Source organism: Nycticebus coucang, chromosome 2 (genome assembly GCF_027406575.1).
Source record: "Nycticebus coucang isolate mNycCou1 chromosome 2, mNycCou1.pri, whole genome shotgun sequence".
Lineage (NCBI taxonomy): Eukaryota > Metazoa > Chordata > Mammalia > Primates > Lorisidae > Nycticebus > Nycticebus coucang.
The window spans coordinates 33,661,167-33,733,255 of NC_069781.1; the positions used below are offsets into that span (position 1 = coordinate 33,661,167).

Below are 72,089 nucleotides of genomic sequence, written 5' to 3' on the forward strand. Positions count from 1 at the left end.
TCATGGGGGCAAAACTATTTGTATAAAAAGCCATGTAAATAAAAAAAACAAGAATTGAAGCTAGTTTTTCCCACCAGTGTCAGAGAGGAGAGAAATGCCATCAAGAAAAGGTATACAGAGGTTTTCAAAGGTACTGGATACTAGGCATTTACTTATTATTTAAATCTTATATGTACTATATATCTTTTGTATTTCTTAATACTTAGTTAAAATTTTAATTGAAATAAGATAGACATATATAACAAAAGTGTGTATATACGTAGAAAAATTCTGGACAGATATACAATCAATGTTAATATAGATGTAAGTAGTAGAACTTGGCATAAGAATGGGGAAAAAGGTACAAGGACTTTCCAACTTATACTCACAGTATAAGTTTTAAACCATAAACATGTGTTTTTTCTAATTAAAAAACTAGACAAGAATAAAATTATATATCGTAAAATGAGGTAAATTGTGCAAGTTTTAAAACTATATATCTCTTGAAATCGTTGTCTGCAATTTTAGAGCATTTTGGAATAGCACACTTGATGGAATATTTTGCTCAAATGTTTAATGATGAATATTTTTCATTTAGTCTGATTTTCATTATCTTTGACATTTTTCAATAATGGAATCTCCTTCTAGTTTCTCAAACTCATAAAATCCTAGAGTTGGAAAAAATTTCAAAGATTATGGTGTCTAGTGGTTTTCAAGAATTTAGAAGGGAGAATAACTCCTCTAATAAAAACAAAACTCTATCTCAACCTCCCACCCTCTTCAGCTGCCCACTCCACCTCCCCAGGGCTCTCAAATGTAGCTCCACTGAATTACGAGGGTCACCAAGAAGTTCAGGTTTATAGAACTCTTGTAATCTACTCTGTGTCTTACTAGTGCAAAAATCCCTCCTGGAACCCTACAGCAGATTGTCTCTGGGTTTCTGCTCTAACCCTTCCTCATAGAGTTATGTATTCTATACATGGTTCATTTCATTTCACTTCTGACTCCAATTTCCTCTAAGAATAAAGAACATTTTTCTTGCTTTTAGATAAAATGTTTCTTTCTGTAACTTCACCATAGTAGCCCTAACTGTTCCCTTGTTCTGATTTCCCATTTCTCTCGATAGCCACACTAATTTCTTGACCCAGCTCTGGGACCCTCTCACATATGAAGGCAATTCTCTATGCCTTCATACAATATCCTCCTCTGACTATAGCAACTAGGCTCCCTATCCTAACATCCTCAATTTAGAATTCCTTAAGGACCTCTTCCATCTGTGTCCCAGAGGGGAAGAGTCTATGGAACCAAGAATTCAAGCTATCTATAATTCTTCTCCCTATAGACAATGCTCCTGCTTTCTAGGACTCCTAAATTTTCTGCCCAAACAGTCCCCCTAGGGCCAGCACTAGCCTTCATCCAGGTTCATCCTCAAGTGAAGACCACATGGCCAGTGTATACAGATCCAAATTCAAGAGGTGGACATGAGGTGAGCAGCTGAAATATATGCATGGAGACTGCAGGCAAGAAGCTACTTATGGTGCCACATGGAAGAGAAAAGGGACAGGATGCAAGTGAGAAGGTTCTCCATTTGTCTCTTTACCTTACCCCACCCACCAATATTTAGAGCACATCTACCCCCAAAACTTTTATTTTGCTAGTCTTTACATTTCTACTTTCTTCAAGCATATTTTTTATGACACCTTATCCAGTTCTTGCTAATACTAGGTCACCAAATTAAAAATAGTCTGTGTCTGGCTTGGCGCCCGTAGCACAGTGGTTACATGCCAGCCACCTGCACCAAGGCTGGTGGGTTTGAGCCCAGCCTGGGCCAGCTAAACAACAATAATAACTGCAACAAAAAATAGCTGGGCGTTGAGGCGGGCGCCTGTAGTCCCAGCTACTTGGGAGGCTGAGGCAAAAGAATCTCTTATCCAAGAGTTTGAGGTTGCTGTGAGCTGTGATGCCACAGCACTCTTCTGAGGGTGACATAGTGAGACTCTGTCTCAAAAAAAAAGTCTGTGTCACTCCAAGTTACATAGTTTTAAAGAGTTAGTTATTAATTTTTAAACAAATATGTCTAAGCTTGTTGCTTAACTTCAATTTTTTCTGTTGATGTTTCAAGCCATCCTTTCCAGTAGTAACACTTTCATCAAGTCTTCATTCATTTTAAAAAAACATGATATAAATTATATTATTTGACAAATTTACCTCCCAGAAGATTTGGAGGTATCCATACTCATTTGAACCTCAGCCTCTGGATTAATTTTGTTGCAGTGGAGCACCTCTATTTTGTTGGCCTTAGAGACAGAATTTAGAACATGGAGCAAGTTCTGCTGTGGACTGGACCAGGCAGACAGAGACAGCTCCAGTTTTCTATGAAGTTTGCATCTTACATTTCCCAGCAGAGTCCCAAATGACTTGAATGTAATTTCTAAAGAAGAGGGGATTCAGATCCATGTTTTACAGGTGGCCAGTACTCTTTAATTTTCTAATATATCAGTCAGAGCTAACATTCTGGCAGGTAGTCTGACTCCAAAGAGAGTAGGAGTGCTTGGTGGAATATAGGTTTCTCTAATGAATGAATTCCCCAAAGCAGCAGTCACTGCCTAATAAAAGATTTGTGTTTAATTAGTTAATCAGAAGATGGTTACTTTCTCTTTAAATGAAAGATGACTAAATCTGTTACCATGTATGCAACATGGGTTAATCTTGTTTGTTTATGTACCAACTTTTTAGACCCCAAATGGCAAAATTTTGTGATTTCTGGAGCCTTTTAGACATCCATAGCTAAACTCTAGTTAATACAACAGAATCGGCAGGTCACTCAAAAGAGAATGCTTTTCTTTTCAGTTGCTTTTCTAACGGTTGAGCTCCTTTTGAGTTTAGTCATGTTCACCCAGGCTGTTCATCCTCTTTCAGATCCAGGCTGAAATCAGTTTTGCTAACGGGATATTCGAGGGGATTAGATGAGTTATTCTGTATTAGTGTTTGGCACCTAATAACAGCTCCAAAGAACAAGTGTTTTAGTATTATTTTGAGTATACTTTATTAAGAATGCCCAAGGCAGTGCATCACCGTTTTTAAAAGTGTATTTTTTGTGATCACCCAAAATTGACACCAATTCTGATACCTCTGTGACTATTGGATAATATAGAGCCACATGTCCCCATAACCTTATTACATATGTGAGCAACGTAAGGAGGAAAGCACACTACAGACACGAGTTCTTGTTCACACGCGTTCCCTGAGCCTCAGTAAACCCTTCTGTGAAATGTGCTGTAGAAACGTTCGAATAAGACAGTAGATGGGGTAAGTGCTTTATGAAGTATGATGTTTATTAATTATAAAATGTGTTCAGGTAATTGTTACCTCTACACAGTGCCTAACACAGTAAAAATACCCAGGAAATATCTGCCAAAAGGGAGGAAAGAAGGGAGAAGGCATCGAGCTAGAGGAACAATGGGAGGGAGAAAGAGAAGAAGAAGAAATGTAGGGGAAGGCCGTTCACGTTTCTCTCTCTCTTTTTATTCATACATAATCTTTGTACATACTTACGGAGTACATGTGGCTTTTTATTTAGGAAATCCATCACCACAAACACCATTTCTTTGTGTTAGGAACAATTAACATCTTCTCTTTCAGTTGTTTTTAAATATACAGTAGATTGTTGTTAACTATAGTCATCCTATTGTGCTATCAAACCCTAAAGTTTTTCCCTTTTATCTAATTGTATACTTGTACCTGTTAAACAGTCTCTGTTTATTCCCCATGGCCCACACAGTTCCCAGCCACTGGTAACCTCCATTCTACTCTGTACCTCCATGAGGCTCACCGTCTTTAGCTTTCGCATATGAGTAAGAACATGCCATATTTATCTTTCTGTGCCTGTCTTAATTCACTTAACAAAATGACCTGCAGTTCCATCCCTTTTGCTTGAAATGACATGTTTTCTTCTTTATATAGCTGAGTAATATTCTATTGTGTGTGTGTATATATGCACTTATTTTCCTTCTCTGTTCATTTGTAGATGGACACTTAGTTTGATTCCTTATTATGGCTAATAAACATGGGGTTGCAGGCATATCTTTGAAACTTATTTTCTTTCCTTTGAATAAATATCCAATAGTAGGATTGCTGAATAATAGGGTAATTTATTTTTAGTTTTTGGACGAAGTCTCATATCGTTTTATAAGTACAAATTTTGCATTCCCACCAACAGTGGATGAGTGTACTTTTCTTTGCATCCTTGCTGGCATTTTTTATTTTTTGTCTTTTTGAGACTAGCTATTCTAATTGGCGTAAGATGATATCTTGTTTTGGGTTTAATTTTCATTCTGCTGATGATTTGTGAGGTACAGTATTTTCTAATGTATCTTTTGGCCAATTCTCTCTTTCAACAGCTTATATTTCAATTTGTCTCTTCATTTTTCCCCTCTAATAATTTCTTTCTTTTTCTTATTTTTATTGCCTCAATTCCTAAATTTTCAAAATCCTATAGCAGCTTAAAAGGGAACAGGCTGCTGCAAGAGGGATGCATTGGCATCCAAACAGAATACTTTGGGCTTAAAAAGATCTTTTTTTAATTTTTAAAATGTTTTTCAAAATTTTATAATATTATTGGAGTATACATGTTTTGGTTACATACTTTGCTTTTGGATAGTTTAGTCAGTTATAAGTGTGCCCTTCACCCAGAAGGTGCATTGTACCAGTTAGGTGTAAATAAACCCAATCCCTCCTCTCTGCTCCCAACCTACTTAATTCCCATTGAATTTTACTTGTATATATGCACATAAGTGTTATCGACTAGTTCCAAATTAGTATGTATGTGGTGTTTATTTTTCCATTCTTGCAATACTTCACTTTAAGAATGATCTCTAGTACCACTCAGGTTGTTACAAAAGATACTAGATCATTTTGTGTGTGTGTGTGTGGCTGACTAGTACTTCATAGTATACGTATACCATGTTTTATTAATGTATTGGTAGGCACTTGGGTTTTGTCCACTTCTTTGCAATTGTGAATTACGCTGCTATAAACATTCAAGTGCAAGTGTATTTTTGACAAAGTGTCCTTTTTTCCTTAGAGTATATACCTATTAGTGGGATTGCTGGGTCAAATGGTAGGTCTACTTTCATTTCTTTGAGGTACTTTCAGTAGAGGTTGTACTAGCTTGCAGTCCCACCAATAGTGTATAAGTGTGCCTTTCTCTCCATATCCATGCCAGCATTTGTTGTTTTGAGACTCTTTAATAAGAGCCATTCTCATTGGAATTAGATAATATCTCGTTGTGGTGTTAATTTGCATTTCCCTGATGACTAGAGATGTTAAGCATTTTTTCTTTTCTCTTTTTTTAAAAATTAAATCATAACCGTGTACATTAATGCAATTATGGAATACAGTGCGCTGGTTTTATATACAATTTGAAATATTTTCATCGAACTGGTTAGCATAGCCTTCACTGCATTTTCTTAGTTATTGAGTCAAGACATTTATTTTCTACACTTAGTAGATTTAACATGTACCCCTGTAAAATGCACCATAGATGTGGTCTCACCAATCACCTTCCCTCTACTCATCCTACCCCCTTCTCCTCTCCCCCTCCTCTTTCCCCTTTATCTTGGGCTGTAGTTGGGTTATAGCTTTCATATGGAAGTATGGGTGCTTATAAATTGATTGCATAGTAGGGCTGAGTACATTGGATACTTTTTCTTCCATTCTTGAGATACTTTGCTAAGAAGAATATGCTCCAGCTCTATCCATGTAAACATAAAAGAGGTAAAGTCTCCATCTTTTTTAAGGATGCATAATATTCCATGGTGTACATATACCACAATTTATTAATCCATTCATGGGTTGATGGGCACTTGGGCTTCTTCCATGACTTAGCAATTATGAATTGGGCTGCAATAAGCATTCTGGTGCAAGTATCTTTGTTATAAAGTGATTTTTGGTCTTCTGGATGTATACCTAGTAGAGGAATTGTAGGATTGAATGGCAGGTCTAGTTTTAGATCCCTAAGTGATTTCCAAACATCTTCCCAAAAGGAACATATTAGTTTACATTCCCACCAGCAGTGTAGAAGTGTTCCCTTTTCTCCACATCCATGCCAATATCTCTGGTTTTGGGATTTTGTTTTGGGCTAATCTTACTGGAGTTAGATGATATCTCAAAGTGGTTTTGATTTGCATTTCTCTGATGATTAAGGATGATGAGCATTTCTTCATGTGTCTGTAGGCCTTGGGCCTGTCTTCTTTAGAGAAGTTTCTCTTTAAGTGCCTTGCCCACCCTGAGATGGGATCACTTATTCTTTTCTTGCTAATAATTTGAGTTCTCTCTGGATTCTGGTTATTAAACCTTTGTCAGAGACATAACCTGCAATATCTTCTCCCATTCTGAGGGCTGTCTGATTTTTTACTTATGGTGTTCTTGGCTATGCAGAAGCTTTTTAGTTTGATCAGATCCCACTAATGTATTTTTGGTGTTGCTTCAATTGCCCGGGTGGTCCTCCTCATAAAATATTCTCCCAGACCGATTTCTTCAAGTGTTTTCCATGCACTTTCCTCTAGTATTTTTATAGTTTCATGTCTTAAGTTTAAATCTTTTATCCAGTGATAGTCTATCTTTGTTAATGGTGAAAGGTGTGGGTCCAGTTTCAGTCTTCTACAGGTTGCCAGCCAGTTCACCCAGCACCATTTGTTAAATAGGGAGTCTTTTCCCCACTGAGTGTTTTTAATTGGCTTATTGAAGATAAAATGATGGTAAGTATTACTTAACCTTTTCCAAAATATAGAAAAAGAAGGAATATTATCCAACACATTCTATGAAGCAAACATCACCTTGATCCCCAAACCAGGAAAAGACACAATAAGAAAATAAAATTATAGACCAATATCACTAATGAATATTGATGCAAAAATATTGAACAAGATCCTAGCAAACAGAATCCAGCAGCACATCAAAAAAATTATACACCATGACCAAGTAGGTTTTATCCCAGGGTCTCAAGTCTGGTTCAATATACTTAAACCTATAAATATAATTCATTACATAAACAAAATAAGAAACAAAGACCATATGATTCTCTCAATTGATGCAGAAAAAGCTTTTGATAATATCCAACAGCCTTTCATGATCAGAACTCTTAAGAAAACGGGTATAAAAGGGACATTTCTTAAACTGATAGAGGCCATCTATAGCAAACCCATAGCCAATATCATATTGAATGGAGTTAAATTGAAATCATTTCCACTCAGATCAGGAAACAGGCAATGTTGCCCACTACCTCCACTGCTTTTTAACATTGTAATGGAAGTCTTAGCCATTGCAATTAGGCAAGAAAAGCGATCATGTGTATCCATATAGGGTCAGAGGAGATCAAACTTTCACACTTCACAGATGATATGATTGTATATCTGGAAAACACCAGGGATTCAACTATAATACTCTTAAACTTGATCAAGGAACACAGCAATGTCTTAGGTTACAAAATCAATACTCACAAATCTGTAGCCTTTCTATATACTAGCAATAGTCAAGCTGAAAAAATAGTTAAGGATTCTGTTCCTTTCACAGTAGTGCCAAAGAAGAAATATTTGGGAGTTTACCTAACAAAGGATGTGAAAGATCTCTATAAAGAGAACTATGAAACTCTAAGAAAAGTAATAGCTGAAGATGTTAACAAATGGAAAAACATACTATGCTCATAGCTGGGAAGAATCAACATAGTTAAAATGTCAATACTACCCAAAGCAATATACAATTTTAATGCAATCCCTATTAAGCACCACTGTCATACTTTAAAGACCTTGAAAAAATACCACTTTGTTTTATATGGAATCAAAAATACCTCGAATAGCCAAGACATTACTCAGAAGTTAAGCATTTTTTCATGTGCTTGCTGACCATTAGACTATCTTCACTTGAAGAGTTTCTGTACATGTTTTTTGCCTACTTTTTAATGGGGTTGCTTGATTTCTTCTTGCTGGTTTGCTTGAGTTCTTTGTAGAGTTTAGTTTTCATCCCTTCACTGGATATATAGGAAGCCAATATTTTCTTCCATTTTGTGGATTTTCTACTTACTCTATTGATTATGTCCTTGGCTGCACAGAAATCTTTTAATTTGTTCAAGCCCCACTTGTTTATTTTTGTTGCTGCTGTGATTGTTTTGGGGGATCTTCCTCATAAGTTCTTTTCCCATGCCAGTATCTGTAAGAGTTTTTCCAGAACTTTATTTGAGGATTCTTATAGCTTTATGCTGAAGTTTAAATCTTTCATACATTGTGAAATAATTTTTGTGAATAGTGAGAGATGTGGCTCCAGTTTCAGTCTTTTACATGTGGCTATCCAATTTCCTGAACACCATTTATTGAATTGGGATTCATCCCCCCAGTATATGTTCTTATATTCTTTGTCAAAAAAGAGGATGGTTTTATCTCTGGATTCTCTGTTCTGGTCCATAGGTCTATGTCTCTGTTTTGATGTCAGTTCCATGCTGTTTTGGTTGCTATGGCCTTGTACAGCTTGAAGTCTGGTAAAGTGATGCATTCTGATTTTTTCTTGTTACATAAGGTTTTATCGTCTATTTAGGGTCTTTTCTGGTTCCGTACAATACATAGAACTATTCTCTTTAGATCTGTGAAACATAACATTGGTATTTAAATGAGGGTTGCGATGAATTTGTAAATCACAAACAATGTTGATCTTGCTGATCCATGAGTGTGATATATTTTTCCATGTTTACAACCTCTGTGATTTCTTTCCTCAGTGTTTTATAGTTTTCCATATAGAGTTCTTTCACCCCCTTAGTTAAATATATTCCGAGGTAGTTTATTTCTTTTGTTGCTACTGTGAAAATTATTGCATCCTTGGTCGATTATATGAAAGCTACTGGTTAGTAGAATCTTAATATGTCAAAGACAGAATGATGCTAAACAACCTGATCATTGGTTGCCAAGAGAGTTATTTTTCTACCTCAGTCCAGAGCTATTTACTTGGAAGTCTGGCTTTTCTGGCTTTTTTTTCATGTACCATGGCTTTAGAGTAGTTTCCTCATCTAAGCATTATTAAGGCCAAATCATTCTTTGTTATAGGTTGTAGAATGTTAAGTACCATCCCTGGTCTTTACTCATTAGCCCTTATTAGCACCTTTCCACCCCAGATGTTGTCAAATGTCCTTGGGGGTAAGAAGGGAAAATTGTCCTGCATTTGAGAACCATTGCTCTACACCTTTAAATTATTGCATTTTGAGATAATTTACTCACTAGAGCTAGAACGGTTCTGCTACCAAAAAGGTATACTAGGTCCATTCATGAGAAGGAACAAGTATAAAATAGCTGACAGGACAAGGACTTTGAAGCCCAAAAATTGATGCTTGAACTTTGACTTTTAATAAGGATTTGTTTTTCATAAGCATCTTAGTTGACTTCTCTGTATTTTATGTACTAGAATGTGGCAGGTTTCTTCACAGAACTTACCACCACCACTTTTCCTATATCTTCTCTACTTGTATTAGAATACAAAATCCTTGAGAAAAGAAGGGTAGGGTTTTTGGTTTACACACAACTGTATCCCCATTTCTTAGAAAAAGCCAGGCACATAGGAAGCCTCATATACGAGATCTGAAAAGTTCATGAACTGGCCATCATGCACTTATACTGGCAGCACTGTACACACAACTCATTGTACAACAACACTGTACTGTACACACTGTAAGGTTTCATGACCTTGGTATATCAGTGTCTCACTATGGTGTTCATGTTGATGTGTGGCAGTATCTTACTGAGTGGAATTCATTACTGTTGTGTATTGTATGAATGGTGCGTGATGCGGTGACGCAGAGGTTAAGACCTGCAATGAAATGTTGGAGAATAAGGAGACTACAGCTCTCTATGGCATGTAGCAAAGCTTCTTTATTTTACCACAAATTATATAGGCAGTACTGCACGTACACATCATTAATCAGTAATCTAATGACTAAAATTCAAAGACTCAGGCCCTAGCCACCTGGTGTCAGGATGTTTACTGCTTAACGGGTAACAACACTTTTAACCTTATTTAAAGTTGTTCTTATGCTAATTAATTAGAAGTAACATACCATAAAAACCAGAGCTCTGGGAGATTAAACGAATGCAATGCAGAACTCCAGGGGATCAAGGAGATACAAAGTTTGACCTTTAACAGACCATCTGGAGGCAGTCATCCATCTTTGGGTAGTAGTCAGGAAATTCCTGAGATGTACAGGTACCTGCCTGCAGGCCTGCCTCCTACGTTACTAGGCCTTTAGCCATTTATCGAGTAAGTGACCAGGCCTTTGTTCATTTTTGGAGTTCTATCCAGGCTTTTCCTTTTCTAACTCTCAAAAGACTTCAAAGTTACACTCACAAAATGGAGCCGTTTTAAAGGCTTTTTTATAGGCTTTTCGCCTATAGTTGTGTGTTTGTGTGTGCTGAATCAAGAATGCCAGAGTCTGAATTAGAACAATGAACAAATAAAATTTCCTGTTAAACTTGAAATCAGGGACATGTTAGTCCCATTTTATGGGGTAATTCCATAAAGAAAATGGCAGTGTACAAATGGATTAAATGTTTCTCTGAAGAGAGAGAAAGTGTCACTAATGAAGAGAGGTCACGGCAGCCAGTTATAACCAGAACTGATGAAAACATTGCAAAAATTCATTAAGATTGTTAAATGACTGTGAGAAACATAGCAGACCAAGTAAACATCAATGGAGAAACAGGAAAATCTTAACCGACAATCTTGGCATGAGAAAGGGTGGCTTTGGCATCAAAACAATGTACCAGCCCACACAGCACTATCTGTGAGGAAGTTTTTAGCCATAAACACCTGTATTGGAACACCCACCCTACTTACTTGATCTGGATCCCAGTGACATTTTTCTTTACCTGAAAATAAAGCAAATATTAAAAGGAAGACATTTTGATGACATTCAGGATATCAAGGGTAATACGATGCAAGCCTTCATGGCCATTACAGAAAAAGAGTTCCAAAATTGCTTTGAAGGGTAGACTAGGTGGAGTTGTCAGTGCATAGCTTCCTAAGGGTAGTATTTTGTAGGTGACTGTAGTGAAATTCAACAGTGAGGTATGTAGCACTTTTTCTAGGATGAATTTGAAAACATAACTATATTTGTTTATTTAATTTTCTATAAACAGCACAAACTCCAGTGTCCAGAACACAGTAGGCATCAACAACAGTACTTTCAGTCAGTTCTTATTATTCCAGATAGTTACTTTCTATAATGTCACCACACACACTGAATTAGTAAATACTGAACCATTGTTCCTGGAGTAAATACAAGGTTATGTTCTTTCGAGCTTCTGGTAAAATTTTCATCAACAGAATTATATACAACCTTGTTTTGTTTGTGTCTTTTTAAAGACAGCTTATTTAATATATATTGTTGATACTTTAACCTTCAACTCACAGTCAGCAGCACTATCACTCACAAGTGAACTAAATTTACATATTTCTTTATACACATATTTTCTCTATAAAGCATACCAGGGTTTTCTTGTGGTTAGGAAAACTAGATAGCCATTTCAGCACTCTATAGACCATTTTAAATATTAGAATTGTGGCTACAAATAAATTTTAGGATGTAGGCAAATTTGTAAATGCAGAATCCACAAATAAGGAGATTGACCATTTGTGGACAAGGAAAGTTTCTGGAAAAGTATACAAGATAATTCTTACTAACTTAGTTCTTTGGGAAAGTAATGAAAACTTCAACAAACCTTGGTATTTTCCTCTTTTTATCTAGCAACTGAACAAGGCTTCTCTCTCCAAGGTATCCCTTTTATCAACACACAAAAGAAAACAGTAACTACAACTTCCCAAGTAAATGTTTTGTTTCAGTACCGATTTTGTAGTCCCACATTTTCCACATATTTGAGAACTTTCCAGTTATCTTTTTGTATTTGATTTCTGACTTAATTATATTGTGGCCTCACAATATAGTTTCTTTTATTTACATTCTTTTTCTGTTTCTTTTTTAACTGTTCAGAGCTTTGGGCACATGAGAATATTTAATATTCTATAGCTTTCATTTTCTGAAACTTTGGCTTATAATTTATAATAATTATAAAGATTATAATATATAACCTTTGGCTATAATTATATGTTACATTTAAAAATGCACAAATGTGCCTTAGTCAGTAGTACTACATGAAAATTTAAACCTTATTCTTCCATAGCATCTACACAGGAGAAGAGTGATTGGTACCCTAAATACTCTTCAGGGTTACTCTGTGTTCATGATAAAAGATTAGGGCAAACCATTCCACTTCCATATCTTAAGCAGGAGTTAGCTAGTCTTCAGTTTCATATTCCCAAATATCTCCATTGACATCCACAGCATGAAACAACTGGTTAAAACACGAGAAAGCAGCATCAGGGAAATGTTTGTAAGGGTTTGCTCTAGAGAGAGAATCCATGCAAATCCAGCAGAAATACTGCATACAGCCAGTCCATGTCATCTTGTTAAAGCCATCTAATTTCTCTATGGGAGTCACACAACACAGGCAGCTTTTTGAGTTCTTTTCTAGCCACTCCTTACTTTCCATCTCTTCCAGTGCCTTCTGAATCACCCTCTTACCATACCTCTGTTCCAAAAATGTTTTATTGGCTTCATCTTCTTGTAGGTACTTGTTCCTAAGTCTATTAATTTTTCTGCAGTCACCTTACATGGAGAGACTACATGGTAGGTCAATCTGCACAATATAAAGAAAAAAAAATTGCAGCTGGAGCAGATACCCATGGTGCAGCCAGGCTCCTGCATCCCAGGCAGCTGGCAGGATGGTTGGGGGCAGTACATCACATCTGCCATCAGGTCCAGGGTGGTCTGGAGGAGAAGGCGGTCATAAAAGGCAAATATCTCTGCTTCCACTAGCTCTTTGGCCACTAAAGCTCACTTCAGTTCCAGGCAATTGAGGCATTGAACCTGGCCATCTCTAATCTGGATTTCAAAGTAATCCTTCAGACATGCTTTGCAGTACACATATTTACACTGCAGGAAGTACATGCATTCACTACCCAGCTTCTCACAGAGACAGATACTGCACAGAAACAATTTATTATTGAAGCATTTTATCTTCTGAGATTGATCAGAGGCCAAGATTTCCTGGATTCGACTTGACAATGATTCCACATCCTGTACAGCTCTCTCATCCACAATTTCTTCTTGGTCTACATTAGATGCAGCAGCTCCTCCAAAATCTAGCTATGTGTTGGAAGAAGCTTGAGTTGTCCTCTGAACTTTTTTCTGAGAACCCATCTTGAGCTCAAAAGGAGAAACAATATTCAGATAAGCTAGGGTCTCTTTCTTAAGAAACCGCATCCAGAAAAACAGGACCATGCTGCCACGGTGTTCTTCCCATAGGTTGTCTAAGTGCTTGTAAAAAGCCAATAGCTGAGTTGGTACAGCCATTTGCCACAAAATGTGAATGAAGGTGGGGAGGAGGATGGATAATTAGGTAGCAGTTCAAAGTTAAGTGAAAGAGGAGGCAGAAAGCAAATGGTATATTCAGAGCCAATATTCTGGAGACACTCATTTGAATTGCCACTCACAAATATCTTGAAATCTTGTGGCAAATCCAAATAGATCTTGGTTTCTATGCTTTGGACAGACTCTGCTTTTCTAAATTCATCTCCATCATAAATACTTGCCAGAGCCAGCAATTCATCCTCCTGAGCTTCTTGATCTTCTGACAACATTTAATTTTCTGAGGAAATGTTAAAGTCAATCAGAAGAAAAAGATATTAACTGCAGTCACATATTCCAGTTCAGTGTGGAATTCATGCAAATTCCATATATTTTCCAGCTGGTAGATCTCAGACTGGTGAAGCTGAATAAGAGGATGAGCTATAGACCTTATACTACATATACTATGGAAATCCTGCCATCTTTTGGCCACCCCGTGATGCCAGGCCAAAAGTTCTGCCCTTCACCCTTGCCCCCTATTTCCATCTTTTTAAATTTGTTGTGTTTTATGGGCCAGCATGTGGTTTATCCTGGTGTATGCTCCATGTGAGCGTGAAAAGAATGTGCAATCTGCTGCTGCTGGATGAAGTATCCCATAAATATGAATGAAATCAAGTTGATTGATAGTGTCAACCACATTCTTAACTGATTTTCTGCCTGCCTGATCTATTAGTTACTAAAAGAGGGGTGATATTGAAGTCCCCCCCTGCAATCATGTATTATTCTTTTTCTCTTTGCAGTTCTATCAGTTTTTGCTTCATGTACTTTGATGATTTGTTGTTAGGTGCATGTCTTCTTAAAGAGTTGATCCTTTTATCATTATATTACATAATGGCTCTATCTCTGATATTTTCTTTGATATGAAATCTGCTCTGTTGGAATTGAATACAGCAATTTCAGCCATCTTTTGATTAGAGTTAGCATGGTATATCATTCTCCATCCTTTTAATCTAAGTATTTGTATTGAAAGTGAGTGTATTTAGACAACATAGTGAGTGTTGAGTCTTTTTTATAGTCCACCTTGACAATCTCTGTCTTTTACTGGTATATTTAGACCTTCATGTTTAAAATAATTATTATTACAGCTGAATTAACATTTACCATGTTTTTAACTGTTTTCTATTTATTGCATTTGTTTTTTGTTCTATTTGGTACTATATTTCATTGTAACAAACACTCTACAAGGGAAATATCCTGTATTAATCCCCATTTAGAGATAAGGAAACCAAAGCTATTAAAATGAAATCACTTAACCAAAGTTCAACAAGAATCTCAGAGGAAGAATTTAAAACTTGTTAATGTTCTTTACACAACAAAACAATATCTTGTATGTACTGTCTACTGAAAGTATGGCTGTTGAAGCAGAAATAATTTGATAAAGGTTTATTGAAAGCCAAATTTGAGGACAGACCCAGGAAGATACACCAACAAAGTTAGCCATGTTTCAAAGCCTGTTACAAGTGGATTTTATAAGAAATTTTCTGAGAAGGGCAGAGGATTCCTCATAATCCATGTTGGAGTTATCTTTTTTTCATTCAAGGGTACAATACAGAGATTATAATCATCAGCTACAGATGACAACAGGCAGGTGAAAATGCTTTACATGCAAGGCAAACAGCAAAAATTCATGATTCAAAAATAAATCAGTGTCTTTTTCAATGTCAGTAGGTTACACATTAATCAGTATTTCAGCAGTGTGAAAAAATCACAGTAGGATTTGAGGGACTCACAATAAGTCTTGTTACCCTGGGGCAGGATGTAAGCCATGAATCATAAGACCGTCTCCAGGCAGTTAACTTGGGAGCCTCCAAATGTGACCTATAGGTTATCAATATCCAGCAATATCAGCAATAAAACTCTATTAATAAAGATGCCAAACCAAGTAAAATTATAACCTCAAAATCTCTACAATCTATATGCTTCCCCAAGTCTTTTTTCTTTCCAAAACCAACCTGGGATAAAAGTGGCAGGGACCCTGAATCTTTGGTCTAGTTAAACCAAAACACGATGGATTAAATAACAGCCAGTTAGTAACAAGTTCTAACATAATTAGCATAAGAACAAGAATAAAAAGGAAAAAAAATTGCTTCATCTATGGAGGCAATAGTGGTATTCATGGAAATCAAGCATAGTTTCAGAATGCCAGGTTTCTTAGCAAGTAACCAAAATTTGGTCTTGTTCTCAGCCAGGCTTTTCAGTTTTATTTTCTTATTGACTAAGGTCATTTAAAATGAATTGTTACAACCTGGTTTCTGAATGACACTCTATTTTCCTATAAAAGTGCTTCTCCTTGCTTCCATGGGGGAAGAGAAGAAAGACAAAACTGGCCTTGAGCCCAAAATTTAATTTTAGTAATTACTAAGCCAAGCGACTGTGGCCATAATTGAGTCATTCAAAGCCAAATGGTAACAGTAATTATTTTGTCAAATTTGAATAAAAGAGTTTCTTGGGAGGAAATAAGCAGAGTTGAGCTAAGCAGGCCTGAACTGTCAGCCACAGAGTAGGAGACCTTTTCTAAGCAGAGAGGGTCTTCCTGGCACTGTGGCTCTCTTGTGTGACAATGATAGATGTTCCTCGTTACAGATTATGGCCTTGTCACACTTAAACTAATCTCTCGTGTGTTCAGGCCCAGCTCATTCCCTGGGCAGCAGTCATCAATTTACATGGAGAGACACCTAGAGAAACACAAAACCTATTTATCACACTTGCTTAGAGTATACCAACAGCAACTTCAAACCAAGCCTGGGTCCACATTTCAATTGAGTTACACCTCTGTAGCATCATAAATAGTGTCAAAAGGTATTATAAAATGGATGGAAGGGAAGTGAGAGACTTGTGTGAAATACACGGATCGGTGCACTCTGCTCTTGTATTACCACCGTGGTGTGTATATATGTTCAGCATAGCTTAGATGTTATCCAAACATTTTGGAGTCAGCTGCTTGCTTAGATGTTATTCAAACATTTTGCAAGTCAGTTGCTTGCCACCTCAGCATGCCAGCCAGTGAAACAGAAGCCATGGAACACAGAAGGAACACAGAAGCATGAGAGATGAGGTTCATACCCTTAAATTCCCTTTCCTCTCATAACCAACCATAGTCTGTGCCATCAATTATTTGTTTCATCGCAGACATAGTCCCTTAATTTCCTTCTTAGGTTGGGCTTAAAGCTGAGTTTTCCCCACTTTTTTCCAAAGAATGTGCTTCCTTCCCAAAGTCTTAAATTTTTTTAAGCTTCATTGAAGATGCAAATGATACTGCTATTATTCTTTCCTTGTCAGAGAGTTAGGGGAGAAACACATCTTTCAGTATCAGTGGATTCAAGGTCCCAGAGTCCCATCAATTCAGAAAGTCGGAATTCCTTTCCCTTTCTGAATCCAGTGTGAACATAATGAACCCCTATTTATTTCGAATAATTTTGCATACTCTTTTCCCCAAAAAGTCACTTTCATGTCACTTGCACATATAGTATAGAACAAGGCTGGCAAACTATGCCTTTAAATCAAATCAGGTCCCCGGACTATTTTAGCAAATAATGTTATATTGGAACATAGCCACATCTGTTTGCTTGTTGTCTCCAGCTGCTTTCCTGCTTCAAGGGCAGATCTGAATAGCTGCTATAAGAATTGTATGGCTTGCATTGCAAAGTTGAAAATATTTACTATCTGGCTTATTGTAGAAAATGTTTGTTAGAATGTGATCAGCATTAATTCATTTTAAATAGCTTTCATGTTTTTCCCTCAAAAATGTTTTTCTCTTTTGTAGATACTCCCATCAATTTCATATAGTAAGATAGAGGATACTATGTACTATTTATTTTAAATACTTCTGCATATCTTTTTCCAATAAAATATTCTTCTCCTTATGTTGATATCTCCTGTTGCTTTCATACAGTGGTTAGCTGAGTTGATGTATTTCACTCTTCTTATCAACTTTCCACTAGAATTATCTAATAAATATAACTAAACTGAATTTTAGTAGTATAAGATAATATAAAATCTCCCCAAGATGCCAATAAAAAATAGGAAAGCGAGAATCATGACTAAAATCAAGAATTAAAAAAAAAAAAAAACTTCCATGTGTCTATCTCACAGAGTGGGTACACAGTGAGCTAATCACAACTGACTATACATTAAACTTAAAACTGTGGCCAAAGCTACACTTATAAGGCAAATTGATTGCTTTATAAGATGTAACTGCCAAATCAGAAAAAAAAAAAGTTAGGAAACTAAGATTTTTAATTTAAGAATTTAACATAAAGCACAATCAAAAATAGAGAAACAAAGGTGAAATAAAAGCAAAGAATTCTGAAATAGGAACGAGAAAGGTAGGTGAATTGATAAAATAGGGGTGATATAAAAATAATGAATGAATGAGAAGAAAGTACACGAAACACAGATGAGAGATTGAAATAATTTAGAGAAAATCTTAACTATAGCACTTTGCTGACGCCAGATAAAGCCATCCTCGTGGCGTTTGGACTGGACTTGTCTCATACTCCTGCTGTTTTCATTTCCTTCTCTTTCCCCTCCTGCTCCTCTGGCTGAGATCGAAACAAACACAGTGATTTCACCTGGGTCTAGGAGTCCCAGGGCCTGTGCCCTGGAATTCCTCTTCACACACAGATAGCGATTGTCATATTTCTGGTCTCTGCACAGCATAACCCATAAAGGAAAAATTGTACCCCCCAAAACATCAATATTAGGATGTAAAAAATAAAAATGTAAACATTTTTCTGCTGCATCTGAACTTTTTTCATGAAATAATAAAATTTGGGGGGCTTTTTACCTACTATTTCCATCATTTTTAAAATTTTCTCTTAGATTGCTTCTACTTGTATCACTGCAATCTACTTCCAGCAATTTAGACTATTAGAGCTGGAAGGGAGCTCAAAGTCTTATGGTTCCCACCTTTGTACTTTCATGTATGCTATTTTCTCAGATTAGAATGGTGTTATCTTCATTTCTTCAGCCAACTCATATTTCATTCTTCAGCACGTATTTCATAGCTCCTTTGGAAATCCTCCCCTGACCACTCAAGGCCTGCCCTTCCTCTGTAATTCACACAAGATCTTGTGCTTTTATGTTTTTTACCATTGAGAGGACACATACTCTGGAGCAAAGAAGTCCTGGGTTTGAATCTCAGCTTCACCACTTACTGGACGTGTGATCTGCTCATTGGACTCCCCATCTGTGAAAGGGAGATGAGGATAGTTATGAGGGTTAAAATGTTTAATGTGGGTAGAGTGCTTAGACTAGTGTCTAGCACTGAGTAGCTGCAATAATGCATTTATAATTGTGACTTTATCTCCAACTTTGAATTGCAAACTCTTTCAAATCAGGTTATGTTATTCATTTGTTAAAAGAATGAATAAGCACCTTTCCTATTTTTAACACATTTGTTAAGATACGATTCACATGTCATAAAACTTACCCATCCTACGTGTATGTAATTTAATAATTTCCAAGAAATGTACCAAGTTGCACGGCCAAGGCCACAAATGATTTTTAGCACATGTCTATCAATTCAATAAGCTTCCTTGTGTCTACCTACAGTTAACCCCCATTCCTCTCTTTGTCTTGTGTTTGAAGAAACTGACACTCAGAGAAATTATTTGACTTTCCTAAGACCATAGAAATGAATGTGGTGATCAGGTCTAGAAGTCAAGATTCCTGACAGCTTCCATGTCCAAACCCATTTCACTATACTGTACAATGCTCTCTGCTGTGAGAATCTAACGATAATTAAATCTAGGAATCTGGCATGACACGATTGTTCTTTGTCATTGACAACCATATTCTCATTTTTAATATTTTCATCATTATCATTGATGAGGATTATAATATGTCACACGCATTGTTACCTATTTTAGGCATTCTGATGTATAGATTATCTCCGTAGGAATAGAGGCCATCACACAGTGTGGCACCTGCAGCCATTTCAGAGTTTCTAAGGTGCTCAAAGACTTTTCTGTCAGAGTTGAGCCATTGTCAGTTTTAATGATTATTAGCCTGGATACCAACTTGGCAAACTCAGTCTGGAATCTTAAAATCTATTAAATTAGTGATGAAAGCAAAGACGTTCATTAGAAATGCTAAACCTGTGTGAAGTAGGGTTGTTGTGGTTAAACTTTTGCTTAACCATAGACACATAGAAATGAAAGAAAAATCAAGAGCCTGCAGTGAAGTCATCAGCAGTTTTTCTTTCTTGCTTTCTTTATTAGACTTGATTTTTGATATGTGTAGCTTTTCTCTGCTAATCAAGAAACCATTAAATAACAAAGTTCTAAGAATAGTGAAATTGCTTTGGTCCCAGAGTACTCCCTTGATTTTCTGTGCTGTTGTCAGAGCATGGAAAAAGTGGATTTCCCATAGATGCTCTGTGCACCAATGATGTTTTGGTTCATGCCTCGAGTAATGGACTAAATCAGCTCTCATAACAGGCATCTGTTCATAACTCACTAATCTCAGATGATTATTTTGTGAAAACAAGCACTTCTCAAAACATTTTAGCAGAGATCTACTTAAAAAGAAGGATAATGCTGGCACATCAAAGTGAAAATACAAAGTAGATGTGTAGTCCTTACATCAAGCTAATTAACAGCTTGGCAGATCTAACATTGAAAGCACCCAATTATCACAGGCCAAAATACTGGCCATCGACATTTTCATAATGCAGCTGGCACTGAAAGTATCATACAAATAACTTCCAGAAAAGGCTAATGGAGACAGACACTAATGCCCCAGACCAGCTTGAAAATGGGAACTGGAACCAAAAGCAATTAGACCTTTCATTATGAAAAAAGTAACTGTGGTCATTCAAGACTGACACGATTAAGATATCCAATTGCTTCTGGAAAATAAACTGCCACCATATTTTATTCTGTTCCACGTGAGGCTGAACCTTCACCCTGTTAAAAATGTGTAGTGGAGTGAAAGATGATCAGAATGAGCTGTTCATGAGATAGCATTGCAGAAATGAATGTTTTTCCTCCCTACATACACCTAACTATTTATGGATACGTTCAGGGTTCTTGTAGACTCTCTGAACTTTAACCAGGGGGGTTCCTAATACAGTGCCTTCAGTGGGTATATAATATATACTATAAAATACAAAAAGATTATTGTCCAGGGAGTTGGTTTTGATGGAGTTTGTCAAAATTAACAAACTGAACAAATACAACCTAATTAAAAAATAAGTATTCCATGTCTAAGATAGGCCAAGTACTGTGGTGGGGACTAGGACACATGTGCAAAGAAATCCTTGTCTTTGCCCTTAAGAATCTCCTATTTTAGTGACAGGATACATTTGTAAAGAGAAAGATTTAATGCAAAATGTTAAATGCTTTGATAGCAAAATGTCGGAAGTAGACCATTGAGATCAATGGGGTTGGGGAAAGAGAGGCAGCTGAATTAGGGATCCTGGAGGCAAGAGGGAGGTTGGTTGGCTGTAGCACTTGCTGATGCATTTCCAGAGCTCATGATAGTTCAGTTTCCCCACGTTGTGAACTGCATCAGCCACCAGATCCTGTCACTGAGAAATGGCCACTCATCTGCAGTGTGTGCTGGGTAGGTAGGTGGGAGTGTGTGGCTCATCTTTTGGGAGATGTAAAGAGAAAGCCTTCAGGGTTGAGTACTCCCTGGAATGGTATTTCCTGTGAAGAAAAGTTGCTAAAGTACCTCTGTGGTAGTCAGAATAATTCTACCTCCCTCAGAGATGTCCTCTTCCTGATATATAGATCTGTGTATCTTAGATGGTGAAAGGGACTTTGCAGATATTATTAAATTAAGGAGTTGGAAATGGGACATTTTTGATTATCTAGGTGTGCCCAAAGTAATCACAAAGGTTCTTATCAGTGAAAAATGGAGGTGGAAGGGTCCAGGTCAGATTTGAAAATGGAGGAAGGGAGACGCAAGTCCAGGCACCCAGGCAGCCTCCAGGAAACAGAAAAGGTAAGGAAACAGATTCTTCTTTACTGGGACTTCCAGAAAGAAGGCAGCCCTCCTGATACCTTAATTTTAGCCTACTAAAACCTGTTTTGGACTTCTGATATATAGAACAGTAAGATAATTTTTTTTGTTTGTTTTTGAGCCACTAAATTTGCGTATTTTTTTCTATTTCTTTCTGTTTTAATTTTAATAAGTTATAGGGTATGTTTTTATCTTTATCTCTTTCTTAATACATAAGAAAGAGATATATATTTTTGTAGAGATGGTTTCACACTATTTCTTAGGCTATTTTCAAACTTCTGATCTCAAACGATCCTTCTGTCTCAGCCTCCCAAACTACTAGGATTATAGGCATGAGCCATTACAAAGCCTGTATGTGTAATTTTTTAAAGCAGCCATAGGAGACTAATAAAGCTACATCAGATGACCCTGTTAGACACAGTAACCTGGAACAACCAGTCTACAAGCTCATGGCTAATCTATTTCTAACATGGAGTAGGTTAAGCATACATACTGTTTGCATTTTAGGCAAATGACAGTGTAAGGGTATGCAAAGTCAAACTCAGTTTCTTTCTACTATGGTCATCCCTCAGTATCTAAAGGGAATAGCCCCAGGACCCTCAATGATAGACAATGATAGACAAATCCAAGGGAGATCATGCCATTTATATAAATATACCATGTCATTTTATAAAAATATATAAATATATTTGTAAATAACCTATGAACATTCTTCTGTATACTTTAAATCATCTCTAGATTACTTATAATACCTACTACAAGGTACATGATATTAAATAGCTATTATATGGTATTTCTTCTTATTGTATTATTGTTTCATTTTTAAGACAGGGTCTCACTCTGTCACTTAGGCTGAAGTACAATGCTATAATCATACTTCATTGCAACCTCAACTCCTGGGTCCAAGTAATCTTTACATGTTAGCTTCACAAGTGGCTAGAACTATAGGTGTGCACCAACCCACCCAGATAATTTTTCTTATTTTTTTATTGTAGGGATGGAATTTTGCTATATTGCCCAGTTTAGTTTCCAGCTGCTGGCTTCATGCAGTTCTTTAACCTTGGCCTTCCAAAGTGTTAGGATTACAGGCATGAACCACCAGACTTGGTCTGTATTGTTTTTTCCAAATATTTTTGATTTGAGGTTAGTTAATTTGCAGGTGTAACTCACAAATATAAAATATTAACTGTTTACTCTCACAGCATAGTCAACACAGACCTTGACTGCTTCTTTGACCAAATATGTGGTTTTTTTCCCCCCACACACTAAGCCAGCAATCACTTCCTCAGCAGACAGCTTGGGTGAGCTCTAATCCAATCCAATCCAATTCTGACACACAGCAATCACTTCTGTAGCGGACAGCTTGGGTGTGCTCTAATCCAATCCAATTCTGACATCATCTACCTGGAGGTAGCAGCAAAACCCACAGACTGATGGCTTAGTCCTGCAAGACTGCTCCCCAACCCTGACTTCAGATGTCTGTTGCAAGTAGTAGGTTGTTACTTAAGACTTATGACAGACCAACTATAAATCATGAGTTTCCACCACACCCTCCTCAGGTTTGATCAATTTGCTAGAGCAGTTCGCGGAACTCAGGAAAATACTTATTATGTTTATTGGTCCATTATGAAGGAAGTTACAAAGGATACAGATGAAGAGCCAGGTGGAAGGTGCATAGGTCAAGATGCAGGAGAAGGGGCACAGAGCTCTGTCAATGTCAAAGAAAATATAGAGATGAACCTGTGAATTTAAAACACTTTATTGGAAAGCAAAAATTATAATTTGGGCATATATATAGACTGGGTGGTCTTCAGTATGTTTGAAGCACTAAGTTCAGAGGTATCACAAGATAAAGAGAAATGGTATGTGTTGTTTTTTAAGAAAGTTTATTGGTGCTAGTAAAATTCTGGGGAGCTGACAAGTCCTGATTGGTGAGTGATGGTGGTGGATAAAACTGTTCTTAAAGTCCTGGTCAGTTGTTTTAGTAGCTTTTGGATAAAATTGGTTTTAAGTCAAGGTAAGCAGTTTCAGCAGCCAGGCTTGTGGAGAATCACATTCTTGGAGCAATGTTGTGTGCCCGTGTGCTTTGTACCCCTGGCTTCTTGATTGTTTTAGTTATGTTAACAGAAAAAAACCTGAACTGCATAAAATGATTCTAAAGAGTGCATTTGACTGGCTCCGTGAACAAATTTCAGGGATCCCCTACATATTTTTTTTCTAATCCCTAACTGACTATTTGAACTTTTGCATTGTTTCCCAGAAATGGTAGGTCTTCTACAAGACATAGTATTCACTATCTCCTACAGCCTGCCCCCAAGGCACTTAGCGACTTGTTATTATATTAATAGTTGCATCATGACTTGCTCCCAGGCATGTGGTCCCTTGTTTAAAAGCCCATGAACCCCGTTAGTCCTACTCTGAGACAGTTGTGAGGCATCTTTTCCAGATAAGGCATCTTTCTTACTAAAAAAAAAAAAATTCTTTCAGCCTTGGCAGTCCTCCCTGTCCCCTTGGATCTTTGTACACTGAGTAACTGGACCTAGAATAAAACAACCTTATGGTTTCAATCACAAGTGGTATATTTTGAACTGAATATGTGTGACCATGGCCTAGGGAGCCACACGCGAGAAGTCTTGAGTAAGTGGGCCCAAGGCAGCCAGGTTACATTTTGGTTTTATACATTTTAGGGAGCCAAGAATTGCAGGAAAAGTCATAAATCAATACATGGAAGAAGGACATTGGTTGGCCCCCAAAGTTGGTACATCTTGAAGCAGGAGCTTATAGGCTATAGGTGGGTTTAAAGATTATTTGATTTGTAATTGGTTAATGGAATAAGGTTGTGTCTAAAGGCTTAGAATGTTTTAAGTTAAGACAAGAAAATTCGTTAACCAGAGACAAGAAAAAATACACAGACTTAAGTAAAGAAAATTTATGGTCTGCAGGTGATTTAACCTCTGCTCTGTATGAACTCGTGTCCTGTTGATAACTTAGTGTCTTATTGTTACAAAGAATTTATTTTGTCAGTCTTAAAATGTCTGTTTTAACATTAATGCTGGTCAGTTTCTGTCTTTAAACTCCAAAAGGGAGGGAGTACAACTAGATATGTGCAAACTCCCTTTCATGGACAGAGACTCAGTTGTAAGGTTTTTCCTGGGTCCCCTTGGCCACGAGAAGCTCTATTCTGTTGGCACAGGGATTAAAATTTTGTTTTACTTTATAATTGTGTATGACAAGAGTGACCCAATGCTTATGATCGACTTTGACACTCATGTGCCTTCTCAGCACACACCACCCTTCAGAAATCATCACAGGTCCAGCTATCCAGAAGCTCTTCCAAACCATGTCCTTTTGGATGTTTATGGAGGCTTCATTATGTATGCAAAATTGATTAAATCATTGATAATTGGTGACAAACTCAACATTCAGCCCCTCTCCCAACTCTCTTATCATGCTTTGGTATTTCTGGTGACTACTACCCCCACCCCACCCCCAACCTGAAGCTACTTAGGGATTATCAACCTTCTGTTAACTCATTAGAGTACAAAAATACAACTATCACTTTGGCAATTTTAAGGATTTTAGGTGTTCTGTGCCTGGAAACTAGCTCAAGACCAAATATATTCAGTATTTCACAATATTACAGGCAAATACAAATAAGGTACTCAATTTCTGAGGTTAGCTATGATTGTTTACTTCACCTCCATTCTTACATTTAGGCTAAGGTCTCTTTTCCAAGACCTTCAGTCCACGGGACTCTTTACTGGTTAAGATCCCAATCTTTTCACCAAAGGTAGTCACTAACCACCCACCAATCCATTATCTTATCTTAGAGGGTTTCCCTTAAATTCTACTGACAAATTTAGATTAGGAAAGGAAGCAGATTTTTTTTTTTTGAGACAGAGTCTCACTTTGTCACCCTTGGCAGAGTGCCATGGCGTCATAGCTCACAGCAACCTCAAACTCTTGAGTTCAAGTGATTCTCTTGTCTCAGCCTCCCAAGTAGCTGGGACTACAGGCACCCGCCACACCACCTTGCTATTTATAGATGCAGGGTCTCACTCTTGCTCAGCCTGGTCTTGAACCCATGAGCTCAGCCAATCCACCCACCTCAGCCTCCCAGAGTGCTAGGATTATAGGTTAGCCACCACACCCTGCCCAGACTTTTGATTCTTAATTTCTCATGGAGACTCTCCTTCCTTTATTTTATTTCCTTTGGGAGCGCAACCCTTTGTAGGAATTATATACACGTAACAATGTATAAAATTGTTTATACATAAGCTTACTTTATTTACTGAAAAAACTTGACTCTGAAAAGGATTCCTTAGTCTTCAGTAGACTGCACAGAAAGTGTCCATGACACAAAATACTTTAAAAAGCAATGCGTGAGCCCAAATTTCTTTAATGATCCTGGTTCATTCATAATTCACGAAGATATGAAACCTATTTACAATTCAATAAAGGGGTAGAAGATGAGAACTGTGGTAAAGGCCTTAACTTTGCAAAGCCACAGCAACAGCTAAAAATAATGATAATTACCAGCCACTGTACCCTAGTTTGCTATCCTATAATTGCTACTCAGGAATCACATAGCCGATGGTCATAAATACTCTTGTTTTTCTTTTTCATTATAGTGTGCCATGGTTTATTTTCATAATTCTCCTTATGGACAATTGGCATCAGACAGTTAAACCTACCTGCTATATTACACTAAAAATGAAACAAGTGTAATATCAAGCTATGTTTATACTTCCAATATGTTTAATATCTTACTGTTGTATTTAAATTTTACTCACCACAGTAGGCACTATCTTCTGAATAGTAAGAAAGAAGAAAATAACTTTGAAATATCTAATTTGAACAGTAAATGTCAGAATCACAAAATAGGGTGTATGGACAATGATTTACTTACTGACCTTGCAAACTAGCCTCCTGCATATAAATGGTGTTATTTTTCTATTGTTGTGTAAATGACAACAAACTTAAAGATGTATCAGCTCACATTATTGTCTTGGTTTCTATGGGTTAGAGTCCAGGTGTGGCCTTGCTAGGTCTGCCACTCAGGGTCTCTTGAGGCTGAAATCAAGCTGTCAGCCAAGCTGCATTTTCACTTGGAGGCTTGACTAGAGAGACTAGGCCTCCAAACTCATTTAGACTGTTGCCAAAGTTTATTTTCTTGTTGTAATAGTGAGGGTTTGGCCTCTTTTTAAAAATTTTATTATTAGTAGTAGTATTATTATTTAAGTTTATTTCAGTATATTATGGTGTTACATTTATTTTTGTTACATAGTTTGTTTTTGTAAATTTTAAGTCAACATTATAGGTGTGCCCATCCCCCAGAAAATGTATAATAAACCCATTGGGTGGAAATTTACACATCCCTTCTTCCCTTTCCTATCATCCAAAGTTTGTTAAGTTTTTTTTTTTTTTTTTTTTTTGTCTCCATAAAAGGAACTTTATTTCCTCCTTTTTTTTTTTCTTTTTTCTTTATTTTATTGTTGGGGATTCATTGAGGGTACAATAAGCCAGGTTACACTGATTGCAATTGTTAGGTAAAGTCCCTCTTGCAATCATGTCTTGCCCCCATAAAGTGTGACACACACCAAGGCCCCACCCCCCTCCCTCCATCCCTCTTTCTGCTTCCCCCCCCATAACCTTAATTGTCATTAATTGTCCTCATATCAAAATTGAGTACATAGGATTCATGCTTCTCCATTCTTGTGATGCTTTACTAAGAATAATGTCTTCCACTTCCATCCAGGTTAATACGAAGGATGTAAAGTCTCCATTTTTTTTAATGGCTGAATAGTATTCCGTGGTATACATATACCACAGCTTGTTAATCCATTCCTGGGTTGGTGGGCATTGAGGCTGTTTCCACATTTTGGCGATTGTAAATTGAGCTGCAATAAACAGTCTAGTACAAGTGTCCTTATGATAAAAGGATTTTTTTCCTTCTGGGTAGATGCCCAGTAATGGGATTGCAGGATCAAATGGGAGGTCTAGCTTGAGTGCTTTGAGGTTTCTCCATACTTCCTTCCAGAAAGGTTGTACTAGTTTGCAGTCCCACCAGCAGTGTAAAAGTGTTCCCTTCTCTCCACATCCACGCCAGCATCTGCAGTTTTGAGATTTTGTGATGTGGGCCATTCTCACTGGGGTTAGATGATATCTCAGGGTTGTTTTGATTTGCATTTCTCTAATATATAGAGATGATGAACATTTTTTCATGTGTTTGTTAGCCATTCGTCTGTCATCTTTAGAGAAGGTTCTATTCATGTCCCTTGACCATTGATATAAGGGATTGTTGGCTTTTTTCATGTGGATTAATTTGAGTTCTCTATAGATCGTAGTTGTCAAGCTTTTGTCTGATTGAAAATATGCAAATATCCTTTCCCATTGTGTAGGTTGTCTCTTTGCTTTGGTTATTGTCTCCTTAGCTGTACAGAAGCTTTTCAGTTTAATGAAGTCCCATTTGTTTATTTTTGTTGTTGTTGCAATTGCCATGGCAGCCTTCTTCATGAAGTCTTTCCCCAGGCCAATATCTTCCAGTGTTTTTCCTATGCTTTCTTGGAGGATTTTTATTGTTTCATGCCTTAAGTTTAAGTCCTTTATCCATCTTGAATCAATTTTTGTGAGTGGGGAAAGGTGTGGGTCCAGTTTCAGTCTTTTACGTGTAGACATCCAGTTCTCCCAACACCATTTATTGAATAGGGAGTCTTTCCCCCAAGGTATGTTCTTGTTTGGTTTATCGAAGATTAGGTGGTTGTAAGATGTTAGTTTCATTTCTTGGTTTTCAATTCGATTCCAAGTGTCTATGTCTCTGTTTTTGTGCCAGTACCATGCTGTCTTGAGCACTATGGCTTTGTAGTACAGACTAAAATCTGGTATGCTGATGCCCCAAGCTTTATTTTTATTACTAAGAACTGCCTTAGCTATGCGGAATTTTTTCTGGTTCCATACAAAACGCAGAATCATTTTCTCCAAATCTTGAAAGTACGATGTTGGTATTTTGATAGGAATGGCATTGAATAGGTAGATTGCTTTTGGAAGTATAGACATTTTAACAATGTTGATTCTTCCCATCCGTGAGCATGGTATGTTCTTCCATTTGTTAATATCCTCTGCTATTTCCTTTCTGAGGATTTCATAGTTTTCTTTATAGAGGTCCTTCACCTCCTTCGTTCGGTATATTCCTAGGTATTTCATTTTCTTTGAAACTATGGTGAAGGGAGTTGTGTCCTTAATTAGCTTCTCATCTTGACTGTTATTGGTGTATACAAAGACTACTGACTTGTGGACATTGATTTTTATATCCTGAAACATTACTGTATTTTTTGATGACTTCTAGGAGTCTTGTGGTTGAGTCTTTTGGGTTCTCTAAGTATAAGATCATGTCGTCAGCAAAGGGGGAGAGTTTGACCTCCTCTGCTCCCATTTGGATTCCCTTTATTTCCTTGTCTTGCCTAATTGTATTGGCTAGAACTTCCAGCACTACGTTGAATAGTAAAGGTGACAGAGGACCACCTTGTCTGGTTCCAGTTCTAAGAGGAAAAACTTTCAGTTTTACTCCATTCAGTAAAATATTGGCTGTGGGTTTGTCATAGATAACTTCAATCAGTTTTAGAAATGTGCCACCTATGCCTATACTCTTCAGTGTTCTAATTAGAAAAGGATGCTGGATTTTATCAAATGCTTTTTCTGCATCTATTGAGAGGATCATGTGATCTTTATTTTTACCTCTGTTAATATGGTGGATAATGTTTATGGACTTGCGTATGTTAAACCAGCCTTGCATCCCTGGGATGAAGCCTACTTGATCATGATGAATGACCTTTTTGATGATAAGCTGTAATCTATTGGCTAGGATTTTGTTGCGAATTTTTGCATCTATATTCATGAGTGAGATTGGTCTGAAATTCTCCTTTTTGTTTGGGTCTTTTCCTGGTTTTGTTATCAGGGTGATGTTTGCTTCATAGAATGTGTTGGGGAAGATTCCTACTTCCTCAATTTTTTGGAATAATTTCTGCAGTACAGGAATAAGCTCTTCCTTGAAGGTTTGATAGAATTCTGGAGTGAAGCCATCTGGACCAGGGCATTTTTTGGTTGGAAGATTTTTTATTGTTTTTTTGATCTCAGTGCTTGAAATTGGTCTGTTCAGGAGCTCTATTTCTTCCTGGCTGAGTCTAGGGAGAGGGTGTGATTCCAAATATTGATCCATTTCCTTCACATTGTCAAATTTCTGGGCATAGAGTTTCTGGTAGTATTCAGAGATGATCTCTTGTATCTCTGTGGGATCAGTTGTTATTTCCCCTTTATCATTTCTGATTGAGGTTACTAGAGATTTTACTTCTCTGTTCCTTGTTAGTCTGGCCAATGGTTTATCTATTTTATTTATTTTTTCAAAAAACCAACTCCTTGTTTCATTAATTTTCTGAATGATTCTTTTGTTTTCAATTTCATTGATCTCTGATTTGATTTTGGATATTTCTTTTCTTCTACTGAGTTTAGGCTTAGATTGTTCTTCTTTTTCCAATTCCATAAGATCTCTTGTGAGATTGTTGATGCGCTGTCTTTCTGTTTTTCGATGTAGGCATCTAAAGCGATGAATTTTCCTCTCAAAACTGCTTTTGCAGTATCCCACAGGTTTTGGTAGCTTGTGTCTTCATTATTGTTATGCTCAAGGAAGTTAATGTTTTCCTGTTTTATTTCTTCCTGCACCCATCTGTTATTCATTCAACAGAAGATTGTTTAATTTCCATGCCTTTGGGTGGGGTCGAGCGTTTTTGTTAGAGTTGAGTTCCACCGTTAGTGCCTTATGGTCTGAGAAGATACAAGGTAAAATGTCAATTCTTTTGATTCTGTTGATATTTGTTTTGTGTCCCAGGATATGATCAATTTTGGAGAATGTTCCATGGAATGATGAGAAGAATGTATATTCTTTATCTTTGGGGTGGAGTGTTCAATACGCGTCTATCAAGCACAGTTGTTCTAGGGTCTCATTTAAATCTCTTATATCTTTGTTTAATTTCTGTTCAGAGGATCTGTCCAGCTCTGTAAGAGGAGTGTTAAAGTCCCCTGTTATGATGGTATTATCAGATATCATATTGCTCAGACTGAGTAAGGTCTGTTTCAAGAATCTGGGAGCATTTAAATTGGGTGCATAAATATTTAGAATTGAAACGTCTTCTTGTTGTATTTTTCCCCTGACCAATATAAAGTGAACATCTTTGTCATTTTTGACTTTAGTTGCTTTAAATCCACATATGTCTGAAAATAAGATTGCAACTCCTCTTTTCTTCTGAATTCCATTTGCCTGAAAAATTGTCTTCCAACCCTTGACTCAGAGCTTTAATTTGTCTTTTGAAGCCAGGTGTGTTTCTTGCAGACAGCAAATGGATGGCTTGTGTTTTTTAATCCAGTCAGCCAATCTATGTCTGTTCAGTGGGGAATTCAAGCCATTAACATTTATTGAGATAATTGATAAGTATGGTAGTATTCTATTCGTCTTATTTTGTGAGAGTCCATTGCTTAGTTTTATCTTTTGCATCAGTGTGGAGGTTAGGTTCTGTCCTTTAATTTCTGAGTTCTTACTTTGCTGCTGATCCATTGTGGTGGTCAGTGTGTAGAACAGGTTGAAGGATTTCCTGTAGAGCTGGTCTTGTTGTGGCGAATTTCCTCAATGTTTGTATATCCGTAAATGATTTGATTTCTCCGTCAATTTTTAAGCTTAGCTTAGCTGGGTACAGAATTCTGGGCTGGAAATTGTTCTGTTTAAGTAGATTAAAGGTAGATGACCATTGTCTTCTTGCTTGGAAAGCTTCATTAGAGAAGTCTGCGGTCACTCTGATGGATTTGCCCCTGTAGGTCAACTGGCGCTTACTCCTGGCAGCTTGCAGAATCTTTTCTTTTGTCTTGACTTTGGACAGGTTCATCACAATGTGTCTTAGAGAAGCTCGGTTAGAGTTGAGGCGACCTGGGGTCCGATATCCCTCTGAAAGCAGTTTGTCAGAATCTTTGGTGATATTTGGGAAATTTTCTTTTATAATATTCTCCAGTATGGCTTCCATTCCTCTGGGGCATTCTTCTTCCCCTTCTGGAATTCCTATAACTCGTATGTTGGAAAGCTTCATAAAGTCCCATAATTCTGACAGTGAACGTTCTGCTTTCTCTCTCTTCTTTTCTACCTCTTTTACTATCTGAGTTATCTCAAGAACTTTGTCTTCTACCTCTGAAATTCTTTCTTCTGCATTGTCTAACCTGTTGCTTATACTTTCCGTTGCATCTTTAAGTTCCCTAATTGACTGTTTCAGTTCCTGCAGCTCTGCTATATCCTTCTTATATTCTTCATATCGTTCATCTCTTATTTGATTCTGTTTTTGGATTTCCTTTTGGTTATTTTCCACTTTATTAGCAGTTTCCTTCATTGTTTCCATCATTTCTTTCATTGTTTTCAACATGTGTATTCTGAATTCCCTTTCTGTCATTCCTAACATTTCTTTATAGGTGGAATCATCTGCAGTAGCTACCTCATGGTCCCTTGGCGGGGTTGTTCTGGACTGATTCTTCATGTTGCCTGGAGTTTTCTGCTGATTCTTCCTCATGAGTGATTTCTTTTATCTGTTTCCTTGCCCAAATTTTCCTTTCACTTCCTCTTGCTCTTTAAGTTCTCATGTCTGTGGACTAAGGGTTACAGGACCAGAAGGGTGAAAAGGTTGAAAAGCAAAAAAGGGATGAAAGAAAGGAGGACCGAGTGATAAGAAAAACAAAGAAAAATAGAGAAAGGAGAGTGGGTGGGTAAAAGGAATATTGACAAAAAGAAGAGAGGCACAGAAAGAGGGAGACAGAGCAATATAGGTGTACAGTAGGGTACTTTGACACAACCTTAAAAAAAACCCACCTTCTAGGGGTGCCCAGTTGGGTGGTTCCCTTGAGGTCAGCAGCTCTTTGCTAACCTGATTAGACACAGTACCCCACCTCCATCAAGTAGAGAGGAAAGACAAAAATGCTATAAATCAAACCAAAACAAGCGAACAGAAAACTTTACGGGATAAAATTGGGTGAAAAACCAAATAATAGCGGTAGAAACACTAGCAAAAATGATGTGCTAGTTATTGAAAAAGGCAGCAATGGGAAATTATAATTAAACTAGAAAAATTGAGAAAGAAAAAGGATCTGTATGGAAAAGGTTGAAATTAAAAAACAAAACAACATCAACAACATCAAAATAAACAAACAAAAAAAAAAAACCAAACCAGAAACAAAGCAGTATGTATATGTTATTGAATATTATCTGGGCAACACGTGGTCTTCTGGGGTATGAGATGTTAATCACAGTTCTGATATGACTGGAGGCTGCTGATTTCTCAAACCCCAGCAGGTGGACACCCTAAATCTCTCTTCCGCCCGCTTAAGAGTCACTTTGAAGTTGTAAACTTGCTGAGCAGAAGCTTTCCCAGGAAAGTGCTTGTCACTGGAATCACTGCTGAAGTGGCTATCCACTTACCCAGTGTGCCAAAACCGGTCTCACTCTGCCCCTGAGGGTTAGGGCTGCAAGGCGGCTCAGACCCCACCCTTAGGCTACTCGGTCACTGGGTTACCAGTTCCCACCTGATTCTAGCTCTGCCACCCTGAGGGCTGAGCTTGCCAGGGCAGATTGCTCACAGTGGCTCCCTGTGACCCACCACCAAACACTATTAGCTCCGTCTGGCTCAGTGGCTCAGACTGGGGCCCTAGACAATGGCCAAAGTTCTCTGCACTCCTGCTCAGGCTCTCCCCAAGGCAGTTCAACTGAGTGCCAAGTCCTAAGACACCAAAACATTTCACAGGTAAGGCCTTTGTGGTTTGCAGTCTCGCTGCTACTGAACTTACAGTTGCGGGCGGGTTTAGACGGATTGAACACACGCGACCACTTGCTGTTTTTCCACTGTTTTAGTCCTCCTCTTGGGGTCTAGAAGTCTCTCGCTGACTCCCTGTATCCTCTCAGGGGTGATGATAGGTAGATCCCATCAGCCAGAGATGCCTGGAGTCCTATCTCCCCAGACTCACGATGCCCAGATGCAAGGAAACTGTAACTCGGCCGCCATCTTGCTCCGCCCAAAGTTTGTTAAGTTTTATCTCCTTATGAGCACATACGTGTTGACCAACTAGTTCTAATTTAGTAATGAGTTCATGTAGTGTTTGTTTTTCCATTCTTGTGATACTTCACTGGGGAGAATGGTCTCCAATTCCATCCAAGTTGTTATGAAAGATACTAGGTTGCCATCTTTCTTTCAGGCTGAGCAGTATTCCATGGTATACATACACTGCAATTTGTTAATCCATTCATGTATTGATGGGCACTTGGGTTGTTTCCATATCCTTGTGATTGATTGTGAATTATCCTACTATGAACACTCCAGAGCAAGTGTGTCTTTATTATTATTATTATTGTTCGGGATTCATTGAGGGTACAAAGAATTAGGATACACTGATTGCATTTGTTAGATATTGTGTCCTGCCCCCAAGAGGTGTGCCATATACCGTGACCCCCCAACTCCCTCCCTCTTCCCCTCTCCCAAAGCCTTCACCCCCCCCCCCCCATCCTATGCCTTGTATTAGCTCATCTGAACGTTTCTTTTTTATGAAATGTATTTTTTTTCTTTTGGGTAAATCCCTAGTACAGAGATTGCAGGATCAAATGTTAGGTGTACTTTAGTTCTTTGATGTATCTCCATACTCCATACTTGCCACAGAGCGCGTATTAGTTTGCAGTCCTACCAACAGTGTACAAATGTTCCTTTCTCTCTGCATCCACTTTGGCATCTATTGTTTTGGGACTTTGTGATGTGAGCCATTCTTACTAGGATTAGGTGATATTTCAATGTGATTTTGATTTGCATTTCCTTAATGATTAGAGAGGCTGACCATTGTTTTATGTCTTTATTGGCCATCTGTCTATCTTCTTTAGAAAAGTATTCATTCATTTCTCTTGCCCAACTTTTAAAAGGTAATTTGATCTTTTCTTTTTGACGTTCTTGAGTCCTTTGTAGATTCTGGCTGTTAGTTCTCTGTCAAATGTGTAGCATGCAAATATCTTTTCCTGTTTGTAAGTTGTCTGTTTGCAAGTTGTCTGTTTGCTTTGTTGATCATGTCTTTGGCTGGGCAGAAGCCTTTTAAACTGATCAGGTTCTATTTATTATGTTTGATGTTACTGCAAATGGCATTGGGGTCTTCATCATAAATTTTTTCTGTAGGCCAATATTTATAAGAGTTTTTCCAAGCACTTTCTTCTAGAATTCTTATGTTTCATGAGTTGGGTTTAAGTTTTTATCCATTGTGAGTTAATTTTTCTTAGTGGTAAGAGGTGCAGGACCTGTTTCAGTTTAACACATGGCTATTCAATTCTCCCAGTACCATTTATTGAATAGGGGTTATTTTCCCTGACTTTGTCAAAGATCAGATGACAATATGAGGATGGTTTCCTATCTGGATTCTATGTTCTGATCCAAATGTCTATCTCTCTGCCAATACCATGCTGCTTGATTATTATATCCTTGTAGTATATCCTGAAGTCTGGCATAGTGATACCTCCACATTTGTTCTTATTTTGTAAGATTTCATCAGTTATTTGGGGCCTTTTCTGATTCCATATGAAGTATAGAACTATTTTTTCAAGATCTTCAAAATACAACACTGGTATTCAATGGGACTAGCTTTGACTCTGTAGATCATTTTGAGTAGTATGGCTATTTTAACAATGTTGATTCTATCAATCTATGAGCATGTTATGTTTTTCCATCTGTTTTCATCTTCTGTAATTTCTTTCCTCAGCATTTAGAAGTTTTCCCTCTAGAGAACTTTGTTAAATATATTCCAAGTTATTTCATTTTCATTGATGCTACTATGAAGGTTAAAGAGTCTTTGATTTGATTCTCAGCTGACTGTTGTTGATGTATATTATAACTACTGATTTGTGCCCATTGATTTTATAACCTAAGACATTGCTGTAATAATTTATTAATTCTAGGAGTCTCTTGGTTAAGTCCTGGTGGGGTGGGGGTGGGGTGTTTCTAAGTATTTAAATCATATTGTTACCAAACTGCAAAAGCTTGACCTCTTTTTTCTCATCTGGATAGCCTTTATATACTTCTCTTGTCTAAATGCTCTCACTAGCACTTCCAGTACTATGTTGAACACTTGTGGCAATAGGGGGCATCCTTATATAGTTTCAGTTTTAAGTGGGCATGCTTTCAGTTTTTCTCTGTTCAATATGATATTGGCTGTGGTTTTGTCATAGACAACTCCTTTCAATTTGAGCAAAGCAAACCTATGCAAATTTTCTGAAGTGTTCCTTTCAAAAAAGGATGTTGAACTTTGTTAAATGCTTTTTCTGAATCTATTGAGAGGATTTAATGGTATTTGTCTTTGTATTTGTCTTTGGTATATGGTGACTTACATTTATAGATTGGCATATGTTGGACCAACCTTATATCTCTGGGATAAAGCCTACCCGGTCATGGTGAATTATTTTTTGGATTTGCAGCTGAATTCTGTTTGCTAAGATTTTATTGAGAATTTTTGCATCTATATTCATTAGAGAAATTGGTCTGTAATTTTCTTTCTTTTTTTGTCTTTTCTGGCTTTGGTATCAAGGTAACATTTGCTTCATAGAATTAGTTGTGGAGGACTCATTCTCAATGTTGCTGAACAGTTTCTGGAATAGACATATAAGTTCTTTGAACATTTGGCAGAATTCTGGTGTAAAATCTTTTGATCTGGGACTGGTTTTGTTGAAGATTTTTATTGTTGCTTCAATTCTGGTGATTGATATTGGTTGATTCAGGAGTTCTGTTTCTTTCTGGTTGAGCATAGGGAAGTAGTATAATTCCAAAACTTTGTCCATTTTCTCTACATTTTCAAATATACAGGCACACAGATTTTTATACTATACAGTGATAATGTTTTGAATTTCCATGATATTTGTTGTTATTTCACCTTTTTAATCTTTGATTGAGTTTATTAGAGACCCTCCTTTTTTGTTTCTGGTTAGTCTGGGCAAAGAGTTATAAATTTTATCTTTATAAGGAACCAACTTTTTGCTTCATATATTTTCTGTATGGTTCTTTTGTTCTCAGTTTCATTTAGTTCTGATCTTATCTTGGTTATTTCTTTTCTTCTCTTTGGTTTGAGATTGGTTTACTCTTCCTTTTCTAGTTCTTGAAACAATTCATTAGATTGTTGATTTATGATCTTCCTAATTTCTGAATGTGGCCATTTGAGGCAATGAGTTTCCCTCAGTCATAAATATTCTTAACTTTTCCCATAGATAACATTACCCTTGTGAAACCTAAGCTAATTTTTGAGATATCTTCTAGGCCCTGTACTCTGGTGGAATAGCTGACCCCCCCTCCCCCCCCGGAGCAGTGACCCATACCAAGGAACCAACTCAACTGGTATTGTGACTCCCACCTAAGAACTGACTCAGCAAAAAGGACAATTTTTATATCCCTATGTTCCTCCTAGAACCCAGCCAATTGGCAGACTCAATTTCCTAACCCCCACCAACCTATCTTTAAAAATCCTTTCTCACAAGTTTTTAAGGAGATGGATTTGAGAATTTCCTCCCATCTCCTCCCATCTTGCATGGCCACTGTGATATTAATCTCTTTCTCTGCTTTACAGCAGCAGGCAGTAAATTTTGTTGAGCTATAACAACAAATATAGACCTGACTTCAAATGCTGACTCAGCACCTCTCAAGTGACACTAGGTGAACTTAACCCTGGTGAACTTCACATTTCTCATTTATGAAATGAGAGAAATAATAATAAATTGAGGGAGTTAGAGTAAATGAATGAAGTAATGGAAGAGCCATACCTGTACATATAGTAGGTGCTCAGTAATGTTTATTCCCTTTCGATTTTGCTTTCTCTCTAAGAACTATTAGACTTCTCCAATTTATCAACTGGAGTAACTATATTTCTATCAATTTGTTTCTTTTAGGAAATACTGCATATTCAGTAAGTGACCTGAAATTCATGTCCGTCTGGGAAATTCCTGTCTCATTTTCTCTTTCAAGAAAGAAGACAATATTCTAACATGCGTAGTATCCTAGACTAGAATAGTGACTTTCACCTCATTGCCAGCTATGTGACCTGACCTTTAAACCTTTCAGATTCTCAGTTTCAAAAAAGTGGCTAAATTATATTCAATTTCTCTATCCTTTTTCTTACCAAGAGCCCTCTCCATTTTTCACATAAATAAATCAATGTTTTAAAAAGTTTTATTACCATGAACACTGAATTTGTTATAGAGGTATTCATTTCTTTGAAGTTTTTAATCAAATATAAATAAATCTGACAATCAGATCTTTTAATCAGCAAGAATTAACTAATGTTACCACAAAGAGTTACTATGATTTCAGAAAGAAAAACCAAAGAAAAGCAGAAATTCATTTTCATAAGTAAATGGAAAATTCTATTCAGCTTTTTGTAATATTATACATAACTAATAAACTGCTTCCTTTCTCTCTCACCTTCATCCCCATTACTACCTTTTAAATCCCTAAGTGCCAGGGCCAGGATACACCACAAGACTAAATCATTTCTAAAGTTCTTTCCTCTCTAAATTCTATTAAAATTCACAAACAATCCCAGGTGCATTTTATTTAATTCACCTCTGCAATAATTTCAAATTGCCCTTCAATTTTCAATCATATTAGTGATAAGGGTGTTTTATTTTTCAAGGTTGTTGAGAAAAGTGCATTTTGGTTCCCATGTATTGCCTTCCTGTCGTAATTAGGTTTGCTTTGCCTTTAGAACTTTAAGCTGATGAGCAGAACAGCCAATGACCCTAATTACCATACTTTGCCTGACTGTTTAGAAACCTAGATCAATCACTAGTATTTCTAGGACACATTAAGAAAATTCTGTACTTTAAACTTGTGGTTTTAGAGGACTGCTATTTCTTTTAGATGGTTTTGTAAATGAAGACAGTACCTACGGGCATATTGTGATGTCTCTTTCCTTCCATATAGTTTGCACTTGTGCTCAAAGAAAGCCACTCTCTGGAAATTAGTATAATTTTTCTAGGCCACAATTTTGTAAAATATGAAAAATATGTATTATTGTTTAGAAAAGTCCACAAACAATATGTAATATTTTATGTTTTTAAACTTTACATAAGTAATATCATACTTCCTCCTTGTCCTTTGTAACTTGTTTTTCTGTGCCTATTGTATTTTTGAGGTTCATCTGTGTTGATACATGTTGTTTATTTTAACTGAAATTATAATCCATCGCATGAATGTATTTCATGTTATTCATTCTCCTAATTGATTGATGCCAGCACCCTAAAGCCTCCTCATCCCCACGTTATCACCTCCTGGGGGACTAACCCTATTAGTCTACCAAGAAAAGGCAGACAGGCCTGGATTCTAATACGGACTAATACATGTATAAGGCTCAAGCCAAGAAATTCACTGTTCCAAATTTCAATTGTCTTATTATTATTTTCAATTCTGTTTCAGCTCATAGAGACAAGAAAGTGAAGCATTTCATATGCCTCTAATACCTACAATGTTGCCGACATATTGAGACAGTGTGTTCTGCCCTTTTTTTTTTTTTTTTTTTGTGGTTTTTGGCCAGAGCTGGGTTTGAACCCGCCACCTCCAGCATATGGGACCAGCGCCCTACTCCTTGAGCCACAGGCACCACCTGTGGTGGCAGGGCAGTTTTCATTAGCTGTCTGTCCAAAACATGAGAATATGAGAGAACAAGAAGGAGGAGGAGTGGCGAGATGCTTTTTGGAGTGAGTATGGGGGTTTCTCCTGCAAGTTTTCATAAGTTTTGAATCAGCCATAACATTGATTAAGTAATTAAGGAATCAATTTTGCATTACAGGTACTGGGAATTGTGATACTGAAACATTTTAGTTCTAACCTTTTCTTTCACTGAATCCATTGCTTTTTTCATGTGATTTTTAATAATAGGAAGTTTCTTAACAATGCTATCATTGCCTTATAGCATAGAAAGGGTATTTGGGCTTTTTTTTTTGGTAGAGACAGAGTCTCACTTTACTGCCCTCGGTAGAGTGCCGTGGTGTCACATGGCTCACAGCAACCTCCAGCTCTTGGGCTTACGTGATTCTCTTGCCTCAGCCTCCCGAGCAGCTGGGACTACAGGCGCCCACTACAACGCCCGGCTATTTTTTTTTTGTTGTTATTGCAGTTTGGCCAGGGCTGGGTTTGAACCTGCCACCCTCGGCATATGGGGCCGGCGCCCTACTCACTGAGCCACAGGCGCTGCCCTGGGCTTTTTTTCATAAATAAATACTATGAATCTTGCTTGAAAAAAATTTGTCAATAATTTTGTCCATTAAGAAAATAACTTTCATATTTATTATCTCAAGTTATTTTATTTTTCAAAATGATACATACTGATAGACTCTGATTCTACAAAAATTTGAATTTAGAATTAACTCTAAAAAGTTGATAGCAATTAACCAAGCAGGTCAGGTGGAACTTCTGAAGTAGTTACACGATTACTGGGGATAGTGAAAACTATTAATTATCTATTGCAAAATACCAAAGTAAGAAATCTAGCCAAAACAATTACTTAAAAGTCCTCATATTTATATGTTTTAATTGTAAGAAGAATGATACAAATATTATTAAAAGAATGGATACAAATTTCAACATAAAAGGAAAATATATACTTAGTTCTAAAATAACAACTACCAACAAACACAGTTGATATAAATACAAAATAAAAGGGGTACTTTCATTCATTATTTGTTTTGCATTTAATGCATTATATGAGGAAATAAGTTCTTTGGTTTAATATAATTGGTATTCTTTGTAAGCCCATGAAAATGAGTTCTTAGTCCTTGCTTGGAGTAGTGTTTTCTTTTCTTTTTTTTTTTTTATTTGTTCTGAGAATTTACTAATTGATTTAGAAAGAGATTTGGTTCTTCAAATATGTGATACAGAAGACATCAGCCTTTGTCCTAACCCATGGCCTTCTCCGGCATAGCAGTCCTTTTTCATATATACCTGTTGTAATGGGAGGATGGCTTCTAACACTTTGGTGCAGGAAGAGTCACTCCCAGCTTGTAGGCAAAGCTAAAGCAAGATCCCTCATTGATGCCAACACCAGGAGTCTTGGGGTTGAATACCCAGGATAAGCTATGTAGCACCATTAAATGTTGCCTCCACATAAATATATTGACAAACTTATCTTCATGCTTAGTCCTATTTGGGAGCCATGAAAATAGGTTCCCAAACTTTGTTACCTCTGATGACTCACTCTAACCTTACTTTACCTTAAAGAACTGGGGCGGGGGTCTTGCAAGATTGTCATCTGTACTTGTCTTTCTATCCCGTGACCGTGCCTCCTTAGGTCACCATGCCTTGGCAAAATTATTACACTATTTCTTCTCCCCCCAAATGATACAAGTATGTTGGGAAGGGGTTCCTCCTTTTTAGTTGTAGATAAAAGTCTAAATGTAATTACTTAAGGATTTGATGTCCAGTTTTTAATCTATTAATATTTATATTTAATAAAAATTAATATTTTAAAACATACACATTTTCCAAAATCTTAATCTGATGTCTGTATTTTTTTTAATTTTAAATAAATTTATTTCACCGTGCTGCAAAACCAGGAAAACACTCAACTAAATAAAAAGGAGAACTTCAGACCAATTTCACTAGTGGATATAGATGCAAAAATTTTCAATGACATTCTAGATAATAGATTACAGCTACAAATGAAAAAGAGTATACATCATGATCAAAAGGTTTCATCCCAGGGATACAAGGCTGGTTTAACATATGCAAGTCCATAAACATAATGCACCATATCAACAGAAGCAAAAACAAAGACCATATAATCCTCTCAATAGATGCCAAAAAAAGCACTCAGTAAAATCTAGCATTCTTTTTCTTATTAGAACACTTAAGAATATAGGCAGAGGTGGCACATTTCTGAATCTGATCAAAGCCATCTACAACAAACCCACACCTAATATTATACTGAATGGAGTAAAACTGTAAACTTTTTCACTTAGAACTGGAAGAAGAAAAGATTATCCTCTATCACTACTACTATTCAACATAGTGCTAGAAGTTCTAGCCAATACAATCAGGCAAGAGAAGGAAATTAAAGGGCATCCAAATGGGTGCAGAGGTCAAACTCTCGCTCTTTGCTGACAATACGATCTTATACTTAGAGGACCCCAAAGACAACCCCAAAACTCCTGGAAGTGATAAAAAATATAGTAATGTCTCAGAATATAAAATCAATGTCCACAAATCAGTAGGCTTTGTATATGTCAATAACAGCCAACTTGAGAAACTAATCAATGACACAATTCCCTTCAGAGGGACTTCAAAAAATGTATTTTCTAAATACATAAATAGAAACATATTACTTAAAAGATATCCTATACATTGAATTTATATCCTAGGGGCTCTCTTTATCATTAAGGGCTAATGTTGACAAAAGAATAATACTTTTATTAACATTCACAAATTGCAAAAGGTCTAGCCAGATATTCAGCCATTTCTGTAATAGTTCAATCATTAAAAAACTTGCCTCATTATAAAGTAGGCCAAAAGACAGAAAATGATGATTTTCACTTTCTCGTAGGAAGAAGACAAGGGAAGTTGGTGAAAATAGGAATAAAAGAGTAGAAGAGAGAGAAAATGAGGTAAAAAGAAGGAGAGAAAGTCAGATGTAGTTACATGTGGACAGTCAGTTACATGTGGATAATGTAAGAAAGTGTATGTATTTGGTGTGAACTTAGAGGTAGAATATCAATGACAAAAGGTGGTGGTGTGTTGACAAAGACTGTGGTAAAACACATGAACATGTTACAAGTAAAGCTAAGCATACATATGTCCTGTGACACACAGACATTCTACCCCTGGGAAAACATCCAAGAAGAATATTCAGAACATCTTTGTTCATAATAGCCATCCTCTGGAAACCATTGAAATCTTTATCAACCATAGAATAGATTAATTAAGATGTATCCAGACAATGGACTAGTACACAGCACTGAAAAGAATGATCTATTAATACAGCCATCACATGAATGAATCTCACAGACATGATGTTGAAAGGAGTCAGAAACCAAAGGTTCTGTGCTGTCCAGTTGCATTTATATAAAGTTCAAAGACCAGACAACTAATCTTTGGTGTAGCAGTCAGAATAGAGGTTATCTCTGAGGAATATTGACTGAAGAGGTCTGAGGATACTTCTAATATGCTGAAAATATTAGAAATCTTGATTTTGATAGTACTTATGTGATTATATATATATGAAAAAATTCATATTGCTATATAAATATTTGTGTATTTTACTGTAAGTTATAGTTCAAAAAATAATAAAAATATGCATGTGCTACTTATGAGCTAGATGGTGCCAAACAGAGAGAATGGAACCCAATTATTTAATTAGCACAAGGCTTGACCCAACCAAAGGGAATGAGTTTTCTTTAAAACTCAAACTGTATGACCTTTTGTTCCAATTTCAGACTTCTTTCCGTGGCACCACTTTTTCTTAATAATTCCCAACACACACAAACTTTGTCAATATTTTCTGTAAGATAAAGGAACTATTTAATGTTGAAGATTTCTTCTCCTTATATATATCTTCGTGTGTCCATTAAGTTATATTGCACCATTTAATTTTTTGCTTTAAGAAAGAACTTGGTTTCATTTCTGATTCCATCCAGGGATGTCCATCCTTTTTTCTTTTCTGCAACACATAGGAAGAATAAGTGTTGTCTTTATCTACACAGTAAATACACAAACACTAAAGAAAGCCGAATTAACAGAAAAAAAAGTGTGATATCTGACACCACAAATAAGCAAAAAAAAAAGGTCTTCACAAAATTGGCATGCAGCCTGCAGGCACAGGTTGGACAGCCCTGGAAGCAAATGTCCTCATCTTTTCAATTTTTAATTTTATCCAACTCAAATCTGCTGGCGATGACACATTTGCTAAAGAGCTTCTTATAATAAGCTTCCTGTTTCCTCCCTTTCCCACCGTTTCAGGACCCTGCCTGCAAGATCTTTAGATTATTTCAGCGTTTGAGCTCTCGTGGAGCTTACCTCACATCTGTGGATAATTTGCTTACTCCATTTTTTTATTTATTAACTTTTGACAACATGTGCACTTCTTCAATTTTCTGGTTGTGCTATACCTTCAGATACCCTTGTTGTGTCTGGTGAACTTGCGCGGCACAGGAATCTTTTCTCCCCGAGATAAAAACAAGAAGTCTCAATTCCCCTGCCTCCTCTGCAGCCAGGGGACATGCTAGGGGAGAAATATGTGACTTCATCTCATCAAGTCAAACTCAATAATGTGAGAGTTTGAACTGGAAGTAAGTGACTTGAAGAAGTGGGCTTCAGTTTTTCTACTGTTCTACTGTTGGGTTGGAGTGACAGTGGGATGGGGTGGCAAGCCTTGAGGACCTCAGTGAAACTGGTTTTCTTTAGTATTCAGTTGGGCAACTACAGTGATAGAAATTTGCTCATTAGATTTGTTTTGCTTCGTGGTTTTGAACATTATTCTTGGAAGCTTGTGCCCAAACCTGGTTATTTAACTATCCCACAAATTATGTCAGTTTCCCAATATTCTTTTAACAAACTTCTTTTCTGCTAGTCATCTAGATTAGTTTCTGTTTCTACTCATATAAACAAATTCACTGCCTCTTCAGTATGAATGAAGTTTTAGGTCAATTACCCTGCACTCATCCTCCATCTTCTTTTCTCAGTTAATCATATTGTTATTTTAATTATTTTATTAATGATCTATGTAATTGTTTCCATCATCCACCTTGGTTTCTAATTAGAAGATATTAACACCCCGGCCTGTTCCTTCACTTTCATCCAACCCAATCGTTTAAGTTATTCACTTCTCAACCTACATTACCTTTATGTTTTTATATTGTCAGTTAATTTTCACATTCTATTCTGCAACCAGGTCCCAGACTTCTCTGCTGTCTATAGGCTGACTGTAAAAGTTAGAAGCCATTGCCTGGGTTGTTTTTCAAAAATCTGTGAATGTGACAGGTTATGGAGCGTATTAGAATTACCTCTCTTCTCTTTGAAACCAATATCATAACTTCTCTACCACATAAGGGAATGTTACTAGCATCGTGCCAAAATGGTTGAATATTTCTTATACCCAAATAATTGCTTAAAATCATATCACACTTTAATTTCCTTAATATTAGAATGATGACTTTATTTTATTTATATATTATTTGACTTTATACTTAATTACTTTCAATTTTTGGTCCTTATTTCTATTATATCAAGTTGTTTTAATTTTTTTGTTTTGGTCTTTCTTTTTTTTTTCTTTTTCACCGAGCCGTCTATACTCTTACCACAACCTAGGTGGTAAGAGTATATCCTCTAGGTCTGCTAAAAAGCTGAAAATGTGAGATTTTGTTTCCCTACAATGAATTTACTCTTTCTTGGATTTTCTCATTATTGTATTATTTCCTTATTGTATTAGAATATATGAAATAAATTTTGGCAAAACCCTTATGAGAGATAAAATTGATAATTCCTTACATGTCTAAGGTTAGGAAAGTATCCAAGGTTAAATATAGACTTCTGGGTGGAAAATACCTTCTCTTCAGAATGTTTGGGCATCACTGTATCATCAAACATTCAATTTGCTGCTACCAAACTAAAGCCACTGTTTCTCATCCTTTTATAAGTGACTTTTCATTTTTCTCTGGATGCTTTTAGGATCCTCTTTTATCTTCTACGGTTTTTAAAACCCAACGCTATGTTTAGATCTTTATTCATTTACTGTACCAAATACTTGCTGAGTCTTTTTGATGTTTAGATGCATGTCCTCGAGTTCCAAGAAATTTTCTATTATTTCTTTGGTAATTTCCTGTCTCAATTTTTCCTGTTCTCTCCTATTAGAGAGATATTAGATTACTACATCTTTTATCTTTGTTTCCTTCAGGATCTTTCTTCTTCCTCTTTTATACTGTGCTTCTCTCTCTCTCTCTCTCTCTCTCTTTCTCTCTCTGTCATGTTGGTGATTCTTGACTGTTCACTTTTATTTAAACAAAAGGACAGCATAGCTAATGTCTAATAACTAGAGCACTGTTAAAAAAGAGGGTTATGCATAGTATACAATTTTGTTGATCAAGAGTTTAAAAGAGACACAGCAAATCTTTAGTATTAGAAGTGAATATTGTTGTTATTTTTGGTGGTGTGGAGACTGGGAAGGGCATGAGGGAGCTGCTAGGACACTTTTTTTTTTTTTATTTCTTGATCTAGGTGTTAGTTACATGTATACAGTCCTTTTGTGAAAATTTAGCAGCTATAGTCTTATGATTTGTTCAATTTTATGTATATATTTGTATTTAAATAGGGAGGTTTTGGGAGAAAAAAACTGGTAGGAACATTTAGTAAAAAGACCCAGAATGTATTAAAAAAAAAAAAGAAATTAAAGGAAATCTAACTGATTAGAGAGAACAGTCCACGATATCCTGATTCAAACATTCTATTTCCTCCCCATTAATCCCATGAGGCTTACCAAAGCCATTTTTTTTGTTGTTGTTGGGGATTCCTTGAGGGTACAAGAAACCAGGTTACACTGATTGCATTTGTTAGGTAACGTCCCTCTTACAATAGTTTTATTGTGGCTGCTGAGGCAGTCATAAGACTCACGACACTTTATACACAATATTAACGTGGTACAAATGCACTGGGAACAGATGGAAACTAGAAAGAAAGCAAAAAAGCAGGAAGGCAAGAAGATAATACAAATGTCACTTTCTGTGGGGAGTCTTTCTGAGCTTTTTCTTTTTTTTGGTTGCAGTTCAGCCGGGGCCGAGTTTGAACCCGCCACCCTTGGTATATGGGGCCGGCGCCTTACCGACTGAGCCACAGGCGCCGCCCCCCTTTCTGAGCTTTTTCTTATTTGGAAGTCCTTCTTTTGCGTTCCCACAGGATCCTTGCATTTCTGGATCATAGAAATTCTAGCCTCTTTTACATTTATCCATTATCATGTCTCTCCTGTTCTCGAGAACAGCACTGTTCAATAGAAATATAATGCAAGACATAAATGAAAATTTACCATTTTTAGTAGCCATGTCAAACAAAATAAAAAGAAATAGCTTAAATTAATTTTCATAAAATGTAATGATTTTAATAATAAATTTTGTTTGATCCAATATGTCCAAAATATAATTTTAACCTGTAATAAATAATTAAAATAAATTATCAAGATATTTTATGTTTTTTAACTAAGTTTTTGAATTTGAGTGTGTATTTTACATCTCAGTTTGGATTAGCTACATATTCAGTGCTCTGTAGATATATGTAGCTGCAGGCCAGTGGTCATATGTAGCTACAGCAGTCAGTGTCGCTCTAGAATGAAGCACTGCTGGGCACCGTGGCTCTAACCTGTAGTCCAGCACTTTGAGAAGCCGAAGGAGGAGGATTCCTTGAGGCCAAGAGTTTGAGACCATTCTGGGCAGTAAGATCTCATCAGTATAAGAAATTCAAAAATATTAGCTAGGCTTCATGCTGCACACCTGTAGTCCCACTTATTCAGGAGGGTGACCCAGGGAGATTACCTGAGCCCAGGAATTTGTGGTAGTGAGGAACAATCAGGCCACTTCACAGTAGCCCAGGTAACACAGTGAGACCCACATCTCAAAAATAAATAAATAAATAAGTAAAATGAAGCACAGTGAGGGCCATGACCATTTCTTCTCATTAGATCTTTAGTAACTAACACCCTGTTTTCCCGAAAATAAGACAGTGTCTTATATTAATTTTTGCTCCCAAAGATGCACTAGGTCTTATTTTCAGGGGATGTCTTATTTTTCCATGAAGAAGAATATGTTACACATTTATTGTTAAATGAAAATAAAGGAAATTTATTACCTGTATACTGTATGGTAGTATAGTAGTTGTCAACACAAACCAGACAAACTGAATCCTACCTTCAGTCATCATGAGGGCAGCCGCGAGCATCAGGCAGTGTCACCAGAGACAGACCAGCACTCACCACCTTCGCCATGTCCCATCTGCTCTGATCCTCCTGTTCTACACGCATCTGTGAAAGTCTCCTCTCTCCCGCCCTGCGCTCACTGCTCACTCTGACCTCCACTCCGCCTCCACACAGCAGTGACGTCAGGACTCCGCGTAATGTCACTGGTTGCTAGACGCCAATTGGGGCAGCCCTAGCAACCAGTTTATGATAAATTAATTTTCAATCCGAACAGAGCCTGGGGGGGCCTTATTTTAGGGCAGATGCCTTATATTTCACCCAGAAGGAAACCTGTAAGTAGGTCTTATTTTCGGAGGATGTTTTATTTTCGGGGGAACACGGTAGAACAACCAAGAAGTAGGTGCATGATGAAAAAAATATTCCCTTTTCCTATCTCTTTATATGTACAAAAACTGATAAAGTATTTAATCTTCATTTCATTATTTCATTTTGAGACTTATCATGAGCTGGGCTCTGTGCTGGATGCTATAGGGTATAAACTGAAAAATGGCTCACAAGGTGAACTCAAACTAGCCAGTTATTAATTGCTAGCTTTATTAATATTCTAGGAAAGAGAGAATTAAATTTAATGCCAGAAATGCCTGGAGTTACATTTGTTTATCATGCTTCATGCTAAATACATTATGATTTTATATTAACTATTGCAAAGTGGTAGAATTGTGTTAGGTTAAGAGCATAAACTTTGATACGAGATAGACTTGGTTTGAATTCATCTCCAATGAATTTTAGTTAAAATTAGATTTATTTACTTCTAAAACAGGGATAAAATTTATCCTATATCCCAGAGCTCTTGAAAGGGCCAAAGGCATCGTACAAATAGTGCTTTACCTAGTGACTGGTACATAGAAAACATTTAACAAAAGTTCACTCTAATTATTGTCATGCTGTAACGTTAAGTCAGCATTTTCTTAACTGTTATATATTTATCATCATAAAACCTAATTTGAAGAACATTTTTCATACATTAAGAGGTACACCTGACCTACAAATACATCAGAATAACTGAGACATTTCCAGGCACCATCTGTCTTCCCAGAGAGAAGCTCTAATAACCAACAGGCTTACACACCCTCCATTAGTCTTCTAGGATCCTTGTAGGGCTTCTGTAGCAAAGTATCACAAACTGGGTGTCTAGAAAAGCAGAAATGTGTTGTCTCACATTCTGGAGGGCCAAAGTTCAAAATTAAGGTGTGGGTTAGGCCATGCTCACATTGAAAGCATTAGAGAAAGACCTATTCCAGTCCTGTCTTTAGTTTCTGTAAGTTCCCTGGCTTGTGGCAGCATAACCCTAATCTTCATATGGCATTCTCCCTGTGGGTATGTCTTTATGTCTCTATCCAAATGTCTCCTTTTTATAAGGGCACAATCATATAGGATTGCAGTCCACCCACTTTAATATGATCTCATCTTAACTAATTACATCTTCAATGCTCTAATTTCCAAATGAGATGACATTCTAGGATACTTGGGATCAGGGCTTTAACATATGAATTTTAAGAAGACACAAACCCATAACATCCCCCTATAAAATGGAGCTCATTCTTTGTGGTGGGCCAGCCTCTCCCAAGAGTAACCTAAGTTAATTCATGAAGCATACTTGGGGTAGCACACATCGTATCAGCTGGGGGCCATTACAGAAAACTAAATGTAATCCTTGTAAGAAGGAGACCACAAAGATCTGTCTACTCATACATTAGCAACTTCATAAATAGCAGGAAAAATGGGAAGTTTAAAGGAAAGGAATGAACCAAAAAATCTTTAGTACACCCTCCTACAGAGAACAGTTTAAGTGTCTATTATTAGAGGCAATGATTTTTACAAAAATAAATAAACTTGTTTTGTAGAATTGCTTCTCAAATGAATAATGCCTATTGTTGGTTGACAAACTTCAATGAGCAAAATTATCATTTTCTGCATGTTATTTCTAGGCAAAAATGACCTGGAGAAATCCATCAACTGGATTCTCTAGTTAAACTAAATTACTGGACTATAACTATGTAGGAGAATGAGAAATCACCAGGGAAAGAAAAATATAATTAACAAAAAAGAAGCCAGAGACTCTTTTCTATTTCTGTATAAGGCAATGCTGAGCCAGCAGTAACTGTTTACACTGTTACTATTTCCACAAAAGTTTTTGTTTTGCAGTGCAATTTGGAGAAAACCTAATTTCAAAATTTAGTGTTTTCCATGATGAATCTGCAATGTTGGCCATCAAACTTAAGCATTTTGTGCCTTAGTACTTTTATCTGAAAACAGGAAAAAGAGTATTTATTTCACACTGCTAAACATGTTGTTATTTGTATTAGAAAGAAATGTAATCAATATAGAACAAAACCAACTGTAACTAGAGCAAAAGAAAAATAATATGGTGGATGAGAGCTAGTAACTTTAGTACATAGAATGTTGATTGGCAAAAAGGCACCTTTTAGTCAATACTTGGATGAGCAAGGTAGGTCTGAATATGCATATTGGAATAAAGGCAGTAACTTTGAATTATTAACTTTTATTTGACATTATTTATTTCTGAAGGTTGGTAATAATTGCCTGCACTTTGTAAAAATATTAAGGCTGTTCTTGCTCCACACATGTTCCCTCCATAAGTATAGCTCTGAGGAAGCTCTAAATGCTTATTTTACCTTCTTGTAAGGTCAAACTGTTTATAAAAGCTTTGTCTCATCTTAGAAAGACAAGAATCTCTTTCATATTCAATAAGACATGAACAAAATATCTCACTACATTTGGCCCTCAGTATCTATAGGGTTCTGCCTACCTGGTTTCAACCTACTAAAAATTAAAAATATTTGTGGAAAAAATTAAAAATATATATAATAATACAAATTGAAAAAAATACAATATAAAACTATTTACATAGAATTTACATTGTATTATGAATTACAAGTAGTCTAGAGATGATTTAAAGCATACGAGAGGATATGCCTAGGTTACATACAAATGCTATGCCATTTTATATAAGGGATTAACATCCAAAGATTTTCATATCTGGGGAGGAGTGGTGTCCTAGAATCAACCCTGTGTAGATACCAAGGCATGACCATAAGAAAGGAACAATCATTTTCTAAAACCACAAGATCCATCAGATATCTGTAGAGAACTAAAAATGACAATAAATTACTTTTTAGTTGAACTACAGTTTTCTCATCACTGAAATATGATGACAACATACTGTACATCATAGGGCTCACGCAAGTATTCATTGGTACATAGAAAACACAAAGAGAGAGGAATTGGGAAGAATATAAAAAATTACTCCCCTGAATGGAAGTGTTCTATTTGTTTGAAATAATAAGGTAGTGTTAAAGTAATCAACTTGGTAGAATGGAAAAAGTGGCCAAAGCCTCAACATTCTCACATAGAGAATGTGAGATCCTTAGAGATCCATAATTTCAACAGTAAATTATAGTGCCCCAGATTTTTAGAACCACCAGTATCTTAGAAATCTTCCATCTCTGAGAGCTTTTCTTTAGGCAATTAATTAATGCCTCTTTGCTTAATGGGTAGAATTTTCCTTACCAGGGAATGTCTTTTTTCCTTCATTTTCTTGAAGAAGTACTGTTTAATTTTTCAAGGGCCAGTTTCCCGTCAATTTCTCTGACTGAATTCTTTTTTTTACACAAAAGCCATTGTATGTAAATGGTATCCACCTTTAGAGAATTAATGGGCCAGTCTCTAAAATCCTGTGTTGCTTTGGTTATCAATACTATTAAGAGTCAGATTTCAACTTCTTGCCTGGCTGGACACAAAGGCTCTCCTGATTCCATTTATGCATTAATTCCCAGGCCCCATGCAAGGGGAGGCCAGCATTTCAGCTCAGGCACTTATCATTATGATTTTCAATTCATCTTCTTTTATTTTTTTGAGCTCAAGTATTCATTTATTTTAAAATTATATTTAGTGCATCAGTTTTAGGTATTAGTGGCAAGATTTTTCATATTAGCTGAGTCCGTCATCTTGCTTGAGCTATATTTGGTCAATGTATGAACTTGAATCTGCTTTTCAACCACAGCAATCCTGTTTACATCATTTATCATAATACGTAAAATCCTGTCTACGTCATTTATCATAATAGCCTGCACCTCGGTTGCATCCAAAAGCTAACCCTGGTGGTGTATCAATACCAGCACTTCTTGACATCAGCTCTCTTTCTGCCTCAACACACAGATAATATTGTGTCCCCTCCCAAGATAATGTATGCATTTGCAGATACTCTCCCCGGTGACAGAGACAGGAAGAGCTATGCCTAATCAGCAGTGAAAGAGCTTGTCTGCCCTATTTTTAGTGGATCTGGATCCTGATTCCCATGATAAAATTCCTTGCTTTAGTTTGAAGACACAGATAATGAGTGTGCCTTTCTGCTACTGCTTAGTAGAATTAAGGTGCAGCTTTCCCCATTTGTGGAAGCAGGTTGCGTACAATTGATTAATAATGAATAAAAGATGGCAATTAAAGGCGATAAAATGAATTACAACCTTTTGGAGAAATTGAATATGATGTTAATTTGGTGATCAATAAAGACATTTGGAATTCTATTTTGCTTTATAATTTAACTTCCTAGCTACCCTTCACACCTAAACCAATTTATGAGAGACAATTGGTGATACATGAAATATTTAGCTATTCTAGATATTGTGAGTATACTGTTTATCTTTGCAGAATCAGCAAGTTCTTGATTATGTTCCATAAATAGCCACATTGAATTAATTTATCTTTTATTCTCAGATTTATCCTAAAGGTCTCACACAGATGTAACCTAAAGAAAAAAGTCACAATATGGTTAACAGGGGGAAAAAGTAACACATATTTCTGGTGAGATGTTTACTCATGCTAAGATAGTATAGGTAAAACTTCATTAATATAAACTATTAGAGTAGAATAGCATCAAATTTTCTTATCCTACATAGTATAACACCCAAAATATAACTTTTTATTTCTCTGAATACTTTTTGACCTTTACTATCTAGTTTTTTGCCTTATAATGCTCCTTTGATGAGTAGATGTTCAGATGTCATTATGTATTTTATAAACTATAAATATTATTTGAAATATAATTAATATGATATTAATTAGTTATGCCTTGTATATGAAATATAAATGTACATTCTAAAGACAAGTTACACAAATTATAATAGAAGAAAGTATAAAAATAGTTGTTGATAAAATCTGTAGTGTTGATAATATTTATTGTAATATATCATTTTTAAGGTTTATATTTTAGAAAAAATGAAATCAAAGAACATTAAGTGACTCAGTCCCTCACTAACCAAGGCCTTGGCATAGGATAGAATAGGTGGAGAAATGGTTAGGGAAAGTGATGGACTTCCTTGCTAACTATGTTGCAAAGGGGAATGGAACTTCTCAGAAAAGCCCTGGATCCTTTGTGGCTATTCATTCGACATGAGAATAGTAATGGTAAGTGCCGAGGGAGATGTCTAGATTGTTAGCTAACATAGCATTTTAGTTGTTCACAGACTGTGTGAGGCATGCATAAAACCAAAAGGGGAATCTGGGGGGCCCTAGAGAGGTGCAGGAAGGGGGAGGAGCAGGCAGATCTGAAGAGTCTGTGGCTGAGATGAACAGGTGCCACAATGTGGACCCTACAACCAAGAAAATGGCAGAAGTGCACGGGGACATGCCTATATGCTAGGAACTATTAGTTTTATGATCACCAAATTCCACAGTAAATGAGGCCAGTGCCAGAGACATACAGGATGAATCAAATCAACTGGGAGCCCAAATAGAATAGACTCCAACTTCCATCACAATACATGTAGTCAGACTACACCCTACCCAGATAGAAAGAGGGGAAGTTATCCCTCATAGAGTTTGTACTTTGAATTGATTATTTAGCCTCTTCGTTAAGAAATACTGTTTAAACCTGAAATACAGGAACGCAGACAGCACTGAGATCTTCCATTAGTTGGATTCTTGCCTCTCCCTGGGTCCTACACTCTTGTGCAATGTAAAATTGTAAAATTATGTGATGTAAACTCTGTGATGGAAGATTTTAGGGCAAATCTTCCAATTTGCCCTAAAATTGTCATATTGAACAATAGCACCAGTTAAGGATTAGTTAAATTATGGAAAATAGATACAAATACATTCTTTGGCTGAGCCAAAGTGAATAAATATCTTTTCTTGAAAACTATATTTCAATTCCCACCTATTTCTCTGAGAATTTCAGGCAGCATTTAGATGACTTAGATTAGAAACCAAATGAACACATGTCATCAGACTTTCTAGAGGACAATGGTGTCCTCTGCAATAAGCTCCTAAAATTGCTAAGGTTTTCTACTGGTAAGGTACCTCATTTTTTGTGCTATGTCTTAGCATCTTTTCTTCTGAGGCAATATTAACAGTTGGGGAAAATCTCATAATCCATATTATTCTAAAAAAGACACAGTAAAACAAAAATCACTACTCTCTAAAGGAGGTTATCTGTCTTTCTAGAAAAATAACTTAATTGTACCAAACTTGAAAGCAAATTAATTTCTCGAAGTTCTCAACAAAGCAGGCTATTATACATTTTTCAAACAAAATGTTAAATGAGTTACAATTTTATAACATTGTTACTATGATTCATAAAGCCATACTTATCAATAACTGCCCAAGATTACTTTGGAGTAAATTCTAATATATTTTGAAAATAATTCATTGTGTAGGAAGTTTTTGGTTATTAAGATTCATGGTTATCAGGACATTTTTAGGTGTGTGTATCTGAGAGTATACATATACATCTCTCTCTCTCTCTCTCTCTGTGTGTGTGTGTGTGTGTGTGTGTGTGTGTGTCTATTCAGGAGTAAATCTTGTTCTCATTATTTTTGGTGACTTATTTTTTCTACCCCAATAATTTTGATAATTTGGCATAATCAAAACATTTTGTTTTTCAAAACAGAATGGTCTCTCTGATGAGAAATACCAAAGATTCAAATTGTCTTTTACAGACAAACAAACATGGGCTAAATTCTGTTCCAGCTATGGGGATTTCTCAAAGAACTAAAAAAAGACCTACATTTGATCCAGCAATCCCACCACTTCATTATAAAATGAAGTCATTTTACAAAAGAGACATGTGTACCTGAATGTATATTACAGCACGATTCATAATAGCAAAGATATTGAACCAACCTATGTGCCCTTTGGAGGATGAGTGAATAAAAAAAAATGGTATAGCCGGGTTGCATGTACTGTATGTGGAGCAGTGTACACTGAAGTGGAGGGAGAGCAGCTCCATGAGCTCCTCTCCACTTTCCCATAGAGAAACCCTGACTGGCTGCTGAGGGCAAGCCACACACATGCCCTCACACCCGGCGAGCCTGTGAGGTCACTATCATATGACAAAGGCTTTGCTGCAGTTCATCTTCCTTCCTGTGTACTTTCCATTTGCCTTCCTGGGGGGCGGAGACAAGATGGCTGACTGAAGCCAGCTTTCCACAGAGGCTCCCATTCAGAAGGAGAGTTAAAGGACAGAAATTTACCAAGTAACCTGGTAGAGCCGACCAAGAGCTGCACCAAGAGAAGGTTGAAGAACACACATCAAACCCCCTGAGGCAAGCTGCAACCACAAGGATACAAACAAAAGGTACAAAATCCATCACCAAGCAGACGGGAGCCCCCTCCACCATGAGAATGGCTCAGAGTGCCCCACAAACAAACAAGCAGAGTTCAAAGATTCTCCCACTATACTACATGGGAGAGGACCTCTAAAAACTGGACCTACCTCCCCTACTAGGGATCAATGGCATTCTCCTGCCAGGCATAAAACTGTATAAAACTGTATATATTCTCTACCTGCAATTCTGAACTCCCAAGCACTTCCCTCCACTCTCACTCTGAGGTCTGGAGGCCTGTCCCCCAGGAGTCCAGATTCTTGGGTGATTTCTTGAGGGGTATGGACAGGGCCTAAACTGCAGGTGGTCAGTGCTGACTCTATGGCATGGGAGTGAGGAGAGGATGGTTGGCTGAGAGGGAACCACACTGGAGGAGAGGTGCCCCAAGGCGCAGAGCAGCAGCCGTCTTTTGGCAACAGTAGCGCTCACTCCGGGATATTACGATCCTACACCCCCTGTCTCCCTGGGCAACCAGAGGAGGCCAGACATCTACTCAGGTGGCAACCACCATGGAACAGATTTGGGACAGAAACGCAGGCCCTGTGAGTAAAGGATTTGCCTGAGGTGGTATCGGCCTAGGTGGAGCGTGGGGACTAGAAATGCATGCACAGAGCTGGGAAGTTCCCAGGGCAGGGCTGACTCAGAGGACCACTTTACTGAGTCTAAGATGCACCCGACCCTCAGGGAATCGTCAGCCTATAGACAAAGGACAACAGGAAGCTTGAACTGACAAGTAACCGAATACAAACCTGCAGAAGCAAAAACAGGGCCTGAGGCGCAGGCTATGGGAACTCAAAACAGCTTCTCTTCTGCAGGGGCATTTAGCAGGGACAGAAAATAATTCCTGCAAAGTTGTTGTGTTCTGTCCTGTCAGTAACAGCAATCAGGGGTGGGGCTGGAACTGAATGAACACCCCCTAGCCTCCATCAAGTGCCCGAGGTGGTCAGGCCTAACCTCCCCCTGGTAGATAGAGGCAGAGCACAGCAACCTGGCTGAGCAGAAATAGATTTCCTTGTGATTCAGGCAGGTGCAAACCCCTGGAGTATCTGTTCACTACAGGCAAATACCAAGCTATCAGTGACTGGGTGTGACAGAGGTGCAAGGTGGGGAAGGAGGTGTCAACCTTCCCAGACTGATCTATTTGCTGGGTGGGTCCTTCTGAGTCCACGAAGCACCAGAGCAAGCCATATCTGAGTAGTCACCAGACCCCTGTGATCCAGGTGCCAGAGAACTTTCAAACTCTCCCACCTGAGACAGGTGCTGATTGAGACAATTGATTTGGACCTTTTGAACTGAGCCAATCATCTGAGGACTATTCAGGTGGTGACCTGGGTGTGTGGTTGTAGGAAGGTTTGATTTTCCTTTTCCAATTGTTGCCTGTGGGGGGCAGGGTGACTTAATTGCTGGCATTTCTCCACAGCTGAGACTTCAACCCAGAGTACCTGTTTCACTAGGGTTGAACAGAGACCAGCTGAAAACAAGACAGAACCACTTAGCCCCACCACACCAAACAGGTCCCCAGTTTCTCAGACCATAGCACTATATAGGTCCCCAACAAAGCTCCAGGGGAAAAATCAAACTATGTAAAATAATCATGGGGCAGAATCAGTGGAAAAACTCTGGTAACATGAATAACCAGAATAGATCAACCCCACAAAGGAAAGATACGGCAGATGTAACTGAAGATTCCATTCATAAACAGCTGGCCGAGATGTCAGAAATAAAATTCAGAATTTGGATCACAAACAAGATTAATAGAATGGAGGAAAATTTGGAATTAGAAACTCAAGGAGCAATTCAAAAGTCAGAATTAGAAATTAGAGGAGAAATTCAAAAGTTGTCTCAAGAAATTAACGAATTAAAAGACAAAACCACCAAAGATTTTGATGCACTGAAGCAAGCATTTGCAGCCCTCCAAGATGTGAAAAATACACTAGAATCCCTCAGTAACAGAGTGGAGCAAGTGAAAAAAGGATTTCTGACATTGAAGACAAAGCCTTTGAATGCTCCCAAACTCTGAAAAAGGAAGAGAAATGGAGAGCAAAAATGGATCATTCTCTCAGAGAGCTATGGGATAATTTAAAAAAGGCTAATATCCACCTCATTGGAATCCCTGAAAGTGATGAAGTGGCCTCACTAGGCACAGAGGCCCTTCTCCATGAAATTATGAAGGAGAATTTTCCAGACATGCCAAGAGATTCTGAAATTCAGATAGCAAACAGTCTCAGAACCCCAGCACAACTCAATCTGAATAAGACATCGCCCAGGCATATCATATTTAACTTCACTAAAGTTAATATGAAGGAGAAAATTCTGAAAGCAGCCAGACGTAAGAAATCCATTACCTACAAAGGGAAGAATATTAGAATGACTGCAGATTTCTCTGTTGAAACTTTTCAAGCCAGAAGAGGGTGGTCATCGACTTTTAATCTCCAAAAGCAAAATAACTTTCAACTCTGGATCCTGTATCCAGCTAAACTGAGTTTCATTTTGATGGAGAAATTAAATATTTTAATGACATTCATATGTTGAAGAAATTTGATATAACCAAACCAACTCTTCAGGATATTCTCAGACCTATCCTTCATAATGACCAGCCCAATCCTCTACCACAAAAGTAAACTCACTCAGAAACTTTTGATCAAACTCCAACTTCGACAGTGGCAAAAGGATTAAAAATGTCCACTGGACTTTCGAAAAACTCGATACCCAAAATTTTACCAGACTTATCAATATTCTCCATTAATGTGAATGGCTTAAACTGTCCTCTAAAGAGGCATAGGTTAGCTGACTAGATACAAAAACTCGGGCCAGATAGTTGTTGCATACAAGAGTCACATCTTACCTTAAAAGATAAATACAGATTCAGGATGAAAGGATGGTTGTCCGTATTTCAGGCAAATGGTAATCAGAAAAAAGCAGGTTTTGCATTTCTATTCGCAGATACAATAGGCTTTAAATTAACAACAGTAAGGAAGGATAAGAATGGTCTCTTCATATTTGTTCAGTGTAATACTCAATATGATGAGATTTCAATTATTAAGATCTATGAACCCAACCAGAATGCACCTCAATTTATAAGAGAAACTCTAATAGGCATGAGCAACTTGATTTCCTCCAGCTCCATAATAGTTGGGGATTTCAACACTGCTTTGGCAATCTTGGATTGATCCTCCAATAAGAAGCTGAGCAAAGAAATTTTAGATTTAAGCCTAACCATCCAATATTTGGATTTAGCAGACGTCTATAGAACATTTCATCCCAACAAAACTGAATACACATACTTCTCATCAGCTCACGGAACATACTCCAAAATTGATCACATCTTAGGTCACAAGTCTAACTTCATTAAATTAAAAAAATAGAAATTATTCCTTGAATCTTCTCAGACCACCATGGAATAAAAGATGAACTCAGTAAGAACAGGAATCTGCATACTCATACAAAAGCATGGAAGTTAAATAATCTTATGCTGAATGACAGCTGGGTCAGAGATGAGATTAAGAAGGAAATCACCAAATTTTTAGAACAAAACAACGATGAAGACACGAATTATCAGAACCTCTGGGATACCACAAAGGCAGTCCTAAGAGGGAAATTTATAGCACTTCAAGCCTTCCTCAAGAGAACAGAAAGAGAGGAAGTTAACAACTTAATGGGACATCTCAAGCAACTGGAAAGAAAGAACACTCCAACCCCAAACCCAGTAGAAGAAAAGAAATAACCAAAATTAGAGCAGAATTTAATGAAATTGAAAACAAAAGAATTATACAACAGATCAGTAAATCAAAAGTTGGTTTTTTGAAAAGGTCAATAAAATAGATAAACCTTTGGCTAACCTAACCAGGAAAAAAAGAGTAAAATCTCTAATCTCATCAATCAGAAGTGACAAAGACAAAATAACCACAGACTCCTCAGAAATTCAAAAAATCCTTAATGAATATTACAAGAAACTTTATTCTCAGAAATATGAAAATCGAAAGGAAATGACCAATACTTGGAAGCATGTCACCTTCCAAGACTTAGCCAGAATCAAGTGGAAATGTTGAACAAGCCCATATCAAGTTCTGAAATAGCATCAACCATACAAAACCTCCCTAAAAAGAAGAGCCCGGGACCAGATGGCTTCACGTCAGAATTCTACCAAACCTTTAAAGAGGAACTAGTACCTACCCTGTTTCCCTGAAAATAAGACATCCTCCAAAAATAAGACCTACTTACAGGAAAGATAAGATGTCCCCTGAAAATAAAACCTAGCACATCTTTGGGAGCACACCTTAAAATAAGACACTGTCTTATTTTCAGGGAAACAGGGTATATTACTCAACCTGTTTCAAAATGTAGAGAAAGAAAGAAGACTTATATGAAGCAAACTTCACCCTGATCCCCAAACCAGGAAAAGACCCAACAAGAAAAGAAAATTATAGACCAATATCACTAATGAATATAAATGCAAAAATATTCAACAAGATCCTAACAAACAGAATCCAGTGACACATCAAACAAATTATACATCATGACTAAGTTGGTTTTATCCCAGGGTCGCAAGGCTGCTTCAATATACATAAATCTATAAGTATAATTCAGCAAATAAACAAATTAAAAAATAAATACCATATGATTCTCTCAATTGATGCAGAAAAAGCTTTTGATAATATCCAGCATCCCTTCATGATCAGAACACTGAAGAAAATCGGTATAGAAGGGACATTTCTTAAACTGATAGAGGCCATCTACAGCAAACCCACAGCCAATATCGTATTGAATGGAGTTAAATTAAATCATTTCCACTCAGATCAGGAACCACACGAGGCTGCCCATTGTCTCCACTGCTCTTTAACATTGTAATGGAAATTTTAGCCACCACAATTAGAGAAGAAAAGGCGATCAAGGGTATCCATATAGGGTCAGAAGAGATCAATCTTTCACTCTTCACAGATGATATGATTGTATATCCGGAATGCACCGGGATTCTACGATAAAACTCTTAGAAGTTATGAAGGAATACAGCAGCATCTCAGGTTACAGAATCAACATTCATAAATCTGTAGCCTTTATATATACCAACAATAGTCAAGCTGAAAAAACAGTTAAGGACTCTATTCCATTCACAGTAGTGCCAAAGAAGATGAAATATTTGGGAGTTTATCTAACAAAGGACATGAACAATATCTATACACAGAACTATGAAACTCTAAGAAAAGAAATAGCTGAAAATGTTAACAAATGGAAAAACATACCATGCTCATGGCTGGGAAGAATCAACATTGTTAAAATGTCCATACTTTCCAAAGCAATATACAATTTTAATGCAATCCCTATTAAAGCTCCACTGTCATATTTTAAAGATCTTGAAACAATAATACTTCATTTTATATGAAATCAGAAAAAAACTTGAATAGCCAAGACATTACTCAGAAATAAAAACAAAGCACACTACCAGACTTCAGACTATACTATAAATCGATAGTGATCAAAACAGCATGGTATTGGCACAAAACAGAGAAGTAGATGTCTGGAACAGAATAGAGAACCAAGAGATGAATCCAGCTACTTACTGTTATTTGATCTTTGACAAGCCAATTAAAAACATTCAGTGGGGAAAAGATTCCGTATTTAACAAATGGTACTGGGTGAACTGGCTGACAACCTGCAGAAGACTGAAACTGGACCCACACCTTTCACCATAAACTAAGATAGACTTTCACTGGATTAAAGATTTAAACTTAAGACATGAAACTATAAAATACTAGAAGAGAGTGCTTTAAACTTAAGGCATGACACTATAAAAATACTAGAAGAGAGTGCAGGGAAAACCCTTGAAGAAATCGGTCTGGGTGAGTATTTTATGAGGAGGACCCCATGAACAATTGAAGCAGCTTCAAAAATATACTACTGGGACCTGATCAAACTAAAAAGCTTCTGCACAGCCAAGAACACATTAAGTAAAGCAAGCAGACAGCCCTCAGAATGGGAGAAGATATTTGCAGTTTATGTCTCCGACAAAGGTTTAATAACCAGAATCCACAGAGAACTCAAACGTATAAGCAAGAAAAGAACAAGTGATTCCATCGCAGGCTGGGCAAGGGACTTGAAGAGAAACTTCTCTGAAGAAGACAGGTGCACAGCCTACAGACATATGAAAACATGCTCATCATCTTTAATCATCAGAGAAATGCAAATCAAAACTACTTTGAAATATCATCTAACTCCAGTAAGATTAGCTCATATCACAAAATCCCAAGGCCAGAGATGTTGGCGTGGATGTGGAGAAAAGGGACACTTCTACACTGCTGGTGGGAATTTAAATGAATACATTTATTTTGGAAAGATGTTTGGAGAACACTTAGAAATCTAAAAATAGATCTGCCATTCAATCCTATAATTCCTCTACTAGGCATATACCCAGAAGACCAAAAATCACATCATAACAAAGATATTTGTACCAGAGTGTTTATTACAGCCCAATTCATGATTGCTAAGTCATGGAAAAAGCCCAAATGCCCATCGATCCACGAATGGATTAATAAATAGTGGTATATGTACACCATGGAATACTATGCAACCTTAAAGAAAGATGGAGACTTTACCTCTTTCATGTTTACGTGGATGGAGCTGGAACATTTTCTTCTTAGTAAAGTATCTCAAGAATGGAAGAAAAAGTATCCAATGTCTCAGCCCTACTATGAAACTAATTTATGGCTTTCACATGAAAGCTATAACCCAGTTATAACCTAAGCATATGGGGAAGGGGGCGAGGGAAGGGAGGGAGGTGGGCTGAGGGAGGGTGATTGGTGGGATTACACCTACGGTGCATCTTACAAGGGTATATGTGAAACTTAGTAAATGTAGAATGTAAATGTCTTAACACAATAACTAAGAAAATGTCAGGAAGGCTATGTTAACCAGGGTGATGAAAATGTGTCAAACGGTCTAAACACCAGTGTATGGTGTACCATGATAGCATTAACGTACACAGCTATGATTTAATAAAAAAAAAAATAAAGGAAGAAAGAAAGAAGGAAAAAAAGTAAATTGTCATTGCAAAAAAAAAAAAATTGGTATATATACACCATGGAGTACTACTTAAACATAAAGAGGCATGAAATAATGTCTTTTGCAGCAACTTGGATAGAACTAGAGATTATTATCCTAAGTGAAGCGTGTCAGGAATGGAAAAAAAAAACACACATCTCACTCATAACTAGGAGTTAACCAATGGGTATATATGATCATCAAGTGTTGTAAAGGGCACAGTAAGCTAGGGAGAGGGGAAGAAAGGTGAGGGATAAAAATTTACCTGTTGAGTACAATATACACTATTCTGTTCACAAGTATACAAAAGGCCTGACTTCAGCATTATATAATTTACCCACGTACAAAGAATTATTTTATCCCATCATCTATTTAAATAAAAAAATACTAGTTATGACAATTGGTTGAATATGCGGAACAATTGAATATGTTCTTGTTTACCATACTGTAAGAAAATAATCTTTGTTCTGATCTACTTATAAAAGCAAGCTGGAAAATATGATTAAAATCATGAATGTTTCAAAAATAATCAGCAATGTTAAAATCAGCAATGTTTTAAAAATAAGAATATCCTTAGTACCAAAGAGAGCCACTATATACTCTAGGTCGTATACTCAAGTTAACCCCTCTCCAGGTCTCAGTTCAAAAATTTATAAAAGGAGTTTGGACTCATGACCTCTAGAATTTTACAATTTGTGTTCAACAAAATACATGTTATTCACATGTATTTCCTATGTAGAGCAAAAACACATACTCACCACTATCATTGCCATAGTTGTGATTGCCACCCACCCCTTTAGATGACTTTTAATGTTCTGGGGACTTCAATTAGCACAGAGTTAAGTAGAGATTATAGGAATTATGTAACTAGGCCTTGATGGTAACACTTCAACCCACACCATTCATGAGAGTCTGGCTTATAGCTTCTGTGTGCTGTGAATGCTGAGAGAACAAAGATTATTTCTACTACCTCGGTGTCAAGTCACCAAAACCTATGGTAGTATCACTTGGTAGGTGATGACTAGACATTTTTTGACTGAATGGTGATGTCTCCATCACAAATAAAGATATCTAATTACAAGGAAGCTTTCAGTAATTACAAGGAAGCTGTGCATTAGCTAAACAAAATGGAATATGATATAGACCATACCAGCTAGGATTCAAAGACTATTTTTCCTGGAGATACAAAATCCTAGCCCTGGAAAATTATGTATGACAAATGTTCAGAGGATTATTTTTATGTGATATGGTAGAGTAGAAATAAGTAACAGAAACACTTAGTCCAGCCTGGAAGGAGACTCTGGCAAGGTGTTTGTGGAGGATGTGATCTCTGGGCTGAATCTTGGAGGGCAAGTAAAATACAGACAGATAAAAAAAGGGAGAAAGACATTCCAGATTGAAGTAACAAACTACAAGTGCAGGCATGCAGCTATAAAACTGTTCTGGTCTCCACTAGGATTTCTAATTACAGAAGACCATTTAGCAACTGATAGCAACTTGGAAAATCTAATATATGAGTTCTGAGCAAGATGGATGTTAAGTTATTTGGTAATTAACTAGACTGTGGTGGTTAATTCCAGAGGGAAACCTAATCGAGAATCCATTTAACTGACTGCCTCTTAAAAAGCTGAAATATAGCACAGCTGCGACAGCATTCAGTACGATGCTTCTGACAGGAGAACATGATTATTAATTTTTTTTTTTGCAGTTTTTTTTTGGTAGAGACAGAGTCTCACTGTACCGCCCTCCGGTAGAGTGCCGTGGCGTCACACGGCTCACAGCAACCTCTAACTCTTGGGCTTACGCGATTCTCTTGCCTCAGCCTCCCGAGCAGCTGGGACTACAGGCGCCCGCCACAACGCCCGGCTATTTTTTTGTTGCAGTTTGGCCGGGGCCGGGTTTGAACCCGCCACCCTTGGCATATGGGGCTGGCGCCCTACCCACTGAGCCACAGGCGCTGCCCCTATTTTGAATAGATTGGAATTGAATTTTTTTTTAATTCCAGGACAAATAGCATGGTCAAGGAAAGCCAGCTGTAATATAGAAATGGTGATTTTTTTTTTGTTGTTGCTACCTATTGATAGATGCCATTAGCCAGAATACTGCACCCGAAACTCTCCAGATAGATGAAGCGTACATTCTAAGGGTGTGTCTGAGGTAACAGGTGCACTTCTGAAATTCATACTACATGCAAATTTTTTTGAGAATTAAAATGTTAGATTGTTACTTTTTGTCCTGTCCTATTTTGACTTCTACTCCCTGTTTTTACCATGAGGCAGAAGTACAGGCTAATTTGAGCACATGTGATTACTAAAAGTTTGTCTAGACTTTCTAAACCACTCATTCTGACATAGCCAAGCGAGGCACCCATGAGCAATCAGAGGTTGTTCTTAGACTTTATTTTCTCTGGACATGACATTCTATATTTAGCTCATCCTTTGTCTTCTCACAATGCTTGTTCTGATTTCTTTTTGTTTTCCACACTAGACTACATCCTCCCAGGGAAGTGAGACTTTATCGTCTCTGCTGTATCCTCTGTAACTAACACAGACTTCCCACAACATAGACACTTGAGAATGTTTCTAGGAGCTAATGAATGGCTATTGTGCTTTACATAACTGCATGAGAACATATGTCAGCATATAGGAAAAAATTCTAATTCCATGGCAGCTTTGTTTCTCACAAATCTGCTTTGTAAGAACATCTTCTATTACTCTGCCACCTGCCTTATAAACTTTCCTTTTTTTCTTTTTTATTACTTCCTGATTAGCACTTTTTAAGATTACTTCTGCCGAGTGAATCATTGCCTCCTTTCCGGCCCTTCCCGTTGAGATGGGCATCATTTCAGCCACCTCCTTCTCCACTTGTCCTGCCGTGGCCTTCTTTGCTCTTCAGAGATGATGCCGTCACAAAGCAAGGAAGTCCTGGGCCAAAGTTTGTCTTTCCTAACGTAGTTTATTTATATATTTGCCAAAAACTAAATTACTCAGTGCTTCAGGCTTACCCCCATAGTTCCCTCAGTGGAAACCTTGTTTCTTAAATCTTTCTAAAACTACCTTCCTCTGGTACCTCTATGTCCCTTTCCCATTCACCTTCAGGAGACAGCTCTGCATTGATCAACAAATCCATCCGCAATTGCCAACATTACAGCATTACAGCATTTTCCCCCAAGATTAAGTCTTGGAAATGCCTTTTTATTTCTCCAGGAATAATTCCTGTCCTTGGGCTGTTGATCCCAGTCCTTTCTGTTTACCCACGTTGTTTGTTCTGTTAATTATAACACTTCTCCTACAGCTTCACTGTCTGCCCCACACTAGATCTTTCCCCTCCCTCCCCGCTCTCTTTTTCTTTCTCTCTAGATAGATGATAGATATAAATAAAGATGAATATTGTTCCTGATAAAAGGCCTCCCCAGACTCCATACCTACCTCCAGATTCAAGTCCGTTTCTGTTCCATTTTCAACCATCCTTTCACTTCCCCCCTCACTCTTCAGTTCAGTTCATTGCGATCTGGCTTACAGCCTGCCACTCCACAGAAACTGCTTCGCCAAAGATTGCCTACTGGAAATCACTACCTCAATCAATCCAGAGAACCTTTCTGCCACAAATGATATAGTGGACCTTGCTTCTTAAATCTTTTTAAACTATTGCCTTCCACTACATGCTTTCCACCACCCCCATTTTCCCTTACCTTTTTAAAACACCGATTCTTGGTCTTCTTAATGGTCTGCTGCTCTTCAGATCATTCCTTAAATTTTGGTGTTTTCCCAAGGATTCAGGACTGAGCCCTCTCTTTTTACTTTCTGCCTCTCCCTTTCTTTGGGTGACATCATCAATGATTATGGTTTTACCGACTCCCTGTATAACCCGACTCCAGTGTATTGTTCTACCTTTGATCCTTCCTCTGGGCTTAAGATAATCAACTGTCTACAACACCACCTGGGTATCACCACATAGCTGTTTCATGAAAATCTAAAGTAACACTTCAAAGCTGTTTTGTTATTTATAGACTAACTTTAGATTCATTCCTCTCATGCATCCTCTATTGCAGGGCATTCTGTCATTATCTACTGAATGACTCCAAGTAGAAATCTGGTGAGTTGATATACTATATACTTCTCCTACTTTACACTCTGTATATACCTCTTATAAGTCAGGGGTTGAACAGAACCACCATTCATGACATACAGTAGATTTATTTAGCAATTTGACTCCATGGAATTGGGAAGGTTGGTTAAACAATTTATGTGTGGCTGTTGCTTATTCATCTGGTTCTGGGTCTGGCTCAGGAAAAGCTGAAGAAAACCCAGGAGGAACTACAGGGTTCCTCAGCAGTTGTCCGAGACAATAAGTGAGCTGATATATCAGCGACAATGTGTGTGAGTTGCAGCTGCCCTGTTACACCACTTACACTTCCTGCATTAAAAAATGTATTACTACTGTTTTGCATCTGCCTTTCAAATCTCCCACAAAATATTTCATGTGTTCTTGAGCTATGAAGTGAAGAGAATAATGAGAAACATCATTTCATAATAATAATAGACATGATACGAACTCCTCACCCCATCCAGTTAGTTAACAAATCCTGCCAGATTCTAAAGCTGTACTTTAGTCCACCTCATTGCTAAGATAAGCCAGTTTAATTTGAAATAACCTCCTTCCTGGTACACTAGCTGCTTCACTGGATTTCTTTCATCTAGTCCATCTGAAATCCATGAATCCATCCTTCATAGCATCCCCACACTGCTCTACCTATAACATTAAATCTGACAGTGTAAATCAACTCATACAAAGCCTCCATGTCACACACAGAATTAAGTCCAAGTACTTTAGCCTAATATAAAAACCTTTTTGAGATCCGATCTGTATCTACCTCCTTAACCCTCATGTCCATTATTCTCCTCGCCTTGAACTTGAGCAACTCTAGAATGTTACAGTATCTGCTCCCCTAACCCTACAAACGTATTAATTTGCTCATGGTTATATAGCCCATCTCACCATTATCCATTATCAGCTGGATAATTTCTTATCAAGCGCAGATGCAATTTTATTTGGAAAATCTTTCACCAATTTCATCCATTCTTCCTCTTACGCTGGCTTAACTCTCTCTTATTTGAACTATGATAGCAACCACCCTTTGGGCATTTCACTTTCATAGCAAGCACCACATTATTTTTGAATTTTCTGTTACTCTCTCTACTATTGGGCAATAGCTCCTTTAGGATAAGGACTGAGATGGTTTATTTTTTTCTTGCCAATTGTACACCAAGTTTGATGCATAAAAGATGTTTGACAATGTTAGCAAACCAAACCGAATTGACAAGGCCTCGTATTATCCAGCAAATGTACCTGGTAACCAGCCCTGTGATACCAGCTCATGAGAAAAGAGAGGAAAATACTGCTACATTGTATTGTATGTCCAGGAGAAATATATGTATATATATATCTTATCTTCTTCCATTGTGTGCCTTCTACTATTTTTCTCTAAGAAGATTTCAATGAGACGAGAAAATTAAACTTTCAGAAAATTACAAAGGTTTTACTTTCTCTGAGGAGGTAAGCAGAGATTTTGTATATTTCTAAAACTCTTACATTGAAATAAATTTGACTACTCAAGAAAATTAGCTAAAAAAATAAGATTTATAAGAATTCAATAAAGTTGTCAGATATACAGTACATAAGTGAAAATCTGTAACTTTCTTTTAAACTAGCAATAAATAGTTTAAAAATACATTGAAACAAATAACTGAATGCCTAACCTGAAACCTCACTGACTTTCATAAAGGGAGATTTGAATAAATGACTATCTGAAGTTCCTGTCTGAAAATAATTCTTTAAAATAATGTCCATTCTTTTTATTGTAATTAATAGGTTAAATGCAACTTGCTCTAAATCTAAAGAAAACATTTAAAGACTTTAACAAGACCATTTAAATGCTTATTTGGAAGCATAAATGGACAAGCATTGGTATGTAAATTTTGACAAATAACAGCTATTACAGGAATTCAAACCTCTTGGATATTTAAAAGTGTATTATAGATCTAAAATTATTAAAACATTGCAGAAATGAATGAAAGATTAATGGAGTAGAAAAACAGTTCTGAAGCATACGCTAATATGTGTAAGAAATAAAAGTTGAAGGTCGCATTTTAGATCAGTGGAGAAGGAGGCATTGTTTAGTAATCTGGACCAAGACAATGACCTGTAAATGCTGAAGGAAAATAAAATAAGCTTCTGCTTCATTCCAAAATCCCAAATAAATTCCAAATGGATGAAAGAACTATATGATTTTTAAAAGGGACACTGTAATTCAGTGGTTCTTAACGAGGCATGATTTTAAGCTGCTAAACTTCCTACAGTGCACAGAAAAGCCCCTCATAATAAAGAATCACCCAGTTCAAAATGCCGATACTGACAATGAGCAACCTCGATCTAATCAGAAAAACAAAAATCAATATGAGTTAACTATAGTATTAGCATAATTAATAATATAAGGAACCAACATGACAAATTGACAAAGTGTGAATGGCTTTTTTAAAGTATAAAAATAAGACTTTTAGGGTAGTGGCAATTAGAATTGGGAATGGGATATACCTATTAATCAGGGCCCAACCAAAAGGAAAAAAAGCACCTACCAGTTTGAACAGGAAACCTTTTATATGAAACATTGTTAAGTATAACAGAATTTGGAGCAAACAGAGATCCACCCATAAGAAGTAAAGAATTCTAAACAGAATGCAGTCACTACTGCTAAAGCTGAAATAGAGTATCCAAGAAAGAAGTCTCCCACATGCTGATGTAGACTTGTTGAACAGGGCACAGCTCATTGGGTGACAGAGAAATGCTGTGGTGTCATGCTGGTGGAAGTTGCTAAAAATCAGTTCTCTAGATGTAAGTGGTTGGGGTCTGTATAGCAGCTGCATCTAAATACATATAGTGGTAGTGTTTTCTCGTCCAGCATTTCCTCTTCACTCACAAAGACTGAACAGTGGCCATGATAAATTGGACGTCCCTGATGGACTCCCCCAACTGACAGTTACAATCCATTCTTCTCTGGATGGGTTGAAGAACGTTCTCCTTAGTAAAGTAGCCCAAGAATGGAAAAGCAAGTATCCAATGTACTCAATACTACTAGGAGACCAATAGATAAACAGCTACATGCCCCCTTGAAAGAAAAACACTGTTAAATTCAAGTGGAGGGGGAGGAGGGGAAGAAAAGAGCGGAGGAGGGAGGATGGGTAAGCTCTCGCCTAAGGGGCACAATGTGAGAGTATATGGCATACCCCTGGGTGAAGGGCTCAACTACAACTTGAACTTTACCTAACAAATGCAAACAGTTTAACCTAATCATTCGCACCCACATATTAATCTGAAATTAAAAATAAATAAAATGTTCAGGCTCTCAAGGCAGGATATACAGAGACTGAGCAATTACTCCCTACATTTATTTATTTATTTATTTATTTTTTATGTGAGTAGAGTCTCAAGCTGTCACCCTGGGTAGAGTTATGTGGCATCATAGCTCACAACAACCTCCAACTCTTGGGCTCAAGTGATCGTCTTGCCTCAGTTTTTCTATTTTTAGTGGAGACATGGTCTCGCTTTTCTGCTCAGGCTGGTTTCGAACTCATGAGCTCAAGCTGTTCACCTGCCTTGCCTCCCAGAGTGCTAGACTCCTGAGAGCCACCATGCCCGGCCCCTATATATTTTTTAATGTAGATACGTAGCCATGAAATACAAGGCAAGCCCTAGCTTTAGTTTCACAATGCTAACAGTAAGCCTTGATTCAAGGTATGCAGACCCTCTCCCCAGCATGGCTCATTTGAACTATTTGAACTATCATTGAATAAAGCTTTGGTGCTAGTTACCAAAAACAAACAAACAAAAACTATCCATTCTTCTCCTGAGTTCCTGATTCCAGGCCCTTGAGATGCACAGGTGGAGTTTTAACTGTTGTACTGTGTGAGATACTTCTGTGTCCATCTGATCTATCACCTTTTTAGCTTAAGCAGTGAGAAACAGGCAAATGACATAAATAAAAATTAAAGAAGGAATTGAAATGGCTAATAAATGTGAAAAACTGTTCATCCTTTCTGATTTCTAATTCTTAACTGTATAGTACTTCTAAGTATTAAAGAAGGTTTGGGAAAGTTATGCAGAGCTATAACGTTCTATCATTTTCTAGGATCTTATTCTTTCATCCCTTATTATGTCAGTCCTGAGTTGGCATAAGATAAATTACTCTCATATATGTAATGGCAAGCTCATTATATCATTCAGTGGTCTAGGTGAAATAAGGCATAAGAGTAAGGGCAAGCATTGAACAAAAGGAAGTCTTCATGGAACATAAAAATAGAAAAATGTAAATTATCTTGTCTTCCTGAATTAATTGATCTAATCAAGAAGCATGTTGCTATTGATGCCATGATTACTGTGATATACCCATAGGGGAAGCTGAAGCCTCTGTTTGTTCTTGCGCTAAATGTTATCACAAGATTTATTATCATGAAACTGACACATTTTCAAAACATTGCATTAAAATTAACTAAAAACTATAACCAGGGAATTGAGAAATGAACATCAAATATTCAGCATACCAAATAGTTTTATCTAATATGAGCAAGCCTCTTTAATAAAAAATAGTAGCTAAAAATTGCCACAAACTTACTAGATGCCAGGCAAATGACTAGCTCACTACTTTATCTCATTTAATCAATTTTTGAGGTAGGATACTAGTATTATCCCCATTTTACAGACGAGGAAGCTATGGCTGAACATATAAAGTAAGTGGTAATACTTAGATTCAAACTCTGATCTATCTGACCCTAAAACCTATGCTTATTAGATAAACTATAAATATCCTTATGCCCACTAAATTTTAGTTATATAATTTTATTCTAATTTTAAAAGTAAAACTTATACCTTTGGCAAAAAATGAAATTTATAAGGTATAAACACAAAACAGAAAACATATTAGCATATTATTCTATTTTCATCTAGCAGTTTTTTGTATGTAAATGTATACCTATTATCCCAAACTGAGATGTATTTTCCAGGTTAATGTGAGGGTACAAACAACCAGGTCACAATATCTGAGTTTGTTAAACAGAGTCCCTCTTGTAGTTGTGTCCCATACTTAAAAGTTGTGCCATATATCCCTATATTGTGCCTTTTAAGTGGGAGCATCCCAAAACCCCCCTTGCTCCTCCTCTGCCTTCCTCAGTCCTCCTCCCCCAGCTTGAATTGAAATGAGCATTTCTCCTCTGTGGGCATGAATTAGATCTTCTACTGGCTTCATATTATTATTGCGTATATTGGATATTTGCTTTTCCATTCTTCAACTTCATCCAGGTTAATACAAAAGACGTAAAGTCACCATCTTTTTAAAGGCAGTATTGTATTCCATGGTATACATATACCATAGCTTGTTAATCCATTCCTGAATTGATGGGCATTTTTGTTGTTTCCACATCTTAGTGATTGTACATTGATCTGTGATAAACAATCTGGTACAAATGTCTTTATGATAAAATGATTTTTTTTCTTTAGGGTGAATACCTAGTAGTGGGATTGTGGGGCCAAATGGGAGGTCTAATTTGAGTTCTTTGAAGATTCTCCATACTTCTCTCAAAAGAGGCTGTACGAGTTTACAGTCCCATCAACAGAGTAGTGATTCCCTTTCTCCACATCCACGCCAGCATCTGCAACTTTGGAACTTTGTGAGGTGGGCAAATCTTACTGGGGTTAGGTGATATCTCAGGGTGCTTTTTATTTGTATTTATCTGATAATTAGGGAAGATGAGCATTTTTCATATGTTTGTTAGCCATTCATCTGTCTTCTTTGGAGAAGGTTCTATTCATGTCTCTTGCCCAGTGATAGATGGAATATTTGTTCTTTTTTTGTTGATTAATTTGAGTTCTCTGTTGATCCTAGTTATAAAACATTTGTCAGA

At 37.1% G+C, this 72,089-nt stretch overlaps 1 pseudogene; it reads right to left on the reverse strand.

Annotated features, from left to right (window-relative positions):
* Positions 1 to 12,220: 12,220 nt before the first annotated feature.
* LOC128571633 (E3 ubiquitin-protein ligase RNF14-like) lies at positions 12,221 to 13,710 on the reverse strand (annotated as a pseudogene).
* Positions 13,711 to 72,089: the final 58,379 nt, after the last annotated feature.